Here is a 60948-nt window from a genome sequence, read left to right on the forward strand (position 1 = left end):
GCTGGCAGAGAAAGAGGGGGAAGCAGGCTCCCTGCTGAGCAGAGAGCCAGATTCGGGGCTCTATCCCAGGACCCTGAGATCATGGCCTGAACTGAAGGCAGAGGCCCAACCCCTGAGCCAGCCAGGTGCCCCTGGGCTCTCTTTTCTATCATTGGTCTCATAGTCTGTTCTTGCACCAATATCATGACATCTTAAGTATTATAGTATTATAATAAGAACAAGTCTTCACAGTTTGTTCTTCAAGAGAGTTTATGCTATCCTTGGGTCTTTCTTTGCATTCCCATATATATTTTAGGATGAATTTGTCAAATTCCACGAAGAAATCTCCAACATGCACTTGGAATTTTTACTGAAATTAAATTGAATTTATATATCAGCTTGGGGGAAAATATGTATTTTTAGTGTCGAGTCTTCCTATCCATGAATATTATATACCCCACTCTGTTTATTTAGGCATTTAATTAAAAAAAAGTTTTGTGTTTTTTTGCATGGAAATCTTACACATCACTTTTATTTTTTTTAAGATTTAATTTATTTATTTCTGTCTGTGTGCAAGTGTAGGAGAGGGGTGGAGGGGAGTGACAGGGGGAGAAGCAGACTCCTCACTGAGCAGGGAGCCAGATGTGGGACTCAAATCCCAAGACCCTGGGATCATGACCTGAGCCAAAGGCAGATGCTTAACCGAATGACTCACCCAGGTGCCCACACATCACTTTTAGATTTATAACTAGAAATTTTGTATATTTTGATGTTAAGTGATATCTTTAAAATATTTCATGTTCTAATTCTATTGCTGAGATATAGAAAAGCAAAAGATTTCTGTATATTGAACTTTTATTAGCAACCTTGCTAAACTTTCCTAAAAATTCTAATAATTTAACTTCTTTGGGATTCTCTCTGCATACGATCATATCATCTGTGAATAATGATAGTTTTATTTATTTTTTCCAATCCTTTCAACTTTTCCCCCAATTCTCTATCTCATGTACAAGGCTAAGAGTTTTTTTTTTTAATTACAAATATATGTTGAATCTAATCAAATGAGGTATTCATTTGACTTTAATTATTTTCTGTGTTAATTACATTTTTTGAAAGCTAAACCAGTTTGTGTTCCTGAATGAACCCAACTTGGTCATGATGTTGTATCCTTTTCATACAACTGATTTGGCTTGCCAATATTTTGTTTAAGATTTTTACATCTGTGTTCAGAAGTGATATCAGTTTGATATTTTCCCTTCTTGCTATGAACTAGTCAAACAACATTAAAGTCAAGGTTCTTTCTGCCTCACAAAATGAGTTGGGGAAATGGTCCCTGATTTTCTATTCTCTGAAAGAGTTTGTACAATATTCATATTATTATTTTTTTCTTTAAGAGCTTGGTAAAATGTGTTGGTGAAGTCATCTGGGCCTGGAGGGTTTCACACACACACACACGGATGGAATCTCTCCACTGAACGCAGGGCTTGAGCTCCCGAACCCAAAGATTAAGAGTTGCCTGCTCCTTTGATGGAGTCAGCCAAGCACCCTTGGAATTTCATTTTGTGAGGGAAAGTTTTTCATTATGGCTTTCATTTCTGTAACAGTTTGTGATTATTAGGAATTCTTTCCTTTTCTTCTGTTTTGTAAATTGTATATATTTTTGGAATGTGTTCATTTCATCAAAATTTTCAAATTTATTGGTATAAAGTTGCTCCTGATATTTGCCTATTATCTTTGTAATGTTTGCATTAAAAAAGATAAGCTCCACTGGAAATTGGAGGAAAGGGGAACCTGAAGTCAAGGTATTTATGCCTGGGTCTCTGCCTGTGGTCATGTTACCTTTCTCATTCCTGACATTGGTTATATATATATATTATATAAATAAATAAATATATATATATATTTTAAATCAGTCTTGCCAATGATTTAACAATTTTATTAATCTTTTCAAATAACTGACCTATAATCCAATTGATTATCTCAATCTTATATTTTAAACATTTCTGCTCTGTCTTTCTTGTTTCATTTGCTTTACTTTCTTTGGGTTCCATTTGCTGAACTTTTTCTGCTTTCTTGGGATGAGTGGTAACGCTCTTCTTTTCTAATGTGTGCATTAAGAATTATAAATGTCAGGCGCCTGGGTGGCTCAGTGGGTTAAGCCGCTGCCTTCGGCTCAGGTCATGATCTCGGGGTCCTGGGATCGAGTCCCGTATCGGGCTCTCTGCTCATCAGGGAGCCTGCTTCCCTCTCTCTCTCTGCCTGCCTCTCTGTCTACTTGTGATCTCTGTCTGTCAAATAAATAAATAAAATCTTTAAAAAAAAAAAAGAATTATAAATGTCTGAGGTGCCTTGATGGTGTCTTAAGTTGTCTTGAGGTGCCTGGGTGGTTTGGTTGGTTGAGCATCTGACTCTTGGTTTCGACTCAGGTCATGATCTCAGGGTCATGAGATCAAGCCCCACATCATCGTATAAACATAAATATATATATATAATATTTATAATATAGCATAATATAGAAATATATATTTTTAGCTATATTTTGTTATTGACTTTTAGCTAACTTTCACTGTGGCTAAAGAACACATTCTGCAAGATTTTAGTTCATTGAAACTCGTTGTTGAGACTTGTCTTATGGCCAAACACATGGTCAATTTTTCTAAATATTTCATGTACAATTAGAAAGAATGTGTATCTTGCAGATGTTGGGTGCAGTGCTCTCTATATGTTAATTAGGTCAGTTTTGCTGATACTGTTTTTTGGTATATTCTAAACCCTTTCTATTTTTTTAATCTGCTTGTTCTGTCAATACTGAGATAGTATATTAAAACCTCTAACGTTGGGCAGTTTGTCTATTTCTTTTTTTATATTTGTCAGCTTTTACTTTACATTTTTGAGGCTATTTTATAGCTGCATGCAAACTTAAAATTCTGTGTCTTCCTGGTAGATTGCACATTTTACCACTGTAAAGAGTACATCTGTTTAGCTAGGAATGCTTTTTGCTGTAACATCTACTTTGTGTGATTTTAATATAGTAATATGGACTTTCTTTTGCTTAGTTTTCAGAGAGCATATTTTTGTCTCTTTCCTTTTAAAATTTCCATAGCCTAATGTTTAGGTAGCCTATCCAAACTATTTCATTAAACCTGACAGTCTTTTTTTTTTTCATTGAAACATATATTCAGCTTAATCTTCTAATATATTCTGATACATTTGTCCTGTTTCCCTTACATTCCTTTTAAATGTATTACTAGATAGTCGATATGTTGGAGCACTATCTTAACTGTATAGCTTACTATGTAATTTACTCTGTGTCCCAGCATTCCCACTTTGGAATAATTTTATTTTTTAAAAAAATCTTTTTTTTTTTTTTTGTTAAAGATTTTATTTATTTATTTGACAGAGAGAGATCACAAGTAGGCAGAGAGGCAGGCAGAGAGAGGGGGGAAGCAGGCTCCCGCTGAGCAGAGAGCCCGATGCGGGGCTCAATCCCAGGACCCCGAGACCATGACCTGAGCCAAAAGCAGAGGCTTAACCCACTGATCTACCCAGGTGCCCCAGAATAATTTTATAGAGAAACTCATGCACAGGTCCAAGAAAGGCAGGCATAAGAATGGGCGTCAGAGTGTTGTGGCAACAAATCAGAAGCAAAACTGCTTCTTTTCATTATTGTTGCTGTTGTCCTATTGGAACATGGTCTCAGTAGTGATAGATTTCCTTACGAGAAGTAGGAAATCTGGGTTATTATGGACATTATGATCTTTAATTTCTTTTCATCCTCCTAAGCAACAAAATGCCAGTCTTTGCACCAGGTCAGATCCAGGTTCTTTCTCTAGTTCATAACTCATGCTTTACCAGGACATCTTTGCCCTTCCTGTGTTGGTCGTGCTGTCCTTCTGTGCTCTCAGGGAGGACGGCCACGCAGAATGCTGCAGAGGTGAGGCATGCCATAACTAACAGTAAGGAGCCTTACTTAGGAGAGTTGGCTAACCTGCCCGATTTTCAACCACCCACTTCTGAGCAGACTGAGCATCGAACCCTGGTCTGAACAGGCTCTGATGTTCTTGGTTCAGTGCTATGCTATCCACCAGCTGGTAGGGGATATTCGTAGAATTTGAACTCAGGCCCTGAACACCAAATCCTCTCTTCTTGTCTATAACGTCGTCAATGAAAACTAAAGAGAATCAGAATTTTAATCTTTTTAGGGGAAGTGTTTTAGCTCTATGGTATATTTTCAAATTATTATATTTTTATCTTTTGTTCTGAAATTTCATCATCATGGGTATAGGGGAGAGTCTTTTATTATTACTCGTTTTCATCTGGCTTGATGTTCAAGGGCCCATTCTGTTGAATGGCTGTCGGAGATATTGTTCTTCTTATTATTTGTTTTATGATTTCTCTCTCCTTTGAGATTTCCTTCTTGAGGAATAATGGACATTCTGGGTCTGCCTTCTCCAGTTGCTGCCCCTGCAGTTACATTGTCTTCTCCTCTTCAAGTCTGTGTATCAAATCTCTCTCTGCCTCTTTCATTAAAAAAAAAACCTGTTCTTACAAGGTCACTTGTGATGGCATTTATTTACTTATTTTTCCTTTTTGTTTATTTACTTGCAAAACTACTTCTTTGTCCTCACACAATTATGTGGACACTGGATTGCAGCATCTCTGAACAGGACATTATGAATGCAGAGATAAACGTCACTAACAACCACAATAGCAAATGCCACGTTCATCTGTCTACTTCTGTTCCCCAAACTAAATGAAAGCCTTAAGCCTATCCCATGTGTTACTGACTTAAGATAACAACCCTATCCTTGACTTTGGCAATGCGGGTGTCTAAAGTCTGGCGATCACCTTCGTGGATAGGAAAATCATAGGAAAATAGCAAATGTTTTTTTCCCACCATGAACAGATGAATGAAAGCATGGTTAACACTGGTAACTTTGTACCTTTTCCTTTATTTTTATTTATTATTTTTGAAGATTTATTTATTTATTTTAGAGGGCAGGAAGAGAGAGAGAGAGAGAAGTCGGGGAGAGAGAATCTCAAACAGGCTCCCTCCCCACTGAGCAGAGAGCCTAATGCTGGGGTTTGATCCCAGGACCTGAGATCATGACCTGAGCCGAAATCAAGAGTCAGATTCTCAACAGACCAAGCCACCCTGGTGCCCCAAGACATTCATAATTCTTTTTTTTTTTTCCTAAGGATTTTATTTATTTATTTGACAGACAGAGATCACAAGTAGACAGAGAGACAGGCAGAGAGAGGGGGAAGCAGGCTCCCTGCTGACAGAGAGCCTGATGCAGGGCTCGATCCCAGGACCCTGGGATCATTACCTGAGCCAAAGGCAGTGGCTTTAACCCACTGAGCCACCCAGGCGCCCCGACATTCATAATTCTTAACACATACATTAGAAAAGAAGAAAGTTTATCACTCATCTCAAGAAAGCAGAGAAAGTTCAGCAAATGGAACCCAAAGAGAATAAAACAAATGAAATAAGCACAGAGCCAGCCAGTCACCCCTATATGTTTTCCTTTGAATACCTGTTGTGGTTTTTATTTGAAAAACCCCTCTTCTAAAGGCTGACTCCTTTGCCCTTCTCTGTGTGGAAACTTCTGCTTTTCTTGTCTAACTACACTTGTCTCCGAGTCTTCTCACACAACCCACATTTCTCTTGCCGGACAATGAGCAAGTAGGATGTGGGGGTGGCAACCATGGGACACAGGAAGGGCAGAGATATATGTGCAAACAACACACAGCTATCTTAATATGTACGGTGTTAAGCAAACAAAAAAAAGAAAATAGACAAATGGGCTCTTCCACGCTCTGATCTATTTCATCTTTACAGAAATGCAAGAGATAAGCTTCCTGAGGGCAGGGGTTTGTGGCTGGAACAGTGTCTGGAACATAGTAGTCCCTCAGTAAATATTTGCGAGTATTTGTTGAAGGAGTCCTTATTTTACAATCGGGGGTGAGAGTTTCAAGTTCAGGAGTGGGGTGAGAAAGATTGGCTTCTCCCTGAGTGACACAGGCTGAAAGGGGAGTGGGGTGGCATCCAGTTAGGACCCCTGGGTTCTGTGAACCCCTGCACCTAGTGTGGAGGTTGATGTTAGTTTGGTGGATGCTCTGTGATGTCCTTGGCCTCAGTTTCAGGCAGGAACCTTGTGAAGTGCTATTGCCTCTTTTTTGCTGTCATGGTGAGGAATTGAGGAAAGGGCCTGTACCCAGTTTGGAGGTCTGGGTCAGGCTGGCCAATGATGAAGGAAAGACATTAAGGTTTGAAGCTGATGGCTAAGAAAGATCTTGGGACATCTTTGGTGTAAAAGGCGATTTTATTAAAGCACAGGGACAGGACCCATGGGCAGAAAGGGCTGCACCGGGGGTCATGAGGAGCGGCCCATTTCAAGTTGGGAGGGGGTTAGGGATAGTTTAAGTCTTAAGGAATTTTGGAAGCAAGGTTTCCAGGACTTTGAGGGGCCTGTCTATTGCTGGGAAAAAGGTCATTTATTACCGTCTAATAAAACCTTAGTCATGAGACCCTTCAGACCTATATCGGTGGGCCATGTCCTTGGGGAGGATTGCCAACATGTATCTTGGGGGGCAGAGATAAAGGAAGTTTCCAAAGGAATTTTTATTTGTTAAAGTAGGCTTATAGGATCCTGAGTGTGGGGGTTGGGCTAGGATTGCCTCTTGCCCTTAGCTAAGTGTCAACATTGAAGCAGTTGAGTCCCTTAGAGGAATGTCATTCTGCCCATTTCAAGGACTTGTCAATGGGCTGTAGGTAGTAAGGAAATTTAATAATTTTTCTTCTGCCTTTGTTTCCCACATCAGCCAAAGCAGCTGTGCCAAACAGAGAAGAATTCCTGGGGCGCAGGTTACCAGGAATATTTAGCGGGGGTTAGGGGGAGGCAAACAAGATTCCTGGAGTAAGAAGGGGTTAGGATAGGTTCCACGACTTTTTCATTTTTTAAAAAAGATTTTATTTATTTATTTGAGATAGAGAGACTGCACAGAGGGAGAGGAAGAAATAGACTCCCCACCAAGTAGACAGCCTGATATGGGGCTCGATCCTAGGACCCCGAGATCATGACCCCAGTGGAAAGCAGACACCCAACCCACTGAGCCACCCAGGCACCACCCCCCCACAACTTGTTTTTAAATAGAAATGTGACCTTTCCGTTTAGACACTGTTGGCAAAGCCACATACATTTTCCTTACCCTGGCACACAGTGAGTCCACCCAGCACCATAAATGCCTGTCCCCTCCCCCACCAACCCCTCTTCTTTTGTGGTCTTTTTCCCACAAAGCTGCTCTTGGAGTTCATTTGCATATCCTTTCCCCAGTTAGACAAAACAAGGCATCAGGCAAGGTCCCTCTTACCTTCCTGGATGGCTGCCCCCATCCAGCTTCAGGTACCCTCTCTGACCCTGACCTCTGCTTGTGCCCACAGCTCAGCATGCAAGGACCTAGCCAGACGAGCACCCTGGCGCAAGAGGGCTTGGGTGGGAGTGTGAACACCCAGGGCCCAGGAACTGTGTCCCCTCACCAGCTGCGGTTCGGCACCACACGCCTGGGAACATCCTGAGAAGAGCAGCAGCGGGGGTGCGCCCTACTGAAAGGGCAGGCCCATGGCCAGGAAGTGGTGTCTGTCCTTCACCAGAAACAATCGAACGGCACTCTGAACCAAGTTTATGGCCTGGCCTTGGCCAGGTTCCAGCTTTCTGAGGTCTCAGGCTGTAAATTATCCCAAAGCCCAGGCCGCTTGGAGGTGGGAGAGGAGAGGAGGACGGATCACACCGTCATCGTCAAATGAAGACGAACATTCTAGGGGCCTTGGCGAGAAAAGAAGCCCCACGGGGCTGTGTGATTTGTGGCTTCCTGTTTTGGAGCGATGGCAGGAATGGAGCAGGAGGAAGAGGGTCCTGATCCCTGGAACCTGCTGCAGGAGGCGGCCAGGTCTGTTTTTAGCCTCAGCTGGGGGTGGGGGATTCCTAGCGCCTTCTTCCCCTCCTACTCATGGCTGCTGCTCTGGGCAGCGCCTCCCATCCTGTGCTCACCAGGCTGGGAGAGGGGGTCTGGGACCGTTTGGCATGAGGGCTGCTACCAGCAGAGCGGGTGGAGGGGAAATACTGAACATGAACTTGAGCAGAGTGGGGAGATAGGACTGAGTGAAGCCTGGCCTGAATCTGAGGGGCTAAGGAAGCCAGGATGAGCCAGCAGAGCCCGGGTATTTGGGGTCGAGGACAATGGGAGTTTTGAACTTGAGGGGTGGAAGACACAGCCAGGGAAATCCTCTGTCATTTTGGAATAAAAACCGGGAGAGGAGGAAGGAGAGGAGAGGGGAGAAGTGATTTTCTAACAAGTGAGGGAACAATGAGGTAATTGTCGGCCAATCAGAGTGAAGGACGGCGTTTGAAAGGCCCCCTGGGAGAACTGACAGTGCCACATTCTTGCCCCCCACCGCACCGCTCCCCGCTACATCTCCACATCTCCGGAGACTCTGCGGAGGGGAAGGCTGAGAGCAGGAGCAGGAAGGCCAGCTGGAGGCCCATGGGCTGGGTGTTAATCCAGTATTCCCGAGTTCCCTTTGTGTGCTTTTCAGTGTGTGCGTCGGGGGAGGGATGCCTCCATGGGGCAGGGGGACAGTCCTCCCTGCGAGGTAAGGCAGACTGTCTCCCTACAGGCCCTTTCCGCCCTGAATCCCACCCCACAAAGGCAAGGTTCTCAGCTGAGCCCCATCCCTCATCCCCAGCCAGGGCCCCCCCCGCCCCTCACCTCGGCTTCCATTTCACGAAGCACTTAGTCCCTGGCAGGTGGGAATTCCATGCTCCTTCAGGGTCCCATCCTTCACATCCTTGACAGGTGGCCCTCCAGCCTCCCTTGGAGCACTTCCCAATACAGAGTGCATAACTCACAATGTAGCCATTCTAATTTTAGCTTAAAGAAAAAAAGATTGTATTTATTTATTTGAGAGAGAGAGAGAGAGCATGAGCATGATGGAGGTAGGGGAGGGAGAAGCAGGCTCCCTGCTGAGCAGAGAGCCCAACATGGGACTCCATCCCTCCACCCCGAGATCATGATCTGAGTGAGCCACAGCCAAGTGCTTAACCGACTGAGTCACCCAGGCTCCCCATAGCTTTTTTTTTTTTTTAAGTCTATTTGTTCATTTGTTTAATAATTTAAGTAATCTCTACACCCAACCTCGGCTCAAACTCAAGACCCTGAGATCAAGAGTTGCATGCTCTTCCGACTGAGCCAGCCAGGTGCCCCTAATTTTGGCTTATTTTTAGCAAGTTTTTCTTTTCTTATATCAAGGGGAAAAAAAAATCTATTTCCCTCTAATTTCCACTGATTTTTCTATCTTAGGGTCTCGCAGAATAAATTTAACCACTTTCCAATATGGCAGGCCTGCCAACACCTTTAGGATTGCTCTCACTTCCTGATAGATAGTATCTTTCCAGATGGTTCTAGCTCCCTCACCCCTATCTCTCAGGAGCACTGTCCTCATCATTTGCTTTCCCAGTTGCTCTTCTCTGAATAGGCACCTGTTTATCACATACTTATTTCTGGTGTTTATCCATTCAGATCCCCAATTTATTCTATAGGAGACTTGAAGTAACTTGCAGAACATAAATGATAGGACAGCATTATAAAAATGATGAAGGAAAGGTCAGCGAAGGGGACATCAGTATAGGAAATGCAGACCCCAGATCAGCACAGGACACAGACGTTATACCATATAGTTCTCTGGACTTGGCTAGGTGCAGGCCCTATGTTTGTCTTTTGAGCTTACTGGCAACCAAGGCAAAAGGGAAACATGGGCACTTACACCATTCATAGGAGCAAACAGGAAACACAGCTACTCCTGGATCTGGAAACAAAAGTAAAATTTCCAGGTCCTCCTGAAGAAGAACACATCTAACAATTCTCTTAAGATAAATTCAAGAATACACGTATTCCAGCTGTTTCTTAGAAAGTCATCTCTCCGTATAGACGTAGGTTTTAACTCGGAAGCACACTTGCAAAGAAAGTGTGCACTCTGGCTTGTTAACGTGCCTCTCCAAATATGCTAAGAGTATATCTCAGAATCCACGGGACCCAAGAAAATTGCAATGAGCTATTTCTGCCTGTTTGGGGACACGGTATTTCTATTAAAGCAGCCTACAGCTGCATTAGCTTCTTGGGCAGTGACATTGTTATTGACTCTTAGTTAACAGTCTGCTCGAGCCCATTTCTGCCGCTGCAACAGGAACTGAATTTCAGCCAAGCTGTCTTCATCTTTTACTTGTGCAATTGATTTTTTGAACTTGAGTGCAGGACTGTATTGTTTATCACTACAAAATACCATCTTGTGAGAGTCATTCCATTTTTTCTATCCTGTTGATCATCTTTGATTTGGATTACATCAACCCATGTACCGTATTTCGCCTAGTATAAGCCTCTTCTGATTGTAAAATGGACCATTAAGAAACATTTCCTACGAAGGAGGAAGAGACGCTGCCAATTAAATTATAACTTGCCATCCATTGTGCACTGCTTCTGATTTTAGACATGTTCAAATGCGCATCTTAGAGTTTGTGAAATATGCTATTATTAAACTCCCATCCTGTCATTTGCAATTCGGTAATTCTACCCTCCATAGTACCATTTATTGGGGGGTCACAAAAGGCAGACCGCTGCTGGAAATGCTGAACTGGACAGGGCAAGGAGATAGATTCTAGTGAACTTCTACAGGGGCTCCCCTCTGGTTTGCTTATTCATTTGTTTGCACACCTATTCACCAAATAAATATTAATGTACCAGTGAGAGCACGAAAGATGCAGCTTACACAACTGAAGAAGATCCGGTCCCTTCAATCCCTATCTGGAGCTCACATGTGAATCCGTCGCTGCACACTGTCTGGGCTTGGTTGTTTGGGTCCATCAGAATCTCCTTAACCGAACTGTTGTCCGCATCAACACTTGAGGCTCACTCAGGAAGGATGACTGGAGGATGGGACAGAGCAGGAAGAAGAGAACGTGGCCTCTGGCTGCAGGGATAAGTCAGTAAGTAAGGAGGTCACAAGGCCTGAAGCGTGAGATGAATTCAGGAAGAATGGGCGCTGGACAAGAAATGTCACAGTTGTCAATCCTCGGGGTCAGGTAGATAGGCAGGTGACATCCAGAGGTCAGAACGTGAAGGGGCAATAGGACAGGGGCCCAGGTCCAGATGGCGATGGTCAAATCGGGCCCCGAAGACACCCCCAGCCTGTGTTTTGCTTCTGGATGGGACCTGGACACCAGGAGGTATAATCAGCCTGATCTAAGAACCAGGTCCCGAGACTGCAGACTGGTCCTGTTCTCACCTCTGTCATGGAGTGGGGTGGAGTTGGGGCCATGGGGGCCATGGGGAGGTGGCAGGTGGAGAGATTTTCTCCTAGGGGCAGTGAAAACTCAGGCCTGGCTGGACACTTGCTGCTGACATGGGACCAAGAAGGGAAATCAGGGGAGAAGGTGGAGAAGAACACAGGAGCAAGTGTCTGCTTCTGGGATGCAAGCTGAGATCCCCTAACCCCTGGCCCAGGAGACAGAGTGCTGAGGCCCCTGACATGTGGGAATCTCAGTTGGGTACTGGCTCAGGGCTCAGGGCTGGCAGGTGACAGCATGAGCCCGCACCCGGGAGGACCTGGTGAGGGCGGAGGCAGAGGGAGGAGAGAGTTCTCTCTTCTTCCTTAGGAAGGCAGTCACTTTTTTATCTATCCCGTAAGATAACTGACGAACATGGTTTCATTAAGCATGTACTCCCTGCAAGGTGTAAGAGGGGAGCAGCTGACAGAAGGCCCTTAAGGACCATCTCTGATTTAAGAATCTCATTGTCTAATGAGGAAGGCAAGACGAGAATTCAAACACTTCAGTCTTCAGGATGTAGTCTTCTGTGGCTGCAACACGAAAGACAGCCCAGGAATTTCTGTGAAGGGCCCCCATGCCGCATGGACCCCAGCGGGTTCCCTCGAAGTCCTCATGCCACTGCCTTCTGCCAGACCCACCTGCTGCTCTCATCTGTTTCGGGGCCTCCCCTTGCCTCATCTTGAGGCTTCGAGATCCTAGTACAACTGCGTGTGGACAGTACAAGGAGAGGCTGTCTCCTAATTAGATTGGAACCTCTTCAGGAACATGGATGGGGTTGGGGGAGTTTCCTTCGTGTTCAGCAGAAGACAGGTGCTCAAAAGCAGTTTATAGAATATGTTAAGTAGGCTACAATGAAATGATTAAGGAAACAGTCCACTCTTTTGTCTTTCATTCATCTTAAATCCTATGTGGTATCTTCTGTGTTTTTATATGTGAGTGGCACCCCTCTTTTTTTTTTAAAGATTTTATTTATTTATTTGAAAGAGAGGCAGGGAGAGAGAGCATGAGCAAGGTGAAGGTCAGAGAGAGAAGCAGACTCCCCGTGGAGCTGGGAGCCCCATGCGGGACTCAATTCCGGGACTCCGGGATCATGAATGACCTGAGCCGAAAGCAGCATCCAACCAACTGAGCCACCCAGGCGTCCCAGCGGCACCCTTCTTAATAGTAAAAGTTGGGTTCAGTGTTACTATTATGACATCACCTTAAATATCCAACACTTACTTAGGTTCTTTTCTACTTCCTATTGTTTTTAAAAGTGAAAGAGAAAGAGAGTCAAGGATGAAATATTCAGTGTAGTGAGTGCTTATTATGTACCAGACCTCAGGTGGCAAAAGCCATGGGGGTATAAAGATGTGACAAACATTGCCACCGTCTGCAGTGACTTACAATTAGACTTCCTCCCGTGTTTAAAATTGGCAAGTCATCCTTACTGGGACAAAAATGCTGTGCCTTCTTTCTTAAGAGTTAAGGAGTAAGTTCCTAATGGTGACTTAGAGTAAGAATTATAAATTGAATGCAGAACATTAGTTGACTCTCAGGTCAAGTGAAATAGAAATAGAGCCCATTCTGGCCCAAGGCAACTTAATCTGGAACACAGCAAGGTGCCCCATCCTCTGGTTCTGTGTTTTGCTTTTAAGGAAAAAAACAAAACAAAAACAACAACAACAACAAAAAAGATACAAGATCTAATTAAGTCAAGAATTTAGATACAAACTTCAAAACAGTATGAATTCCTGGGAATGCATGAAGTTATTATTACGTATTATTACATATTACGTATTATTACTATTACTGCAGAAGGCTTCAACTTAGCAGAGCTTTTTCTCTCCCCGGCCAAACTTAGATTGAAACGTGAAGACAGCTGATGGAAATTTGGCTTTGTGTACTTTGCTGGGAGGGCAGACACACGCCCCAGACCTGGATATTGTTCACAGGCTCCTTGAGACATGTGACTCAGTGAGTGGATGATAGTGACATTAGTGACAAGAGTGTATGTAACACCTGCTGGGGCCAGGGTCTGCAGCCGACCATGGGAATGCAAGAATAAGTAACATGGCCAATGTTTGATGGCCGGGTTCCATTCTAAGCACTCCACATGCACTGTCATCAAACCTCACAACGACACTGTGGGAGAGGTGTTATTACCAAACCCTGTGACAGTGAGTTAAGTAACCAGACCCAGGCTTGAGCTAGTAAGTGCAGGCCAGAGCCTCCAGCCTCCAACAGGGGTGCTCAAGTCCTCAATTTGCACAGAGCCAATGCTCAGTACAAGTTATACAGAAAACCACTAAGCGCACACATGTCATCGAAGAGCTCACTCACTCAGACTTTCCGCAGTTTCACTGTGGAGCAATCCTCATTGACCTGAATACAGATGACTTTGTCCTATCTTACTAGTCTACTCTACCTTGGAGGGCTGGCCAGTTCCTGCGCCAGAGGGAGTGGAAACAAGAGTCCTGGGTCAGGTAAAAAGCTCTGTCTCTTCAGGCTTGCAGGGGTTTGTCCTGTTATGCTGCAACCACCACCAGGGGCTGAATGGCGACATGGGAGGCACGGGAAACCGGGAGGAGGAGCCCCGAGGAAGGAAGGCCCAGGGAACAGCCAGAGTGCAGCCCAGCTGCTGCGGGGGCGAATGCAAGTTCCCGTTCTCCCAGCAGGGGGCAGCAAGTGCCAGGGACAGGCAGTTGACTATCTGGTAGGCAGGGGGCACCTGGGTGGCTCAGGGGGTGTTGAGCATCTGACTCTCGGTTTCAGCTCAGGTCATAATCTCGGGGTCATGGAATCGAGCCCCCCATGGGGCTCCACCCTAAGAGGGAATCGGCTTGAGATTCTCTCCCTGTGCCGCTCCTCCCACTTGTTCGTTCGCGTGCTAACAGATAAATAAATCTTTAAAAATTTAAATAAAATAAGTAACTCTGATTCACCCAGTGGTACTTGGGAAAAGTAACCCTGGAACAGAGTGAATTTCTTTTTTTTTTTTTTTCCTTTTTAAGATTTTTATTATTCATTTATTTAACGAGCAAGCACAGCGGCAGGCCAAAAGAGAGGGAGAAGCAGGCCCCACACGGAGCTTGATCCCAGGATCCTGGGATCATGCTCTGAGCTGAACCTTTACTGACTGGGCCACCCAGGTGCCCCCATAGTGAATTTCTTAACAATTTGAGATACAGCAACTCAGAGTGTTACTTTGGGTATTAAAGTTAATGGGACTTTATTTTGCAGTCGCAAGCTGGTGGGGCAGAGTACTTGAGTTATAAAGAACATTGAATGTTAATAAATTTTAATAAAGGAGTTAAAGAGATAAATCACAGCAGAATGACTGCAAATTGCAAAATAAGCTTACGGAACCATTTAACATTATCAGTACAAAGTGATGTAAGCAAGATAACATTTTTAAACCTGTCAAACTATCAAAAAATTTTTGAACTGTAACTACTGATGGGTTTTTTAAGATTTTATTTTTAAGTAATCTCGACACCCAACGGGGGGCTTGAACTCACAACCCCAAGATGAAGAGTTGCTCCCTCCACCAGCTGAGGCCAGCCAGGTGTCCCTAAACTTCTGATAGGCTAAAAGAATGTGTATGTTTTGGGCTGCTAATCCTAAAATAGTCCCAAGTATCAATCCCATTTTATGAATGAAAAATCTGAATCTCTGAAAGATTGAGTGATATAAAGACATCAATTTGAATATATATGTACATACTCTCTATGCCACTGAAATGATAAATAATTCTATGTTCTAGCAGCCATCCTGTGCCTTGCAGGATGTCTAACAACATCTCTGCTCTGTACCCCCTCAAAGCCAGTGACAATCCTCCTTTCCAGTTGTGACCATTAAAAATGTCTGCAGACTGGATGATGGGTATTAAGGAGGACACCTGTGGTGGGGAGCACTGGGTGTTATAGGCAACTAATGAATCATTGAACACGACATCAAAAACTAATGACGTACTTAAAAAAGAAAAAAAGGAAAAAAAAAAAACCCTAATGATGTACTATACATTGGTTAACTGAACATTAAAAAAAAAAAAAATGCAGATACTGCCAAACGTCCCTCTAGGGACAAATGAGCCCCCTGGTTGAGAACCACTCGGATGAGGGCTCTCGGAGGCTGAGAAATCGCAATGAAATTCTTGAAGAGCAGCGTTTGATGGAGCAGGCGGGAGGAAGCCAAAGCCGAGTGTGCCCACAGGGCCACCATAGGATGCGGAACAGGTGACTGCGGGCTGGCCCTGCCCCAGCGGGCTCCAAAACTCCAGGCGCTTTTTACAAAGGAAAAAAGAGCCTTGGAGAATTAAAAAACAGAGGACTCATTAAAAGTCTGTCTAGAAAACAGTTTCATTCTTGACACACCTTGAAGCGGGAATATGAAGAACTTTGGTGGGAAGATCTCCAGGAAAATACGGGAGACTCAACAGAATCCCTGATGGAACGCTACATTTAGGAAAATGAAAATGACGCCAAAGGAAGACAATGCAAGAAGAAAAGGACAATGAGAAATACTGGCCCAGGCACCCGGGGCGGGAAAGTAAGTATGCTATTAACATACAATGTGGGTCTCTTAGATAGTATTTATAGCAATAATTTAGTATTATAATTGTAACAACTATAATATATTAATGACAATCACAATGAGATAATAGTATCATTATATTATTTAATAATTAATTATTGACCTATAATTGGTTAAGCAGAGCAGTGATATAAGTTTATCAGGGGCAGGCAGGGATGAAACATGGGGGAGGCAGGCAGGAGTATAAAGGAACTGCATCCTAATCAGTTGCAGAATTGACTAGATAATGTCTACAGCTTTGGAATGGTGGAACAAACAAATTACTACAGGTTAGCATCTAAAATAATAGCTATAAAAGTTAAGAGTGGATTGTTCCTGGGCTGGGGACAGGAAAGCAGAGCACAGTGGGTCAGGGGACTAGTGTTTTTTAAATTATGTCTCTTGATAAAAATTTATTTTTTAATCCTTGTGCGTATATCATTTTGATTAAGGAAGTATTTAGAATCTCCAGATCTGATGAAACAGTAGTGAGGGGAACATTCTTCTTCCTTGCTTGTAGGAGTATGTAATGAGATAAGTGTTCTGGAAAATAGTGTGCTAACTATCAAAAGCCTTAAAATATTCACCATCTCTAGGAATACATCCTGAGGAAGAAGCTGGGAATGTGGGCCAAAATTAATATCCAAAGCCTCATATTGTGTTATTTGAAACAGTAATAAAAGTCAGAAACAACATAAATATCCAGCAACTGGGGAGTGGCCTAGTGAATGTGTAGATACAAAATTGATGTTCTACTATCTTTAAAAGCGTTTATGAAGAACTTTAATCACATGGAGACATGCTTATAAATATTAGGTGGAAAAAAACGAAGGTAAACAACTAGCTAAAAGGTCTTATTTCAACCATGTAAAATGCACAGAAGACTAGGTGGGAATACACAAACACATTAACACTGCCTGTCTCTGGATAAATTTTATTTTCTTCTCAATTTTCATCAAAATTTCATCAAAAAAATAAAAAATTTCTCAGTTTTCTAATTTGTCTTCAATTAACATATATTGCTTCCACAGTCAGAAAGGACATTAATGTTACCTCTTTTTTTTTTAGGATTTTATTTATTGATTTGATAGAGAAAGAACATAAGCAGGGTGAGTGGCAGGCAGAGGCAGAGGGAAAAGTACACTCCTGGCTGAGCAGGGAGCCCAATGCAGGGCTTGATCCCAGGACCCTGAGATCATGACCTGAGCTGAAGGCAGACCCTTAACCAACTGAGCTACCCAGGCACCCCTAGTGTTTTCATTTTAAAAGAAAAGGAGATACAAAATATCTTGAGTAGGAAACGTCTTACTAAAGAGCAAAACCACCACTGTACAGCTAAGGCCTGGTGGATGGAGGGAGGAGGTGGCTTGTTACTTGCTTCCGGCTTTCCTGGAACCACCGAAGGCTGACTTCCCACTTTACAGTCAGCTCGAGATTCGGGATGGAACAAAAGAGTAATGTAGAGTTTCACTTTGCATAATTGATTTCGCTCATCAAGACCTTGGAACACACATTCATTTTTATCCACAGTCTAATGGAGGCAGTTGTCATTTATTGTCACTGTCAGTGTGTCTGAGTCTAGGAAGGGTTTTAGACCGTTTTCCTTCCACTGCCGGTCGCAAACAACAGATGAACGATGGTCCTTCCACTGATGGCTGTGTACACCAACCAGTGAGGCTCGCCCAGGTAGGGCGAAAAAGCAAGCAAACAAACAAGATATTCCTTATTTGAGAGTCATTTTTTAATGGTCTTTTTCCTGATATAATGTAGCTTTTCACCAAAATGCTAAATCAAAATATTCTGTCACGCATTAATAATCCAGAACAGAAGAGTGCTTCTCAAACTTTAGACTCATTGATTATCTGAGAAACGCGTTAAAAATGCAGATTAGTTGGCTCAACCCCCAAAGAGTCTGATGCATACTATCTAGGGTGGATTTAAGAATATGCATTTTCAACAAATACTGTAATTTGATCTTGATACCTGTGTTTCTGAAACCAATCTTTGATAGTTACAGAGTAAGTTGGAAGTACGCACTCGTGGGTGTAATTTAAATACCTCCCAAACTAAAAACAATTTGTTATCAATCACTACTTAGTCCAGCTAGTTTGGTTTTTATTCATAAATAAATATTTATATTTTCAATAAAGGCCTGGTGTTTTAAATATGGGGAATTGAAAGGCATTGTTACCTATAGCTCCCCTTATATTACAATAAAATGACAGTGAATAGATTTTTGTAAAAGCTAGAAATCTACAGGAACAGAGAAAAATGGGAGAAAATATGACACTGGCAGAGAAATGTGGACAGGATCTTGGGAGTCACAGAGTGGACAGACAAGCAGTAAATGGTGTGGCATTGTGGAGGAAGCAGAAATCTCCCTCTACAGTAGGAGAAGCGATAATGAGAAGCCGGTTTGCTCAAGTGAGCCTCAGAGGCTTGGAGACCAGAGGTACTAGGAACCTTTGAGCTTAGGGATGAGGAATGTAGCTGAAAAGAGCATTGATTCACAACCTGTATAAGAAGGAATCAGTTCACAAGTCCCCTTCCGTACCCCACTGCAGGGAACAGAAGATTCATGCTCTAGAAATTGACAAAGAGGCACTAAACTCAGACACTGACACCAGGCCAGAGCCGGGCAGGTGTGCCCGTGGCCCATTTATTCTCTCTCTTCCAAATGCACCCTTCCTTGCCCTGATTTGTAATAGCGGACTTGAACCCTGTGAGCATTTCTTTTTTGCTGATGGGATCAATATTAGACATTGTCAGTAGAAGTTTCTAGAGTGATACCACGAGGTGACAGTAGCAGGAAGGTGCTTGCTTTCCTTCTGGTTCTGTTTCTGCTGCCATTTTATTCAGTGGGGGAGCCAGTGGATTGGTGAGGGAGGCCTGATGGTGCTCACCCCAGTGCCCCTCGTGACCAGCTCTAGCCACACTCATCTCCTGCTGCATCTGCCCAGCAGCCACTTCCCTCCATGGCAGCTCTAGAGGTGGCCTCAAGTAACTGTCTCCTCACCTGATGGCCATTTCCACAGCAGCTCAGCCCATCCACACTTCCACACATCATTGCTGGTGGGTGTCCTCTGGCAGTCTCTTTGGTAGCGATGGGCTGGTGTTCCCATAGTAGCTATGCCCTCTTTGAGAGGGTCTAATTGCAGCCTTTTGTGTGTGGTGGGCTGGGGCTGTGGTGTCCCTCTCCTACTTCCTAGTCTCATTTCCTTTAATCTAAATAGCCTGAAGGTAATAACTGCTCCCCACCCCTCACCACTTCTGGAGCTTTTAGAGATTCCCCTCCCTTTTTTTATTAGCTAATCACTTTTTACAAGTAAAAGTTTCTTTCTTTCTTTTTTTTTTTTTAAGATTTTATGTATTTACTTGACAGAGAGAGATCACAAGAACGCAGAGAGGCAGGCAGAGAGAGAGGAGGAAGCAGGCTCCCCACTGAGCCAGAGAGCCCCATGCGGGGCTCAATCCCAGGATCCTGAGATCATGACCCGAGCCGAAGGCAGAGGCTTAACCCACTGAGCCACCCAGGCGCACCAAGCTAACATTTCTTTATTTTGATTTTCCTCTGCTTGAATTAGTAATGTAGCTTCTGTCTTTTGACATACTATAAGGGCTTGAAAAGGAGTAAGTGAAAATACTCATATTTGAAGGTGAGATTTCCCAGTTTCCTTCCTTCCTTGATTCCCCAAACACTAACATCCAGGATCACATCCTTTAGGCAGGAGGATTCTGCATTCTAGAAACTGACTGACCCAGGTGGCTCAGTCGGTTAAACAGCAGCCTTTGGCACAGGTAATGATCTCAGGGTCCTGGGGTTGAGTCCCACATTTGGCTCCCTGAGCAGGGACCTTGCCTGCCGTTCCCTGACAAAGAGAGAGAAAGAAGGAAGGGAGGGAGAAAGGAAGAAAGAGACTGACTCAGGAGAAAAGACTTAAGACACTGAGGCCCTAAGGTTCTACAACTAATGACCAGGTCTCCCCTGACAGCCCTGCGGTGAAGCTCATTGGTCAACAGGCTCTAGCTATGCCTGTAACCAGCTTTTTGTTCCTTTCTCATAAATACAAATAGATAACTGGACTCACCAGGCACCTGAGGAAAACCTGTCCCTAAAAGACAGGTTTAGTCACACAATTTTACAAAGGGACAGAAAGAAACAAATTGGAAGAAAAGAGAACATCCTGCCCTTATCACCTGAGGCCTGAGACATTGCATCCAGAAAGGGAAAAAAAAAACGTTCAAATGAACAATCAGAAAATGGAAAATCAAAATTACAATAATGATCTTAAAAGCTCAACAGTAGATGGGAAGACAAAGTGGAAGAAATCTCATTGACATTAACCAAAAAGACAAAGATACAGAAAAATACAAAAGTTAGAGCATCAATTCAAGAAATAAAACTATTTTACAAGGCATTCTGGAGAAAGATAACAGAGAAAGTTAGATAAGAAATTTTTAAAAAAGGTACTACAAGAAAATCTCTTGGGCCATGAGTTTCCCTAATGAAAAGGGCTCTCTGAGTTCCCAGAAAAGTGATGCAGTGACACGGCATTGTGAAATTTTAGACAACTGGGGAAAAGATAAGATCCTAGAGTCTGAAAACCAGTTAGACTTCTAGCAATCCTAGTCAGTGACCCAAGAAACTAGAATACAGGGAAGAAGAATGCCTTCGCAATTCTGAGGAGAAGTGATGACCAACTTGGAATTTTCTACCCAACCGAACTAACAATTAAGTGTGAGGGTAGAATAATCGCATTTCCAGACATGCACATCTCAGACATTTCACTCCCTTGTGCTACTTTGAAGAGGCTCCTAGAGAATGTGCTTCATCAAACCGGAAACAGGAAGACATGAGAGGGTGAAACAGGGCATCCAACATGCATACGAGACAAGCAAACAGAATTCCCAGGGGACACATCCGCAGCAGGAGGGAACAGAGAACCCTAAAGGGATCTATCAAAAATAAAATAAGTGAAAAGGACAAATTACCTTACGTATTTGCCTTGCTTTAAAATTTTGACAGAGAGTTTAGAGGAAGAGTCGTGATAGCACATTAAAAGTATATGAAACTTATTTCTAGGACGTTTTTGAAAAAGTTGTAGAAGAAAGGAGATGAATCATAGTACAGTCATAATAGTATAAACACTGAATATTGATTTTTTAAATAGAAAATCATCCATCCTGCGCCTCCCCCCAACAAAAAAACATACTACAAGGATGGAAGAAGAGAAGTTTGTGTGGGTGTGTTGGAGGGGACGTGGTCGTAAGATAGTTAAATCCTCATTTTCCATAGTAGGAGGGCAATAGATAGTAACTAAACTTGAGAAATCGAGAAATTTTAAGTATAAGCATATGTATCAATACAGATATAAATGTTAGGAGAAATGTCTGAAGGAGTTGGAAATGGCTCCCTATAGGCGGTAAAACTGAGGTATAGGCGGGAGGTAAGACACTGCCCTTCCTTATTGTAAACCTTCTAGCACTTGCTGTGGTTTAAGTCTTCATGCGAGGATTCTGTGAATCGGTAATTAAATATGAAATGCAGAATTTTAGTGACTTGAAACCCTTCACTATTATTTTTGTGGCATTAAGTTGGGGGGTCCCCGGGGCTACCTCTAGATCCGGTGATTTGCTAAGAGGGACTCATAGGACTGAGCATGCATACGGTTGTACTCATGGTGATGCTTGTTACTGCTAAGGGAGCAAAGTAAAGTCAGCAAAGAGAAAAGGACCAGGGGCCAAGATCAGAGCACAAGCTTCCAAGAGTTCTCTCCCAGTGAAGCCACACAAAACGTGTTTGTTCTTCCAGCGATGCCTTAAGACAACGCATGCGAAATACCGTCTACCAGGGGAGTTCATGAGAGAATCCATGCTCAAGGTTTTTACTGGGGGCCAGTCACGTAGACACCCTCAGCCTAGCACAGAAGAAACGAAATTCCAGACTCCTGGAAGGCTAGTACGTGTCCCACACAAGCCCCACTGTTTACACAGTTTGGGGACAGCAGCCACGGTTATCATTTAGGGAAAATTTTGTATCAGTCTAGGGAAGAGTTTAGCATGTAATTCCCAGATGTCAGGCAACGGCCAACCTTGCAGAGCAGGTGTTTCCAAGGATCACCCTCTTCAGCTGCTACGTTAACTCCTCTGCTCAGGCATTACAAGTCATTTCAGATTTTCTTCTGACACATCAGAAATGCTGAGTGGACTGGTGAGACTCCCACCTGCAGGCATCAGATCCTTGTTCAAATCTCACACAGGGCCTCAAAATGTCATGAGATGTCAAGAGAGGAACCGAGACTATTTGAGGCTTACTTTTTCCATAGCGTTAATGGAAAGTTTGAAGGATATTACACATAGAAACAGGTGCCCAAGAAATGTTGATTGTGTACAGTTTTGTGACTTGGCCTGAGTTTTCTCCCTTTTACGCTTCGGCCTTCTCATTCAGCCTCGTTGGCAGTGTCTATGGTTTTTTGCTTTTTGTTCTTTTTAAAGATTTTATTTATTTTTTTGACAGAGAGAGACACAGTGAGAGAGGGAACACAAGCAGGGGGAGTGGGAGAGGGAGAAGCAGGCTTCCCGCTGAGCAGGAGCTTGATGTGGGGCCTGATCCCAGGACCCTGAGATCATGACCTGAGCCGAAGGCAGATGCTTAAGGACTGAGCCACCCAGGAGCCTCTAGTCTGCAGTGGTTTTGCATTAAATAGGTGTGTTCTGCCCCAAGGACTTTTTCAGCATTTCCTTCACATAGCTTGTCTTCACTACAAAGAAATTCCTGCTACTCTTTTTGTGTGCTTACCAGCGAGAGCCCAAGAGGCCGTGCAACTTCCCCGGCACTGGGTGGAACCCTTTGATGGGTCCCTTACTGAAAGAAACCACATCAGTGTAACCAGCTTTGAGTGGGTTCTGCAGTGGAGACTCCCAGCAGCTTTCTTCCGTGCATCTCTGGTTTGCTTTCATTCACAGTGATGCCCTCCAGGACCGAAGGACAAAGGAAGATGCCCCAGGTTTCACCACTCTTCACTGTGCCTCCCATGAAGCCCTCAAGGAACGTGTCTGTACAAAAGTCAAGGAGCCCATTGACCAATTATGACTGTTCCATCTCCATTCGTTCCTGTCTCCTCCCTCTTCTGACCACCTGTTCCGAGGTAACACCACCCACATCTTTGGTCCACTGTCCGTCTAGCCTTAGAAGGCGATTTTCTGTATCATAGGACTGTTCTGAAGATTACATGACACAAGGAATATGAAAGTGTCTTAGCAAGTGTAAAATGTCGTCGGAGTCACGAATGTCATTTTATTACGCAGTGTCAGTGTTTGGCAGATCTATTTGTTAAATGACCATGATTGACCCATAAAGTGCTCCCCAAAGGGCACAGTTAGGGTCTTAGAATCTCAAAGACCATATGACTGAAGTTAATTCCCTTGTTTAAAAATATTTTTATTAGCAGTAAATCCTTTTTATCTAATTTAAATTCTTGGTTTGAATCCCTAATATTGCACTGGGTTTAGTTTTCACTTCAAACACATACCAATTATGTAGTATCAAATTAATCAGTCAAAAATGAGGCTGTTTTGATGAACACAATAACTTGAAGTCTGAGATTACGGATAATGGCTTGAATCTCGTATTAACCAGCTGACCCCTGTGTTTTGTTTTGAAGGCATAACATTGAGAAAATCCTAATTACACAGAATAGAAATCACAAAACGTAAATTTTTAAAAAAAAATAGCTTGCCTGAAATCTAATAGTGCTCTTTAATTAACTGTTCCAGAAGCTTGAAAAGGGAATAGAGTGTCTTGTGACTGTCTCAAAATTGAATCATTAACAGTATCTAATAACTGCTGTCATCTTTAATTGGTTATTATTCTATGTGGAGAGCATGACTGAGTGGACTCCTCAGATAATGGAAGTCTCCACTGTTTGGAAGAAAATACATTTTAATCGTATGGTCACTTCTGATATTAGGGTATTTTAATCTATGACCTTTTCCAAAGTTTTATATAACTTAGTTCTCGTTTCTGATAGATGTGCATGAAACAGCAAAGCTAATTTATTTTTCATAGTGACTCCACGCATGTTTTGGTTTATCTCTGACATTTTTTGTGGCTAGAAGCCCAGCAACGTTATTACTGTATAATGCCACAATGACTTGATTGAATTTACTAAAAATACTAGTGAGATAGGCAAGCTTGTACAACCGTGTTATATTGGGGGGCTATTTAGCTAAACGATGTATAAAGCTAAAGGATCTCATTATAAGCTTCCCCCCAAGCGGTTTCTTGACTCATTTGAATTACTTGGACAAACATCCTGTCTCAAACTTCATTATGAAAACCTAAAATTTTGTACTCCCAGCCCACAGCATTAGAAAAAATGATGGAAAATCCAGAGTGTAAGGAATATACCTCAATCAGGTCAGACCATTTGTGCGAAATTGGCCAACCCTGGGAAGATTCTGGCATCTTAGTAGCGGCTGCATGTCCCCATGGCCCATAGTGATTCATCTAGCACATTTCCGGGGCGATGTTTCTGTGTGTTATGACTTGTGCAGTTTCTCTGTTTTGTGCTCCGTACATAGGGAGCTGCTGTTTGGCCGGTTTATTTGGTGGAGTACTAAAACCGATCCCAGCAATAAGAAGTGTCTACTCCTGCTATGTAGGAAATCTTGCGTGTTTTTACCTGCGTGATCCCATTACCTAGGAACAAGCAAAAAGCTGAGACCCACAGCATTCCTCCTAACTAGCTACCATTTTCACTCCCAAGTAGAAACACACTGTGACCGCGTTCAAATATCACACGGCGAGGAATGTCTCCGAGAGTCTTAGACTTATAATAAGGGAGATACTGTCACTCTCTCAAACATCTGAAAGGAGTGCTTAGTAGACAAATTGCTGAGAACCTTCTCGGAAATCTTGGGGTCTACTTCCTCCAAGAAGTCAGAGAAACAGGATGCAGTGGACTTTCAATGAGTCATGAGTTTGACAGTCATTGACCCTTTTGTTGACAGAATTTAGAGAGAAAAAAAAAAAAAGGTGGTTTTATTTTCATGGCTGCCACTAGCACGGATTCTCAGGAGGGCATGAAATGCAGGGCAGCTGTCTAGAAAACCCGGGCGGCGTAATCCCGTGCCCTCTATTTACCAGCGGGGAGAGGGGAAGGTGCCGCGCCCCTGTAAATCCAATAGGCTCTCAAGAGATTTGAATTGACCCTCAGTCCTGGTGTCTGGAAATCCATCATTCTACATAGACGCGGGGACTTGAGCAGAATGAATAATTAGGACGGTTTAGAGAATTCAATTCAACTAGTATTTACTGAGTGCACTGTGAACGCACAGTGTTCAGGGCCAGGTGCTGGAAAAGGCAGTGAACAAGGAGGGGAGAGAATATGCCACGATGTAGGAAATGGCTCCTCATCCTCGGGAGCTTTCAGTTTTGATAGAGAGACAGTGCACACTTTGGGAGTAATAAGAAAATTCTAGAGACAGTGTCTGATAGTGAAAACCATATTTTGAATAGAGATGAATGTCAAGAGCAACCTGGGGTGTCGGCGGGGGGCATGAGTTGGATGGGGACCGACCGGGGTGGAAAGAGATCAGCAGCTGACAGATAACAGGGAGAGGTGATGAGGCCACAGGAGGATGAGGCAGGGAAAAGGACAGCGTGATGATGGGGACAGCGGTTCCACAGCGGGTACTGACTGACATTAAAATCAAACTCTTATTTTGACGTAGATTTCTGCCAATCTGGCTAAAAACACATTTTGGGGAAATTCTAAAGTCCTTTTCATGTCAAAAATGATCTGTTTTTCCTAAGCTGATTTCGACTTTACTATTAGAACTTCAAGAAAAATCAAGTATAGGACTTCTTGTTAGGAAACTTCTGGAAATGATGGAATTATCAAAATAAATGAATTTCAGTTTCCCTAAAATGTATACTTGATTGCAGTAAAAATCTTATTTTATTTTATTTTATATTACTTTATTATTTTAAAAATATTTTATTGATTTATTTGCCAGAGAGAGTACACAAGTAGGGGGAGTGGCAGGCAGAGGGAGAAATAGACTGCCCTCTGAGCAGGGTGCGGGGCTGGATTCCAGGGCCTGGGGATCATGACCTGAGCCAAAGGCAGATGCTTAATGGACTGAGCCACCCAGGCGTCCCAGAAATCCTATTTTAAGAGCATGTTTGTGGTAGACGTTCTTGTGTTCTCCAAGGGGTCTCCTCCCCTTTCGGACCTGTGGGAGATTATCCTTCCCTAATCCTTGGAAGTTAGCCAGAGCCCGTGGACTAACTTTGAATGATGCTGCCAACCACTGTGCTATGTACCATTTCCGTGAGGAAGCTTTTAAGCACTGGTGCACGGTTCTCCATGCTTTTCTCCTGCCACACTCACGAAGGAGTCACTTGCTGAGCTGGAGCAGCAGAGTATGGCAGAGCTTCCACTCCCTGAGACATCTCATGGGGACTGCTGCCCCGAAGAGCCACCGGACACTTCGGTGGATGTGGCACAAATGAGAAGGAAACCTTCGCTATGTTTCACCACAAGATATGTGTTTGTTATCACAGCATTGCCTATCCTATCCTAGTTGGTACAGGGTTTGATTTTTCCTCTAATTTTCAGTTAAAAAAAATTGGAATCTGGCTTAATTAGCTCATTTGTTAGAGGGCAGTTCTAACAAGGCCACCGACACGGATTTAATCTCCAGGAAGTCAGTTAACTTTGCGAGAGAAAAATTATTTGAGGAGTCCAGCTTTGCCAGCCTTCTCAGAGTCCCTTGGTCGCCTCTTTTTTTTTATGGAGGCACCGCTGGCCTACCAGTTCCATCACAGCACCACTGCGCTGGCCCCCTGCCAAGATTTCGGAGCCATCTGGAGAATAGTTGATACCAGCAGAGTTTCCCCATCTCCCACACCAAGGCTTATCTGCTCCAAGTCCCATTGCCACTTCTGGAAGCTGAAGGAACTTCATGAGAGCATGGGAGCTTCTCAGGTTCTCTGAGCAGCTGAGTGACGTCACGCGAACGTGCGGGGGAGTGAGTTCCTCCTGGGGCCGACCTTGACAAGAGGCCGAGGTTGGAGAGAGCGGAGCAGGTAAAACGTTCTCTTCCTTCTCCCTTCCATACAGTACGCGGAGGCATGGATTTTTCTCGCCACATTTCCAGAGGAAATCCCACTGGAGCAATCTTTTTTCTCTGTGGCTCCTGGCGAAGATCTGCCCCCCTTGGTTGAACAGCGTGTCACATGACTTCCTTTTCCCCCTCCCTTCGTTTCCCTTTTCCTCACCCCTACTACCATGGGCTTGCAGCCCCTGAAAAGGAGGCAGATCATTGCTTAGGTGCTAAAGACAAGTCACAGCCTCCACGCCAAAGTCCAGATAACAAATCCACAAAATGAAGTCACTTTGATCCTTTGCAAGAGGCCTCAATTAGGAAAGGTGGGAAGTGGAAGAGACCCTTAGGCTTCGTCTTCCATCTCTGACCTCCCCTCCGGCCCATGTCCCACTTCCTCCTGAAACGAACACATTTGAGAAGTTCCTTTGGTAAGGAGCATTTGTTTGCCTAAAAATATTTTTCTTTTAGCCTTCTCTCTGATGAGTAATTTTGCTGGTACATTTCTGTGTGCTTCTTCAATTTCCTTTTTAAGTAATCTCTGCACTCGACGTGGGGCTCGAACTTAGGACTCCGAGATCAAGAGTCACAGGCTTTTCCAACTGAGCCAGCCAGGGGCTTCCTTGCCAGTATATTTCTAATTTGATGGTTTTTGTTCTTGTTGTTGTTATATGTTTGTTTTAGCAATTTTAAGATCTTGCTTCACTGTTTTCTGGCTTACATCTCACTGTTGGCAAGTCTTCTGACAGTCCTTAGTAAGTAATCTGTCTTTATCTCCTAATTGCTTTTAAATTCCCTTCATTTTTGGTATTCTGCTGTTTTACTACGGTGTGTCTAAGTGTAGATTATTTTTTATTTATCCTGTTCAGCATTTATTATGCTTCATTGATCTAAGGATTAAAGTAGTCATCAATTCAGAAAAGTATGAATTGTTTCTTCAAGTAATAGGAGGAGAGCCTTTGAGAGTAACACTCCCAGCCTCTCTCTGTCCGCTCATCCTCTCCTCCCCTGGGTGGGAAGATGACTTATCCAGGAGGTGAGGTGGGCTCTCGTCTTCGTATGCTCAGCCACGCCTGTTGTGTCTTTCTCTTTGGGAGGTGACTACAGGGAGTATATATTCCTTTCTGTTCCTCTGCACTAAAGTCTTTTCAGAGCAGACTTTTGAAGGGTGGGGGGAAAGCAGACAGGTTTTTAGTGGTCCACCACAGCCTATGATGGGGTGGGTAAGCTTGCTTCATTCTGGGATACAGGATGAGGAAGGCTATGAAGGCATATTTATTCAAAAGTACCTGGCAGTTTTATCTCCATCTGCCTGAATCTAATGTACCTTTTTCAGCTGGTTCCAAACAGAGTAGAGGATGGGGTGTCATTTATTGGCCTTACCCTTAAACTCCAATACCCCTTAATCCTACTCTCTTATTCTGGAATTCTTGCACTGTGTGTGTGTGTGTGTGTGTGTGTGTGTGTATGTGTTTAAGTAATCTCTACACCCAACATGGGGCTCAAAGTCACAACCCCGAGATCAAGAGTTGCATGGTTAAAAAAAAATGTTGTATGGTCATCAGACTGAGCCAGCCAGGTGCCCCTTATTCTTGTTAATCACACATTAGACCCATTTATTTCCTGCGCTCCTTAACTTCCGTTGTGTATTTTCCATCTTTCTGTCATACTCTTTGCATTCTGGGTAATTTCTTTCGGTTCACCCATTCTGCCTTCCGCTGTGTATCCACTCTTGTGTGACCCATCCCTTTTTTGACGATCCCATTTTCCTGGCTACCGTTTCCCATTTCTCTTAGCATTTTAAACGGTACTGTAATTCTAGTAGCTGAAGTCCTAGCTGATCTAACTCGACTGTTTGCTATTTTCACTGACTCTTGCTTGTGGTGGCCTGTTTCCTTACGCCTTTTATAATTTCAGATACAATCTCTTGTTTGGCTGAATTGTATTTGCGGGGATTCTGAGAGACCTGGGTTGAGCTAGTATTCCTTCTAGAGGCAACTAGTGTTCATGTCTACCTGCCACCACGTGCTCTGCAATCGTGGAGGCATGTCACCACCTTTCTCAGCTTGTGCCTTCTTGGCCAACACAGGCCGTATAGGATCAAATGCCAAACTCAGAGTTTTAGGAGAGATTATTTTTTTCCCCCTAGCCAGCTTCAAACCAACCAACCAACCAACCACCCAGCCCTGAAAAAAACCCTGAATGACTCCCTTGCTTTTGAGCAGCTTCTCTATAGACACGTTTCACTGAGCCTCTTTGACTATCCCAAGGCTACATGGGGGTCTCTGTTCCAACTCCCACCTGGACATGAGCCCAAAACTTTAACCTTGGTCCTTATGCAACCATCAAACCCAGAACCCTGGGTTACAGGGATCAGCAAGTCACCAGGGATCAGCACCTCCAGCTTTAGGGTCAGTTCATGTCCATGTTTTCAAGCTTCAGCTTCGTTCTGTAGATATTTCACTGTCTTATTTGTCAAGATCAGTGATGCCTTTCAGAGGAGACTTGATAGATATTTTTTTCCCCAGAATTTCTGTCTTACAGTGGGGTACTTTCTCAGGCTGCGTCGTTTGCAGTACTTCCAGAAACAGAAATCTCCAGAATGCAAAACAAATGAAACAGAATTTTATGTCAATAGAATTGACTGAAAGAGCACCAAGGCACAAGGCACCAGATCCGTGTGCAGCAGACATCTGCCAAGCTTTGGGGCCACCTCTGTGTCATCTGAATGGCGTCCTGCATTTGAGGTTTGGGGAACCTCCCACATTGTGGACTTATACCTCCCAAGGTGGAACCCAGAACTCATTGCCCCAGCTTCTCAGGCAGGGGTAGGGGGCAGGCATGCTATCTGGACTCTGCTTGTCTCATGCACAGAATGAGACCTGAATTTGGAAAGGACCAAGGTGAAGAGCAGAACACCGGCAGCTATCTTTGGGCCAAAAGAGCAGGAGAATGTTCCCTTTCCAGGGAGTAGTGGCAGAGCTTCTGCACACTGTCACCCTCCCCAGTGGGCATGACCATGCTGCCCGTGCGGTCTCAGCCTATACAGAGTCCTAGTGTCCTACCCTTGGCAGTGGAGCTTCCAAGCCTGACTCTCTGGCCTTCTCAGAGAGTCTGTGTGACACCTGCTAGCCTATAATAAATTCCTTCTCTGCTTAAACCGGCTAAGCGGGGGCCGGTGTTTACAGTTAAGAACCCTGACTGATAGCCTGTGGATAAAGCAATGTACGGAGGTTAATTATGAAGACCAATTCTGCAAGCTACATGCAGAAATCAATATTATGAACGGCCATGCCTCATTGCATTCGGTGTCTAATAAAGGGTAGGCTGACACACTCAGATTACCGGAATAAATTTGGTATTATATTTAGAAGAGAAATGTAATTTAGAATTTAAAAATACACCTTTCCTACCCACAATTTGTGTTTGTTGAAAATATGTAGGATTCTGTTGTGTGGTTAAAAATTAGGTGTATATATGGCAGGTATGTGTGTTTCAAGTTTGGTTTGATCTATAGATTAGTTAAAAATAAGGAATGAATATTTGGTTCCAGGTGGGATTTTATGCAAGTTCCTGCCAAGGTTATTATTACAAATAGGCAAAGAGGTCAGCATCATGGAGATAAATCATTGCACTGATTTTCCACATGATATCCCACGACATTCCTGATAAATAAAGGCTCCACATCTCATTCCCATTCCTATTTCACCTCTGCTCTCTCTTACTGGAACTTCGTCTCCTTCTGTCTCCACAAACCCAGATTGTTGATGTCCTTTAAGGCTCCTTTTTAATAGTACTCCCTCTGTCAATATATCCTTCCAATCACACCAGAAGGCTTTAACATCCCCTTTCCCTGAACGTGGAAAGCACTCTGTGAGAAATACGTACCATTTCCATATACGTCAGAAACCTGGACACACAAGTAGTCCGTGGAAGGTGGAAGAGACACACAGAATGGCCTTCGAGTTGTGGGTCACTCGGGTTCAGGAGGGGTAATCAACAGTTCCCACTTCCTATCTCCCAGACTGTGCTGGCCAAAGAAGGCAGAGAGGACCCTGGGCTCACCCTGCCTCCACCACGTCTCGACACGTAGCCTCATTCATGCAGCAGCGTGCGTCGCCCAGGGTGGCACTCTGCACAGCCTGGCTGCTCCAGGGTTAGCCAGGGATTGGCCTTTTCCTCCTGCCTTCAGGCAGACTGAAGAACAGGCTTGGGCCTTCCCCAGACGAGAGGAGAGGCGACCAGAGCATTGCACACCGCCCGCGCCCTGGGATGGAGACCCTGTGGGCGACTGTCCCCGTTCCTTCCCCGGCCACTCCTGCCACCGCAAACGCTGCCACGTCCTGGACGAAGATGGTAGACGATTGCACGTTCCTCCAGGGAGCTGTTACAATGGGTAAGTGATTTAAACAGGCATCATCTGGTCAAACGAACAAATAGATTGACTTCCGATGTAAAACCAGCTTTTCCCTACTGTCTCAAGCCTTATGCTCCAAAGTATGCACGGTCCCGACCCTAACACTAACCCTAACCCTAACCCCTAGCCCTAATCCCTAATCCCTACCCTGACCCCTAACCCTAACCCCAGTTTATTTCAGCTAATTTGTCTACACTTCAGGTCACAGGCAGAGGCCTGTCTGTTCAGACTTGGGGTCTGCCTACCAGTAGAGCAGCCTCTGTGGGTGGCCAGCTGCCCCCCACCATCTCCCTGCTGCCACCCCATTCCCTGCCAGTCAGTTAACCCTTTCCCTGCCCAGCACCACCCCTAGTCCTTCCTCGTGTCTGAGCTCCTCGATGCCTTGTCGGTTACTCTCTCTCCATCTCCTGCTCCTGGTGTGGGGGAGAAGGGAAATTTTGGATGCTGAGATAGAAAAAAGGGGAGGAGATAGTGAGGAAATGGAAAAAACTTGTCTTTCCATCTATCACCTCCGTGGGCTAGAAATTTAGCATTTTGAGAGACTGAGCCGCTTCCCACACATTTCTCAGTCCTCGCACAGAGGAGATCAGCACATATTTGTTTAAGGGATGGATGGACTAAGGAGGTAATCTAGCAGAGAAAATGTCATGTTCTGATGTTCGATGGTATGTGACTTACACTGTCAAGACCTTTATGCCCTCCTCTAATAAGACATGGACTACACTATCTTTATTTGTCTGCACAGCCCAATGGGGTCAGCCCGGGTCAGGGGCTGAAGTTTGCTCTTGGCGCTCCTGCCCTGCTTTTTGGTCCCCCAACCCCCAGGAATCTCCCCACCCCCTCCATCCCTGGTCAGTGACTTCCTGCTTCTCAAAACCAGGAAAGATCTGATATCACAGCTACTTTGACCGGAATTGCTTCAGGTGAGATGAGTAGATGATCCCCAAAGTTGCCGATGCCGTCTTCACCGTATCACAAAAGAGTGACAGTCCAGATAAAAGGAGCTGCGGGAGCAGCAGGCCTTGATCTCAGAGCCTGGAAATCTCGATGGACACAGCAGGTTGGATGGGAATCAGGGCTGTAAGAGCCCAGGCCAAGCTTCCGAGCTGCAGCAGGAGCAGGGTGGGGTGGTGGGTCTCTGTCTGGGACTGAAGGGAATGATGCTGGCATCCACTGCAGCTCCACTGAGGGTTTGCCTCTGGGACTCAAGAGTGGTGCTTGGAATCGAGCAATTGCCTGTAGGGCTCCTCTGAGTCACATACCATGGCACTTGTCACTTCTGCCCAGGCCGGGGAGACTTGGCAAATAAGTGTTTGGACACCTCAGCTGGATGGTGGGTTTTCCAGGCTAACTGTAGTCTTTTTGCATCTTCTGATGCCAATGTCCAAAACGGTGGCTGGCATGATAGATGTTCACTGTAAAAAAATTACTGGAGAGAAGGGTGGATGAATGAACAACCAAAGGAAGAGCATGTCTTACATTTTGCAGGTCCTCTGGACTGAAAAATAGAAAATGAAATTGAAGAGGAAGGAGTCAAGGTAGCTTCTGAAGAAGGTTGGGCAATTTCCTGAACTTTCCAAGAGATTCTATGTGTTCATTAACACCAAAGAAAATTCAGAATTGCCTCCTGTCACCCTCTTTCCCCACAGTTCAAGGTCTGGTCATATTCCTGTGGTCACAGAGCTAACTCTCCACCAGTTATGTGTGCCCACCAGAAGACTGTATCCAGTGGAAGGGGGGCTGGGAGCAGGTCTAGGGAGAGAGGGACACTACTCTCTCTACCTGCCTTGTAGGCTTTCATTCATTATACCTTTACTGACTAACTTCTGTAGACAGGAAGAAAACAAGGGTCACTCAAGGTGCCAGTAGTCTGTCTCTTACATATATGGCAGGTTCAAGGTAGTCTTCATGATTCATGAAGACAAGTATGGTTTGTATAAGTAATTTGTGAGGTGGGGTTGGCGGGGGGCACGGATGTGCATAAAGAATGAAAATACAAGGGACTGTCCTCTGTAATATATTTGATGATAATACTGTATCTAAAGAATGGACACCATAACAATGAATGTACTCCTTCTTCTCCACGTGGCCTCACATCTCATAATTCATTCTCCATCCTTCTCCATCCATCTGTGCATCGAGTCTGTGTCACCTGGTCTCCCTTACACTTGGCGGCTGGTGGGATTGGCCAATGAGTAGCCCCAAGAAGCAGAGAGAAGTTGGGGTTTCTTCCCCACTTCTTTCCTGCTTCCGTGCTATGTCTCCGACTACAGCTCTGTCCTCCTGGGACTACTGGTCCCTCCTGGTGACCCCTTCCTTGCAGCTCTAGCTGTCATGGACCCCTTGTCCTTTCTAGTCTAGGGGCTAACAGCTCCGTACAGTTCCTAACCTCTGTATACCTCAGCACGGCTATTGGCTCCCTCGACCTTGCCCACACATGGTGAGTAGTCCCTTCCTCGGAGTCTCTTCAGTTGAGCCATCTGAATGGAATTCGACTTCCTGCCAGCGCCCTGACTGGTCCAGAGAAGAACGTGTCGAAGGCACGTAAAGAGTAATTTTTCACCAAAAACAAGTTCTTACATGGTACTTGTTTTTTACAATTCAAAAGAGACTTCTGCCTTTTCCATAGCTTCCTGCCCAACCTGTTTTCGTGAGGTCTTTTCACCGTGGCACGAGTACCAACATCAGCATATGACACACGTGGTTTATGGTGGAGGTTCCTGAGTGCTCCTGCAGGCTGGGGATGGGGTGGGGGGTGGGGGGTGGGGGTCAGGTCCCTGAGCAAAAGTTATAGTATCTCCACAGGTCAGGGCTCTGAGCCAGGTGCTGTCCCACCCAGGGCAGCAGGCAGAAGAGAGGGTTGATTACTTGTTCCCAGTGTCTCTCTGCAGGACCCCTAGCTGGGTGTTACATCCGGCACCAGCCACAAGCACAGTATGGTTTGAAGAAGAAAGAGAAGGGTTCTCAGACAGTTCTTGCCATGTTCCTTACACACTTGCTGAAATTCCTAGAGGGCACCACGTTTCTCCATTAATTGCATATGGCCTGGTGAGGGGAATCATTGTTGTGAATATGTATAACTGCTTTTCAGTCAGGGTGTAAATGATAGTGTCTTATTCTGTCCTGTCAGGAAGCAAGAACTGATCTGGCTTTGAGAAAATGCTGGAACCCACACTGGGGGGGGGGGGGAATGGTAGAAGGGCAAGAAAGCTCCACCGAGGAGAGCTACCCATGAGGAGAGTGTCTCCTGAGGACTGGTCTCTTGAAACATGCTTCCCCTGAGGACTTCCCCTAAGGGATGCTCTCCTTCTGAGAATTCCTGCCCCTCTATAAATGCTCCCCCTACAATGCATGCCCACTGAGGAGATCCCCTTGAGAGATGCTCCCTCTGAGGAGTATTCCCCTGAGGAATATTCCCTCTGAAACACATTCTAACTGAGGAGATCCCCTTAAGGGATGCTCCCTCCAAGGACTTCCCCATGGAGGAGTGCTCCCCCTGAAATGCATGCCTACTGAAGAGATCCCCCTGAGGGATCCTCCTCCTGAGCAGTGTTCCCCCGATGGCTTCCCTCCAGGGGTGTTCCCCCTGAAACGCCTGCCCACTGCAGAGATTCTCCCGTAGGGATTCTCCCTCTGAGGACTGTTACAGTGTTCCTCTGAAACACACAGTGTTCCCTCTGAAACACGTGTCCACTGAGGAGATTACCCCTGAGGGATGCTTCCCCTTAGCAGTGTTCCTTCCCCTTGAGGACTACTGATCCAGAAGTGCGTCCCCTGAAGATTTCCTCCCAGGGGTGCTCCCCCTGAAATGCATGCCCACTGAGGCGATTCCTTCTGAGGGATGCTCCCCCTGAGCAATGTTCCCCTGACGACTCTTCCCCAGGAGTGCTCCCTCCAAAAGGTATGCCCCCTGAGGAGAATTTTCCAGAGGATGGCTCCCACTGAGCAAGGTTCCTTTGTTTTCTTTCTCACAGATTCTCCCCTAAGCTCTGGGTTGAGAAAAGACTCCTCTAGAACTGAGGACTTTCAGGTTTAGGAGAGGACAGATTTCTCTTTCATCTTCCTGGCAGCTCTTGGAGGCTACCAGTGGAGGGCTCCATGGACCTGACAGCTGCTCTGGAGAGCGTCAGGCAAGCTGACCTGCTCGTACCACCTCCATCCCTCTGCTCTGGGGCTCTGAGGCCCAGAGGGTTCTGAGCAGGGCTGGCTAATTTAGGCAGAGTTCTGGGGGGTGGGAGAAGAATTGCCCCAACATGCTCCTCACATTACTCTTCTCCCTCTGTACACCCAATCCCATCCTACCATTTTCGCTCCTTCAGCTCCCAGCCAACAGGCTCTTCTTCCCACACACAAAGGCTGCTCTTTTCTAGGAGGACTTGCATTCTTACAGGGTAAGAACCCCTATGCACAGATGAGTAACCATCTTTGCACTCTGGAAAAATGAAATGCGTAGGGCCCCAGCCCATTTGCTTCCCACTGAAATGAAACTATAAAAACAAAACAAAAACCCAAACAAAAAGCAATGTGTGATCTCAAGATCTAGAATACCTATTCTACTGAATAACAGATTGTCAGGGAGGAAACAGGCAAGGCTCTTTATTCACTAAAAGGTTAGTAGCTGGACATTCATGCTGAAATCATTGGCTAGCCTGATGGCTCTTACATGTAGGTCTCAGTCCTTACACACAGAGCTTTAACAGTCAGGGTGTAAATGATAGTGAAATTTCAGTTATCAACCTGTGGTATGGGAGCCATCTAGGTAAGCAGGAGTGCTTCCTAGCCCCTCAGAAATCACACCAGTGGGCTCTCCTTGCCCTAGCCCTAAGACATGGATCTCCAGGATGCAATGAAGGGGACTGACTTTCCTCCACGTTCTTGAAGCTTCACAGAAGACCTGCCCCCAAGAGGTAAGGGGTTCAATTACTTAGGACAGGAATTTCTATGGCTACTTGTTTCCTCTTGAGTTCACAGAGAAACATGTCTCTCAGATATAAGCAACAGTCCTGCTTGCATCCATTTATCTGCTCTGTGAGGGCTGGAATTAATGCAATGACCATTCTGGGTCACAGACACCTTGTTTTTTCCTGAAGGTTTTCCTCCCTAGATGAACATGTTGATGTAGGATCTTCTCATCTGAACATTTATGTAATGGTCTTGATTAGGTCACTCTGGCAACGTTAGGCCGTTTCAGATCTTAGCAAGTGAAGACCCATGTTGCCAGCCTTGCCCCAACGGTGTCCTTTCAAGTCAACTTGGGGGTGGGAGCAAACCAAAGCAGTGAGAGGGTTTGGAGGCCATTCACTGACAGAAAACCTGCCTCCTGAGACTACCTGCCTTCTTCCAAAGCTTTCCAAAGGTTGATGTTCAGTCTGCTGACACTGAGGGTAGAAGGATAAAAATATTCACACTGATATCTTTGTTTTCCAGAAATTATTTCCATATTTTCTCAAGTTCCCTCCCTGAGGGGACCATGTAGCATGAATGGGGAACCTGCCACAGGTCCCTGGGCTCCTCCCTTGTTGCCAACTCCCTGTCTCTCACAGATGTTGCCAGTCATCTCTTCAGCTAAACACAACCTGTGCCCCCTGGTGCCAACTTAGGAAGAACCTACCACATGGGTATGTGAGACACCATGGGACTGATGGGGTTCCTGAGACAGCCCTCTGGCTCCCGAACCAGTCAGGCCATACAAATGTGTTTTAATGAAAAGTGGAGGAATTTGTTTGAAAATATTTAGGGAAGGCTGGTTATGTTCCAGACACCATGCTAAGTACTGGTGATTCCGAGACCATCCAGACAGATGCAGGACGCATAGCCCAGTGTGAAGTCGGGCTTCGGGCATGGGACTCTAACATGTTAGGAAGGCTGTAGGAGGGGACAGACGGAATGCCGTGACGAATTCTGGGAAGGGGAGCCTAGGACTCTTAAGAGGGGAGATATGTGAGGTTTTAGGTAAAAAGAATGATGTTTAATAAGGAACAGATTGAAGTCGTCCAAATAAGACAGTAGGGCAGGCCTGTACAAGTGAAGTGAAAGGGTTTAAGTATTTTTAAATAACTGAATGGAGCTCAATATGCCTAGAACTTCATGATGAGTGTGAGCATGGGAGATGCTTGAGAAGCAGGCAGAAGTCAGGTTGAAGGGCTTCAGAAAAGGACTCCTACCCCAGGCTGTGGTCTACCTTGTCACGTCACCTCTGCAATTCCTGGCAACACTCCCATCAGCTTGTGGTAGAGAGGGGGAGGGGAACTAGTCCAAAGGCAAAGCAAAGAGAAAAAACAAACACTTGCACAGTTTTCATTACTTATAATAGTTATGCTCCCTAAAATCACCATGACACGGAATTGGCCAACACCAAGCCATCGCTCTGAGGGGAGGTACAGGATTTGGTTCCTGTGAGCCTCTGGTCACAACATTTTCAACAACTGACCAACACATAAGCTTTGGTTGTTGTTGTTGTTGTTTTTAAGATTTTACTTATTTATTTATGAAAGAGAAAGTGTGAGAAGGGGGAAGGGCAGAGGGAGAAGCAGACTCCCCTGAAGAGCAGGGAGCCTGACTCAGGCCTCAATCCCCGGACCCCAGGGTGATGACCTGAGCCGAAGGCAGCCACTTAACCCACTGAGTCACCCAGGAGCCCCAACACAAAAACTCATTTTATCTGGGTTTCTGTTTAAATGGATCTTCTTTAAGATATATTGTTGATGTATTAACTAGAACTCACAGCCAACAGCATTATAACTCATGCCTCAGTGAAAATTATCTAAAACATACATTTTCTCCGTAAGACACATCAGAGCCTTCTTGTCTTTAGAAATTCTAGATAGCACTGTTACGGACTGTTTTGTTCTCCAAAATCCATACGTGGAAGCCCTCATCCCCATATTGACTGCATTCAGACACAGGTCCTTTAAGGAAGGCATTTTAAGTTAAATGAAGTTAGAAGGCTGTAACCCTTACCCAATAGGACTGGTGTTCTAACAAGGAGAAGAGGAGACACGGCTCACAGGGAAGAGGTGGCCATCTGAGAGCCGGGAAGAGCGCCCTCACTAGGAATCAGCCTCCTCGGCGCCTTGATCTTGGACTTGCAGCCTTCAGAACTGTGAGAAAATACATTTTGGGTATTTAGGTCACCCAGGCTTGTTAGAACACCCTCAAGCTGACTAATACTAACAATGAGTTTTGGGGAGGGCATTTTAAATTACAAAATCACCAACAAGAAGCACAAAAGAAAAATCAAAGAAAGGAAATGGAGACAAACTTCACCAGCCTTATTTGGCTCATCTGGGAAACCATGCCCCATGCCTGCCAGAGCTCCCACACCTTTTATACTCTTACAGCATCTTGCTTTTGCCACTACACTGTTTCAGGATGTGGGATCCTGGGACTGACTTTGGGAATCCTGTGTTGCTTCTTGACTGAAATTCCCACACAAATGTATTTCTTTTCTAATGTGGTCTGACTTTTCCAGCCTGAGGTCCTCTTGGGTTCCAGTTTATCTATCCTTTCATCTTTCTATGCTTTAAAAAGCATCTGCCTTCACACTTCCTTCTTCTTCTTTGGATAGATTTCATTTTAATTTGGATCAAGCTTTAATATGCATATAATTTCAAGTCAAGTAGTCCCACAAAACTTATTACCAAAAAGAAAATGAACATTAATAGTAACCTCCTGATTCCCACCCCTGCAATGCCCACTCTCAAGAGAGAACAATTTTATTTTATTTTATTTTAAGATTTTATTTATCTATTTGACAGAGAGAGAGAGAGATCACAAGTAGGCAGAGAGGCAGGCAGAGAGAGAGAAGGAAGCAGCCTCCCTACTGAGTAGAGAGCCTGATGTGGGACTTGATCCCAGAACCCTGAGATCATAACCTGAGCCAAAGGCAGAGACTTAACACACTGAGCCACCCAGGCACCCTGAGAGAATAATTTTAAAACTGATTCTTTTGGGGTGCCTGGGTGGCTCAGTGGGTTAATCCTCTGCCTTTGGCTTGGGTCATGGTCTTAGGGTCCTGGGATTGAGCCCCATGTTGGTTTCTCTGCTCAGTGGGGAGCCTGCTTCCCCTCTCTCTTTGCCTGCTTCTCTGCCTGCTTGTGATCTCTTTTTCTTTGCCAAATAAATAAATAAAATCTTTAAAAAAATAATTTAAAAAATTGATTCTTTTGGTATTTAGTTCCCTGTCTCTAAATATGATTATATAGTTGTTTCTTGACTTTTTTTTTTTCCCATTTAGGCATTATGTATAGACTCTCCTCCCTTAATCCTACCAGTAAAGCAACATTATAATTTGGGATAGATCAACATTCAGTGTTTATATTATTAGTGGTCATGTAAGTGATATGGACTGCCAAGTGCTATGGGATGCAATGATTTGCTTTTCTGTGCAAGTTATTATTTTTCCTATGGTTAATTATTGTCTTTTGTTTGTTGAGTATTGCTCTGTACTTATCCCTAATTTATTCTCAAACTCTCCCTCAGAAATGAAAATCTTCTCGCATATGCTTAAATGTATCAGATGTTTTATTAATTTCATCTTCTTGAATAATTATCCCCTGGTCCCTTTCTCTGTACCAGTTAAGTGTCTCCTTCCTTCCTTCCTTTCTTCCTCCCTCACTCCCTCCCTCCATCCCTCCCTTCCTCCCCCTTCCCTTCCCCTACCTCCCTTTTTTGGTCCTGGTGTTCTGAAGTCTTACAGTGATATATCTTATTGTGGGTTCATTTTCTTTCATGGTGCTAGGTCCTTAGTGAGCCCTTTTCAAATGGAAACTTACATCCTTCCATTCCAGAAATGTTCTGGAATTATTTCATGGAGACTAAACTCCCTCTGCTTCCACTGTTCTCTTTCTGGATGCCCAATACTTAGATTTTGGACCTAGTAGAACTCTTCTCCAATTTAATAATCTTTTTCTTACCATTTTTTTCTTCTTTGTCCTTTTGCTCTATTGTCTGAGAAGATTCTTCAGCATTATCTTCCAGCGCCTTTGTTGCGTTTTTCATTTCTGCTACTGTATTTGTAATTTCCAAGAACACTCTCTGAATATTCTTTTTTCATAACACTCTGTTCTTTTTTTAGTGATGCAGTATTTTCTCATCTCTTTGAGCATATTAAAGGTAGTGTGCTTTTTAAGTTTTCCTCCCTCACCTCTGATTTTTTTGTTGTTGTTGTTGAGCCTTTGTCTTTCATATTAGAGGCTCTATTCATTTCATGGGATTCTTTGTCTGCTCATATTTTTTTTAAAAAAGATTTTATTTATTTATTTGACACAGAGAGAGATCAAAAGTAGGCAGAGAAGCAGGCAGAGAGAGAGGAGGAAGCAGACTCCCTGCCGAGCAGAGAGCCCAATGCGGGGCTTGATTCCAGGACCCTGGGATCAAGACCTGAGCCGAAGACAGAGGCTTTAACCCACTGAGCCACCCAGGCACCCCTGTCTGCTCATCTTTAAGGGAAGAACTGTAAAGAAAACCCTGTGTGGGCAAGAGGGGCTTAGTGACTGCAGACTTTACTCCAGGGTCATCTAGCTGGCAGGTTTCATTGGGAAACCCTGGATGTTAGTGTTGTTTGGTCTTTTTTAGTACGCTCTTTTTGATGAGATTTTTTTAAAAAAGATGTTATTTATTTATTTGACAGAAAGAGAGAGAGAGAGAGATCACAAGCAGGCAGAGAGGCAGGCAGAGGGGGAGGGAGAAGCAGGCTCCTCGCTGAGCAGAGAGCCCGAGGGGCTGGATCCAAGGATCCTGAGATCCTGACCTGGGCCGAGGGCAGATGCTTAACCCACTGAGCCACCCAGGTGTCCCAAGATTTTTTTTTTTTTTTTGAGCTGATAAGTCTTTTCTAATATCCTGCTTGAAAAATACCATAAATATTCTGCTGAGTTTCTATAAGCTGGGTAGGATAGGAACTCAATTCCAACATTCAGTGGAAAACTTTTATTTAATCCCCCTGTTTTTTAATATAGTTCCCTTCACTGAACTGCGCCTGGCATCCCCCAATCCAGAGAACAACCCTGCAGGCCCCTGCTGGGCAGTAACTGATCTGCATGGTGTAGGGGATGGAATCCGGGATCCAATTGCTTCTTATGTAAATCTGTAACCAGCCTTTCAGTTTTAGCCTCACACATCATTCCTACTTCTGGCGATACCTTGTGCCACCAACTCCTATGCCTTTTGAATGTTTAATGCAGTAAATCAGTTTGCACCATGGCTTTCCCCATTGCTGCCTTCATATTGTTGTAACTTTTGAAGTCTTCTTAGTCATCTGCTGTCCTTCCCTCAGCTTTTTCCAACTGATGATGATGCCAATGGATTTTTTTCCAGAGGATGCCAATGGATTTTTTTTTCCTCTGTTCTTTTTGTGGTTACGTCTTTTTTTTTTTTTTTTTTTTTAAATAAGCTCTATGCCCAATGTGGGGCTCAAATTCAAGACCCCGGGATCACGAGTTGCATGTTCCGCTGACTGAGCCAGCCAGGTGCCCCTGCTTTTATGGTTTATGTCTTCAATTTTTGAGAAGTGTGATGTCACTTTTGTTGGGTTTCAGAAGGCAGTAAAGGCTGATGCCTGAGTGAAGCTGTTACCCTTAACTAGAAATTCCCCCGCTCTGTCCCTTTCATGATGACAGCCCCCTGCAATCTAGGTGCCTATGGTTGGGCTCTTCTACTGGGTCCTTTCGGACCTCCAGGATGGGTTGACTGCTTGAATCCACGAAGGCCGATTGCCCAGCACAAACATTTGCCGTAACCACCTCCCCATGTTGGCTCTGACCAGTGGGTAGATCTGACGTGGACAGGTAGGCTATCAGAAAGACCAGAATTTCCCCCACCTCCCTCTCCCCTGCTTTGAGTCGCTGTGAATGGCTGCCAAACTACCTGATGGAGTCTATATAGGTCATCAGGGTGGCCCTGCTTCTGGGGCCAAGGATGTGACAGCCAGAGTGGTGGCTCTGTCTAGGCTTTGTGGGGTGGTCTTGCTGATCACACTGATCTTTAGCTTTAATACATCTGGTATCATATTTTATCCAGTTGTCCCATGGGGCCCAACATCAGGAAACCAACTCAGGTGAATCAAACTCACAGCACAAGTTGCCTTACCGTGTGCTTATTTATTAATTTATAATCTGCTCTGTCCCTTTCCAGTAAGTGGGCCATTTATACCTGCTCTCCGGGTTCTTTTTTTAAAAAGATTTTATTTATTTATTTGACAGAGGCACAGTGAGAGAGAGAACAAAAAGCAGGGGGAGTGGCAGAGGGCAAAGCAGGCTTCCTGCTGAGCAGGGAACCTGATGTGGCACTCGATCCCAGAACCCTGGGATTAGGACCTGAGCGGAAGGCAGACACTTAATAACTGAGCCACCCGGGCACCCTTATCTGTGGTATTCTTTTTTTTTTTTAATTTAAGATTTTATTTATTTATTTGTCAGAGAAAAGAGAGCACAAGCAGAGGGAACAGCTGGAGGAGGGAGAAACAGATTCCTTGCTGAGCAAGGAGGCTGATGTGGGACTTTATCCCAGGACCCTGGGATCATGACCTGAGCCGAAGGCAGACACTTAACTGACGGAGCCAGCCAGGCATCCCTATCTGGGATATTCTTATTCAGGCCTCAAGCCAGGTGGAAAGCGAAGATGTCTTCTGCCCAGCAGGACACACCAATTACATTTACATACATTATTTCCAGTGACTCCTTGCTCTGACCCAGTGAACCGTTCTCCTTATTTGACAGATGAGGAAACCAGTGATCAGTGAGGCTGAGTAAATTACTCCGGCTCTGGTACCCTTGGGCCTTCTCTCACTCTGAGCTGGAGAACCACAGAGCAAGTCACAGAGGTGAAACGGTTTCACAAGCTCACGGCAGAGTTCAGGATCTGGAAAGGCCTCTCTAATGACCTGGGATCTGAATCCTGATAGAAGACTGTGGACAGGCGAGGAGGCGAGGATCCAGGGGAACTGTGTGGGCCACAGCTCTGAAGTGCAGGACATATGACCACACTGGCAAGCATGGCGAGCCCCAGGGGGCCCATGTAGGTGACTGCAGAGAGGGGGGCTGAGTCCACTGTCTGGCCCAGCAGCTAGGGTTAGACCGCTCTTCAGGGAGGATGGCGGGCGTGGGGTGTGGGTTGGGGAGTGTACCAAAATGATCAAACTTTCCTATCTTCATATAACGCTCTTGGTTGCTCCCGTCCCTTGAAGTGCCTGGATATTTTTTCCAATTTGGCGGACTTTCTTGTATTGGGAATTCCCCTCAGAGACTTAAATAAGTTCAATACTGGGCTGTTGCTGTTTTTATTCCAATGCTGTATTATCTGTAAGTCCTGAAGTTTGGCCAGACACCGATTAGTAATAATTTGAGGATCCTGTGTTTCCCCAACTTGAACTCCTGTTGGAATCACCTAGAGAGGCCATTAAAAACCCCAAGTTGGGCCCCAACCCAACTTACTGAATCATTAGTGTTTCTTTTACAAGCTCCCCAGTCTTTCTCTCTCTCTTTTTTACATTTTTATTTATTTAAGTAATCTCTACACACAACATGGAGCTCGAACTCATGACCCCAAGATCAGGGGTCTCACACTCCTCTGACTGACCCACCCAGGGGCCCCATTTGTTTTTCAATTTTTTTTTATCCACAGTCTGTTCTTACACAGCTGACCTGATCATTTCTCAGAAAGTCTATGCTCCAGACAGGGTCAGCGGGAGGTCACTCAACACCGGACACATGGGGAGACTGCAGCACAAATCTTGAGCAAAGCCCATGTTTTCTGCTTCAAAGAGGAGATTCTAGCAGGGCAGGGAATGTGGCTTACATCTGTGGACGCCACATATGTCCACTGCCCTTCGTTTGACAGGGCTGTCCTCCCCCATTCAGTCTGGTCGCTAGTGACATATTTAGTACCCAACACTGAGAAATGGTCATTGTCTTCAGGAAGCTTTCACTGATTTTAAAAAAGCTTTTTTTTTTTTTTAATTTTTTTTATTTTAACATCTCAGAAATGGGGTCACGCCTAAAAACTGTATCTTAGCATTTGTTATAATGCAACAAAGAGTGTTTTTTTATCTCTTACGGTATTGTAAAATACTGATGCCCCTTAGTTTTAAGGCTATATTCAAGCCAACGAAACCCAGTAGTTGAAAAAGGAATCACATACATGTGTACACAGGGAGCTGACATGAGCCTTGCCCAGGCTGTTCCCTCTGCACGGGTGATTCTGCCCATCAACTTCACCAATGCTGCTGATTTAGTATGACTCGATTCAAATGCCACCTCCTCCAGGAAGACTTCTAGGTTGTCCCAGTCCCCCAACTCAGTGTAGATTCAAAATCCTTCCTCTGGGCTCCCGTGCTTGTCTCTGACCTCTACTTCCCAGGTTGTGTTACATTAGTCTGGTTATTGGTCCACCGCTCTGTCAGCAGACTGTGAGCTGAGTCTAGGCAAAGACGCAGTTGTACCCCTCTGTGTTCTACTCCCTAGGAGAGAGTCTGGGTACATAGATGTTCAGTGAATGTTGAATGATTGAATGACAGACTGTGGAGTAGTTACAAGCCACATATGACCTTGACCCTATGTAACTGCACCCCCGGATTTCAGAAGAAAGGCAGGGCCTGCTCTGGAAAGGTTTCGTGAAGCCCAGGGAAGGCTTCATGAAGGGAATGGGAATGAACCATGCTGGCAGGACGGCTGATGGACTGTTTCAGGATTGTCGTGAGGAAGAAGAGGGCAGAGCTAAGACCTTCCCCTTTCCCACCCGGTGGGTCCTGGGATGACTGCTCTTCGGCTGGATTTGATGTGTGAATTTCAGGAGGCTGTGGGCACTCATTCATCCTCACCCTTGAGATTAATTCCGGGTACCGACACAGGAGACACTGAGGCTCAGAGGCAGGCGCCGTTCCTCCCTGAGCGAGCTCTCACAGGAAGTCCTGAGTACACATAGGCTTTGCGGTTTAGACCTCAGAGCTTCCTGCCAGATCTTGACAAGGTTTAGCAAGTCTAAGAAGCCAGGAGAAGGAGGGCGGACGGGACCACAAACATGGCACCAAACATTTCAAAGCAGGTGCCTGTTCACTGCCTATTGTTTTAAGACCTTAACTGAAAACCGTTTTTTCTTTCCACTCCCCCCCGCACAGCTAGCACGGCTGCTGGCTGGGGATGGGGGATGACCTTCGCCTTGTGGCCATGTAAGACCCTGGGGACTTGATGCCCCAGAGGTGACTCTGAGCCTGCCCTTTGCTGATGTTTGATAGCCTCACAGCACCTGCGGGAGTCACGATTCCCTTCCTACCAAGGATGATTCTACAGACCGCTGTGACTATGTCTGAGCCGTCAAGGAAGTAAGACCCAAACGATTACGTTTGCTGGTGCCTCTTGGTCCCAGTTTGCATGTAGAGGTTTCAATGCATTAGACAGATCTACCAATAGCTTGTTGGGCCAGCTTTGCAGCCGAGACCTGGGGAACATGTTCTGGTGGCATGATGCGGGGAGTCGGTGGTCCAGGTGAACCGGGGTGACCAAATATGATCCTGCTGTCACACCACTCAGCCTCTTTCTCACCCAGCAGCTTGCTGCTGCATTTCTTTCTACAATGAGCAGACACTGGGTCAAATCAAAGCTTTTATTTCACTTCTCCCCTTAAGATGGTGGGCAAGTGTTCACTAGGCACAGAAGAAACCCAGCAGTCTCTCTCGGGCAGGTCCGCCGCTTGCAGCGAGCCACAGGGGCGGTGAGACATCTCCTGTCTGTGCATGAGCCCAAGGGGAGGCGAGGAGAGGTCTAGAACTTTGTGCTCGGTGGCCTGTCATCCCGATGCTAGCCCTTGAATTGCTAGCCCTTCCTGGCGTGATGGGGATCTGGGAGGAGGCCAGAGGCTCCAGGTGTCCGTGCACGTGGAGGAGCTGGGAGATGCGGGCACAGCCATGGCCCACAAGCCCAGCGGGCGGTAATCCTAACCGGCAGAATGCACCTGATGCAAGCGCAGGTGCGGATCCTGCGTGGCGGGGAAACTCCACCGTGCCTTCATGGGAAAGAACAATTCCTATCTCTTTGAATTCGAGGAAGGGAACACCATGCCAGGTGACAGAATTACGAGTTTTCAGTGGCCCCGTGGGGAGGTTTCGGTTGAACTCGAGGCCTGGGGAGGGGAGGACCTTTCTGTTGGTGAACTTGTGTGGCCGATGCAGGAGGAGCCTTCTTCTGCGGGTGGTGGTGGACACGGTGGCTTGGAGGCGGGGGCCGAGGACAAGGGGCCTGGGGCCGATGACTAGGTGGTGGAGGAGGCTGGCACATGGCTGGGTTTTGAGGAGCTGCTCCTGGGACCTGGCGGGGCTTCTGGCGTCTTTCCTTGGAGGTTACTCTGCATGTTCTTACCTCCAGCTCTTCATCTGCAACAATAAAACCTCTGAGAATTCTCTTGGTGAGACAGGGTCAAGGTCACGATTTATTGAGTGTACCACCTACCTACGAGATGTCATGCTAACTGTGTGGGGGGAAGCAGTGAGGAAGCAGAAGCCACTCTAACCCTATACAATTTCCAGGTCCTGCAGGAGAGACAGAAGCGCCTACCAGCAGGGTAAAGTGAGAGCCCCAGGCTTTCCGGAACTCAGGGAACCAGAGGCAAAGGGGCAGCTAGAGGCCTGTGTGCCTTTCTGTCCCGGGCATGGAAAGGGCACTCAGATCTCAGATCCCTGCCTCTGGGTTACCCTAGAGACCATGCCCTGAGAGCACCTTGGGGTTAGAGCTCTTAGGATAGGAGCTCCAGAATCAGAGGGGACGTCAGTGACCACCTGCTTTCAGGTGGGTTTCCCTGTGAGCTCTGCCTTTCAGGCAGTTCTTGTTCTAAGACAGCCCTCATTCTGGTGAGGAATATAGGCAACGGGCCCTTTAGCCCTCAGAAACTTGCTAGTTTCTTAGAAATTCATAAGCAAGCCCCATCCTCTTGGGCTTGGGAGGACAAGAATTTCTTGGCCTATCACCCCTCTGGGATTTTCCATGATATGTGACTGCAGTCCACGAAGACGGGCCCACAACTCCTAAAAATGTGGTTATTCCTTTGATGTTTTAAAACTACAAGGCGGGGGGTAGGCGGGGGTGCCTGGGCTCAGTGGGTTAAAGCCCTGCCTTCAGCTCAGGTCATGATCTCAGGGTCCTGGGATCAAGCCCCACATTGGGCTCTCTGCTCGATGGGGAGCCTGCTTCCCCCTCTCTCTCTGCCTGCCTCTCTGCCTACTTGTGATCCCTGTCAAATAAATAAACAAAATCTTAAAAAAAAAAAAAAACTACATAGGGAATGCATGAGGAGACTCAGTTTCTCTAGGCCTGAAGGGCCCCTCTGGCCCTCCAGCCTCTGCTGGGCTCCAAGGACGGTGTCCCACTCCCTCTGTCCAAAGCCATCCTTGCAGGGCTCCCGAGGGAGTTAGGAAGAGAATGTTCTCCTGGGGCCCGTGAAGTGTCCCTTGTGTTGACATGGGCATGTTCAGCTTAGGAGCCCTGGTCCTCTCAGAATATGGCTCTGTAATTTCTGGTGAGGATGTCAGGGGCACAGCCTCCTCTGAGCGCTGGAAATCCAGGCCTTAGGCAGTTTCCACATGAAGACTCAGAGTCCAACAATGTGGCTGTGACACAGGAGGGCCACAGTGCTCTAAGCACAAAAGGTAAAGGGCACGGAAAGAGAAAAACACATCCTCTACGCCATCTCTGATGCCCCGAGGAAAGTGAGGGCAGGCCGGGAAGCTGTGGAGAGGACTCTGACCCCGACTGAGTCCAGTTCCCCGCCATGTGGTTTTGGAGAAGCCGCCCTCATTGCCTCTAAGGCGAGCTCGGGCTGCCCATTTGCTTGGGACTCTGTTCACCCCCTCTTCTGTACATTTGTCCTTCACGCATTTATTGCCCACCTTCTAGATTTAGGAGCCATTGCTAAGTAGCAGCAATGGCTTGGATACAAGACAGTGACCGGACAAGATACTTGCCCTCAGGAAGCCTAAAATCAAAGGACCGGAACCAGGACTGCGAACCACAATATCAGTCTCTGGTAAGAGCCCAGAGTCACCAGAGAGGTGCAGACAGAGTCTCATGAGCTCTGGGGGGAGGAGTTGAGTACGGCCAAGCGGCCGAGCCCCCGGGCTGTATTGCACAGACAGGTGAGCTGTGGTTCTCAGCAGCCTGCCTGGCAGAGCAGGACCGGGGAAGGGCCCAGCATGCCCACCCTGGTCACGGCAGCCACTGCCCAAATGTCTGCTCCTGGGAATTAATCCAGGCCTAGTGTTCTCCTTCATCTCACCTCCTGGTTCTGCACCCAGGGCCCAGGCTAGGGTGAAGCGAGTAAGGGAGCCAGGGCACAAAATGGAAGGGCACTCACTTCTAGGGGTGAGCAAGGGCAGAGTAGGGGCTGAGGGTGATGGTCTCCTTCAATGGCATGGAACTCCTTGTTTGTCTCACCCTAGTCCTGACTCAGCCCACTGGCCATAGGACGTGGGGGAAATCATTTAACCACAGCGAGCTTAAATTTTCTCATCTGTATGAGTATTATCTATCTCAGAAGATGACTTGGGAAGTTGGATACAATAATGAATGCAAAGCATTATATTGCAGAGGTTAGTCCCTGGCCCAAGTGATCGCTTTGTCAATGTGAGCTAATTATCGTGTTGAAAGCTGGGATTGCCTTGTCACCGTCTTTGAGGACTATGTGATCATTGACCCTCAGGCAATAGAGAAAGGGCTTTTGCAAGGGGACTTGGACAGAAAATAGCCTGAACAGGGCACAGAGGCGAGGGAGCCCTGGGTGCCCACAGGACTAACAAGGAATTCTGCTCCATGCGGACAGAGTACTGGAAAGATGGCAGTGGGAACACGGCGCCACACTGGGGGCAGTGACCCGAAGGGGACCCAAGGTGAGAAGTCTGAAGTAAGGAAGCCAAGTCCAAAGAGAGCCTAAGACCACCTCTGCCTGGGCAAGTTCAGCCCAGGTCCTTGTTTGGGTGGTGCTGCAGGCCACCGGCGTGGGCATCCTGGGCCTTCTCTAGGGGGAGACCCAGAGTGAGAGGACCCAGTCCTGCTGGGAATGTCAGATTGCACAGAATCCGAGGGGACTGCTTTTCTGGCTGCCTGTCTTGCTGTGGCTGGATGTACCCTGCAGGGCCCACCTGCAGCATGGGGTCCTGGCACCCCCAGAGTCTGCAGGGACACCTCCTGTGCCATTCTCTGAACTCACTGTCTTGGGTGGCCTGTGCTCTAGGAGCCAGCTCCCTACTTATGAGCATGACATTTTCATTCTTGCTGGGTTGTTGGATAGGCCTGATTTGAGGAAGAAACAGTCCCAGCACCAGCACATCCTCTCTGAGCACCAAATTGAAAAAGGGGGTATAAGTCCCTGGTTTTAGACCATATGTGTCCTGTGGGCCCCAGAAATTTTGCCTGTGTTCCTAGGAGCGTGGTTCTGAACACACCTTGCCCCCCTCGACCCCCACCTAAAGGGAGGAAGAGATGTTTGCTTATGTTTTGAAGCCAATCATTCTACCCACGTAGAGATGTGTGGTTCATTCAAAATATGTCCACCCACGTAGAGATGTGTGGTTCATTCAAAATATGTCCACACAGGGCTTCAACCAAGCCAGCCTTGGTGGTGGATTCCAAGGGGCCAAGCAGGATCCAGCTTCTCAATGTTCTTCCACTGTCACCACGGAGAATTTGTTTTTCAAAGATCAAGCTAACCAGAGAATGGAAAAACCTGTAACTGCCGGTTATAACCCTTGACATTCTGAAACTCCCCATCTCCATCATCTTCCTTATAGACTTACAGTGTCATCCCCATGAGTTGTTTCCACGGGGATTTTGCCCTGGGCCTGCTATGGGACAGAAGCGGGGGACCTTACCATGTCTCCTATCATTCTGTTTTCTCCTCTTGTTGATGTAGAAAATGAGTAGTATCACAAAGACGAAGAAGATGAGACCTCCTCCACAGATGCCAACGATAAGATAGATGTCCAGAACCTTCTCTGCAAGAGGGACAGAAATGGACAGAGGTGAGGGGCCTAGGCTGAGGGGCTATTTCATGGCTCTGGCCAAGGACTCCCACCTCCCACGTGAAGGAGATAAAAGAGCTTCCTGGGGCTTTTCCACCTCAGAAAAGCCAAACTCAAGAAGGCTGTCAGTTGTGTTGATCTCTGAAAGGGCACGGAGTCTGGGATAAGCCCCCCAGATGGCTCCTGGGGTGGGGGGCTGCTGCTCTGCTCTAGAAATGCCAAATTCTTCATGTGCTGGGCGTTGCCCATCACCCTCTGCCCCCCTCTCAAGGAGCATGTCACAGAAGTTTCGCTCTGAGAAGGAGTTGAAGGACAATCAAAGGACACTTTGCAGACCTTCAGTTGCCACACCTCAATGAGGATAACCACTCAGTGTACAGAGAAATGGGTTTGAAGCCATTGCCTCTTCTAGGCAGGAGCTGTGTGAACTTTGGCAAGCTACTCCACCTCTCTGAGCCTGTTCCATTGGGCATACAAAGGAGATCAGGAAACTTGCATCACAGGGTGGCTGTTGGAGGTCAATCAGATAATGGATGTGAAAGTGCTTTGTAAACTGTAAAACAACACACAGAGGCGAGTTCTGGATCTTAGTAAAGCTCTGTGCACCAGTGTTTCTGAGAGCTGTGTCCTCAGGAGAGGGACTGGGCTGCCTGCCCTTGGTGAGTCAAGCGCAGTTAGAGAGGCCGCAGCTGGGGCCGGGTGTCAGGGGACTCGTGCATCTGGCGGACAAAGTGGAGCTCAGCCAGCATCAGAAGGAAACCCTCTTCCAGCCAAACATCCCTCGGAAGACCCTGATACATGCAAATCCCAGAATGAGCCCTGGGAGTAAGCCAGAGGGCCCAACACCAAACCAAACAGATTTTCCGACAGCAACAGTCTGTTAATTCTCACTTTCGTTCCTCATCTTATTTCCTCTCTGCTCCACTCTCGGCCTGCAAGTCACACAACCTCCCCTGCTCTGTGGACAGAGGTGCCTCCATTGGAACATTCTATGGGACCAAGAAAGCACTGGGGTCCTTGAAGGCTCTGCAGGCTGGAGCCAGGGGCTGCAGGAGTCTCTCTCCGGCTGACCTTCCCAGGGTCTGACCTGGTGGGAATAGGTCAGAGAGCACGGTCTGGGCCATGCAGCCTCCGCTCAACTCCTCTGAGTCCTCACACCGGGGGGCCCCACACCTCTGTCTGGGGGCACTCATGGAAGTGGTGGCACGCCTCACACTGTCCATTCACAGGTCTGTCCCGCAGGGCCCTCCACGGCACCTGGGGTGCTCTCGGCAGGGAACATTCCGGCTGGGTCAGAGGAAGCTGGGGCTCCATCATTCAAAACCACATCCTCACCATCTCTAAATCCAAGCCTACAACTTCCTGCATGCCTTCATGGAGGTGATGCCCCCATGAGTCCACGTAAGGTGGTCTTTCTGTATCCATTCCTGCTCCTCCCTCAGTGCCTTGGTTTCAAGGATATGCTCGCTTTTGCTGAGTCAAATGGGTGATCTTTTCCTTGCCTCTCCCTGACTTGGACCGTGTAGGTGATCCCTTTGAGGGTCTTCAAAAGCACGTGCCCCTCCCCCACCCCCCACCCCCATCCCTGATGCACAGAGATTTCTATACTGGTGGGATCTGGTTAGAATAAACATGAAGAAATGGGTTGCCAAATAAACCACAGGAAATGCAGTTACATTTGAATTTCGGATAAACAATGAATAACTTTTAGTAGAAGTATGTCCTTCCCGGAAGGGAGAAAAGAGCCCGTGAAGTCAAGGAAGGGCAGCTTTGCTCACTGCGCCTTCATGAGGGGGGGTTATGGAGTCATGGCTGGTGGGCTGACATGGGGGGTGAAATGATGTCCCTCTAAGCGTGCAATGGGCAGCCTCCAGCCCCCCGGTATTCCCATCTTTGTGCAATCCCCTCCTATGCACATAGGCTGAGTCGCTCCTGAAGAACAGAATATGGCAGAAGTAATGGGATAGTACCCCTGAGACTAAGTTACAAATAGACCTTGGCGTTTGCCTCATGCACTCCCTCAGGCTCTCTCTTAACCTGCCCTGAGGACAGCTAGTAGCCACATTGTGAGGCGGCCTGACGGTCCCTGAGAGCAAGCCCTGATGTGGGTCCTCCCCACGCAGAGCCTGGACCCAGCCCACCTGACTGTGGTCCCGGCCGGCCTCCTGACTGCAGCCGCCTGTAAGGGCCACAACTCCCCGGGGAAGACTCTCCCAGACTCATGACTCACAGAAACTGCAAGACAGTCTCTGGTGTTTTAAGCCACCAACAAAGATAATTTGTTGTGCAGTGGCAGATAACTCCTTCAAGGCCTATATAAGAAAGCCTCACGTCTGATTCCATACCAGCTCCAGGGCTGTTTCCTGAGGTAACTCAGCAGCCATAGTCCCTGTAGAATCTCAGGGCCTCTGGCTGAGGAACTACTTTTCTGTGTTCAGTCTCCCTTCAGAAGGGTTAAGCAGACAGAGTGCCAGATGAGGAAACTGAGGGATCATGGGGTTCATTCTCTTTGTGGACCAGGAGGCTGAAACCCAGAGAGGGGAAGGAACTCGGACAAGGTAATCCCACTGAATTTGGACAGACATGAACTAGAAGTCCAGGCCTCTGGTTCCCAGAGCTCCCCCTACGACAGGCTGCCTCTCAAACTTTACTTCCGGGACTCATGTCAAGCAGGACTCTGGGGGATGAGCTTACACTCCTGGGTTTCAGGACTTCCTGACGTGGGGCTGTCAGCTCTATGGCAAGAGGAACATTGTCTCACCGTGTCCACCATCCTCCTTGGCCTTGAGCTCATCCTCTCTCCATGCCTCTCACTTCTGGATTTCTACTCTGGCTCCTGATAGGAGGTACTGCCCATCACCCCTCCAGAAAGCAATCTTTTTTGCTCCCTTTTCCATCATTATCCTGGGAGTCACAATCCTGGTCATTGACTACCTGAGGGACCTCGGGCAAATCAATTGACCTCTCTGGGAAATGGGGGTTTGCATGAGATAACCTCTATAGCTCTTTCTAGCTCTTCAACTGGGCAATTCTTTCTCCCAGAAGAGGATCTTTGTAATTCTCCAAGGTGACATGATGCTCCATGGAGCCCACGATGGGTAACCATAGAAGACCACCTTCTGTCTCCTCCAAGGCTTCCCTTAGAGGTTTCTAGAAGGAAGTGTGTTCTCAGTTCTCACCCTGAACCCAGGCTGCCTCCCAGCCTGGAGACCCAGGCACTAGAGTGAGTCTCCGCCCTGGACCTGGTAGACTGTGTTTGCCAACTGAGCTCAGGATTTCTGACCAGTGCTTGCCACGCACCTGAACAATTGATGGTCATCGTTCTGCTGTGCTCACTGACTTTGTTCCTGGCCGTGCAGTTGAATAACATACTCTGTTTGGTCATCCACCTGTTCGTGGCAATCTTTCGAGAAATAGTTCTGGCCATAGCATTATCTAACGGTCTATTATCTAGATGCAGCATTAATTCGGGGTCAGTGCCGCTTCTTATCTCACAGGTCAGGCTCCTATTGATACAAGTCCAGAACATCACAGGTTCTGAAACCGCCTCTGGGGGAAAAAAAAAAAGATCCAGTTCATATTAGCTAATTTTCCGATTTTAATAGACATACGTATTAATAGAGGTGGGGAATGGAGTTAGTTTGGGACCAGGGAACAGTTTCCAAGACCACTAGCTATTTTTAAAAATCCTTTTTCTTTTTTTGATACAGCACATTCAGCACATTTTTTTTTGTGAAGTTCACAGCTACAGTACATGAGTAAAAAAAAAAAATATATATATATATATACACACACACACACACACATATATATATATATATCTCGCAAGTGTTTATGTGCTATTTTATACCTTAAAATGTTTTCATTTACATGATATCATTTAATCCTAACAAGCAGAAGAGGTTTGATGTTTTCTTGCCATTTACAGAGGTCATACCCAAGACCTGGGGTTAAATGGTGGACTAAGAGCAACCACTAATAAAGGACAGATTGGGGAGGAGCCCTCTCCTCCAAGTCCAAGTTCAGTAGCATGGGTACAGTGGTTAACATGTCCTGATCCCCACAAGCCCGAGTCACGGGCAATGCTTCAAAGCAGCATAGGAACCCTAGCCTGGAGGCATCATTCCATGTGTGGTCTGGGATCTTGGTCCCAAACGAACCCCACCCCCACTCATCCAGTTCTTGGAAGCAGAGGGCCGGGCTGGGATGAGTGGGCACCAGCCCCTTTCCCCACCCAAAGCTGCTCTGCCCCTTACTGTGCCTCAGCAGACCTTAGGACCTTATCTGTAAGAGATGGATAATAAGGAAGACATGCCCCGGCTGTCCTAACAGGGACAACATGTGACAGAACCCTGGGCAAATCGTTAGGTACTGACATTATTGGTGGCCACTGTTATGTTCATAATCCCAAACTCCCTGTCTCTCTTTTTCTGACACCATAATATGCCAAGGGTGTGGCATGAAAGACAAAGCCCTTGGCTTCAGACGGGCCCATCCAAATCCTAACTCTATCACTTCTTAGCTAGCATGACCTTCTCCTTTTTGTTCTCCTCTGTCCTCCATATAACCCTTACTTTCCCCGGGCTTGCCACCTTTCTCTCAATTTCTCTCCATTCATTATGCAGCCAGATGGCTTCTTTTTCAATGACTCTCTTCCTCCCTGCCTTCCAGACAATGTATCTTCTCCATGAATTTTCCCATCAGATTTCATTTCTGCCCTAGTATATCTGCATGTAGAAATTCATTTTTCTTCCCATCCCAAGATTCTGTGTGATCCAAAATGAAGAAGATGGAGAGTTTACAAGGCAGTCAGTATAGAGTCTAGGGGTCAAATCGAGGTATTTACTTGCCTCTTCAAAATGGAAAGAATCTTTTTTCTATTTATAATGGTGACATCCAATCATTGTAAAGATTGATCAGATGCAACAAAATGTTTCAAGATTAAAAATCACATGCAAGGGCGCCTGGGTGGCTCAGTCAGTTAAGCGTCTGCCTTTGGCTCAGGTCATGATCTCAGGGTTCTAGGATCAAGCCCCACATCGGTCTCCCTGCTTATCAGTTTGCTTCTCCCCCTGCCCCTCCCCCTGCCCCTCCCCCTACTCATGTGCTCGCTCTCTCTCTCAAATAAAAGAATCTTTTTAAAAAAATCACAAGCAATTCTACTACCAGAGCCAATAATTCTTAATATTTTTATGTATATCCTTACAAGGTGATTTCTATATATAATACCCATATAAGTAATGTTTTTAAAACTAAAACTGGATCATGATTTTGTAGTCTGCATACTTCCTCCTTACTGATGATCTATTGTGAAATTCCTTTATGAGCATCGATAAATATTCACCTCTACCATCTTTTTAAATGATGTATTCTTAATTTAATGAATAAGTCTGTAACCACTGGGGACTTTGCAATCCTTTCCAGCATTTCACTAATATAAGCCACACGGCAATGAGCAGGCTCTTGAAGCCATGTCTTTGGACAAGCTCTCTGTAAGGTGGCTTCCCGGAAGGGGCATGGCTGGATCAAGGGAGGGCACATCACATCGATGAGAACTCCTTAGTTCTAGGTTGTTAGGATTTACTCATTCTTCCCCTAACACATGCTTTTAAGAGGGTTTCCAGTGCCTCTTCCGCCAGCGGCAGCAGCGCCCTCATTAAGGAGATAGGGGTACAGAGACCAAAGCTACGAAAAGCATGAAGAAACAGGGGTGGGGGAGGGCACTGGCACTGCTCAATGGGTATTGGGTCCGAGGTGCTGGGATCTTTGCTTAGCTGTCTCATTGAATGTCCCGTGGAGTAATTATTACAAAGAGCAGACTCAGAGCAGACATGTGGCAAGTCATGGGGACCAGACCACACACTGAATTAAGATGCTGTGTGACATTGGCACACACAGACACACACACAGACACACGCTCAGCAGGTGGCTGTTGTGTCACAGAAAGATCTCTGTCTTTGGGCCAAGGAATGTGGAGTTTATTCTGGGGGTAATGAAAATGTTCTAGTCAATTGTGTGCCAGTTGCACAACTCTGTGAATATACCAGAAGCCATTGAATTGTACACTTTAAGTGGGTGAACTTCTGGTATGTGAATTCTATCTCACTAAAGCTGTTCCAGGGGGGGGGAAAAAAAGTCACCACCCTTGTTAAGACAAGCCCTGGATTTGTACCCTGACTCTGCTCCTGTCAAGCTGTGAGACTTGGGAGAAGTCACTTCTGTGTCCCTGTAGATAATAAGAGGATAATAACAACTAGCTCTGGGGATTGTCAGGAACCTTAAGTAAGATTGTGGAGCAAAGCACTTGACACCAAGCTGGTAAGCCCTTATCACTGCCTTACTAGACAAGACATGTGAGGCTTATGTTCCAGAAGGGAACACTGGAGCCCATATGGACAGGAGTCATGAGATCTGGGTTCCCAGAGCCTGTAAGCAGCCCTCTTCCAGCTCCATTCTCAGTCCCGCCCCATTTCTGGAATGTGCTCTCCATTCAAGGTTGCGGGGGACTAGGGTACCAAGAGCTGTCATTTGCCCCTGGAACGGGCACATCAGGGATCGCTGGAGCGGAGGCTGCTGCCAGGCCCATGTGCTGAGAGCAGGGCTGGAGGGTGATCCTGGGAGGGGGAAGCAGCCCTGGTTCTAGCTCATTTCCTGTGTGAAGCACAGAAATACTGTTTTTTGCCCACTGAATCTCTGGTTTATGCTCATGCGGGCGTTCCGGTCTCCAGATGCTTCTTCCCCTTCTCACTTCTTCTCACCCCCGGCCAAGTGTTCCTAGACTTTGAACTTCAATGTAATTTCCATTTCACTTTCTCTTCCTAGCCTCCTGCACCCAAACCATCTTGCCCATCCTTTCTCTGCCCAGTGTCCTAGGCATACTCTTGCTTCCTCATGTTGCAGGCACCCCTTATCGACTCCGGGGGCCCTCAGGTTCTGGCTGCCCATTAGGGTCATCTGGGGAGCTTGAGCACTTACTGATGCCCAGGACCCATGCCAGGAAATTCTGATTTGATTGGTCTAGGCTGGGCCCTTGGCCCCGGTAACTTTTCCTAGTCTCTGTTGACTTGAACAGACTACCTGAGTTCGGAATCCCCAAGCAGCGCCCCCGCCCCCACCCCCCACCTCCTTTGGACGGCGGCTGCAGCAGCTCCCTGGCTTGTCTTCAGGACACATGCCTGCTCTCCCAGGGCATCCCATACATATGGCCACACCTGGTGTGTTTTCTACAGAAAGAGCAAAAGTCATCTTCCTCTCTTGATCACCCTGATGGTGAGCAGATCTGAACCAAGGGCTGTTCATCTTTAAATTCATAACTTCCAGCCCCTTCCTGCCATATAATGATTCTTCCAGGGCACCCTGGTTTGAAACGTCTCTGTGGATGGAAGACCTCCTGCTGTCCAGTTAGTCTGCCCCACACCCAGCTTGCTCCTTCCTCATCCTCCCGAAGTGACCACTTTTCCCTTCTGCCCACCTGTTCCTCTCCTCCTGATTGATGCCACCTTAAAGGAGGTTCCACACGCAGATCACATCCCCGTAACCAGTGAGGAGAGCGTTTTAGGCGAAGAGAATTGTGGTTCTATCAGCCGCGTATTTCCCCACGTGGAGACTCCATCTCTTCCACAGGACGGAGCCTTCACTGAGGTAGGAGAGATCCTTAGATCTCTTTTAGGGATCCCCCAAGGCCAAGGTCAGGCTGGACGCATTCCATACATGCTATTCCCCAACTTGCTAAAGGGCACCCAGACTGGGATGGAGGAACTTGGGGAACAAAGACTTACCTTGAATTATCAATCGAAATGTTTTGGTCAAGACATTCTTTCCAATTTTATCATATATAGTAACCTTGTAGGTATCATGGTCCTCTGTCTTTAGCTGTTTAATTCTCAGAGCTCCGTTTGTTGATACATTATATCTTCCAGATGTCTCTTTAAGCATGCCCCCTTTGAGTCGTGCAATCCTGGCTTTTCCGTTGTCCCATAGTATATCATCTATATTGTCATTCATTTGAAAATTAGAAATGTTCAGTTCAAAGTCAAGACCCAGGGTACCCCAGACAATCTTGTGTTCATGGGCTGCACCTATAAAAAGCAAGACAGTTCCTGAGATCTTGAGACGCATGGCCAGAGAAAGTGGGGCCACGACCTCTGACTCTCAGGCTTACTTTAGCATGCTCACTCCATTGGAGACCCATACCAACTCACCTTTGGTAGAGACGACGAAAATCAGAAGGGAGCTGGCTAAGACTTGATAGGCGAGGCTCATCTTTAGGGCTAGTTTCCTTGTTATGACTCTAAGCTCTTCCTGCAAAAGGAACTGAAGTGAGACCAGTGGAATCCACCCTCTGAGAGCTGAACCACGTGCCTCTTTTTTACTTCTTTTACAGTTAGCATAAAACACACAGACACACACACACACTCACACACACACACTCAGCAAACCAACCTGCTGATGGGCTCCTTTACCAAAGCAGGTGTGTTTATCATGCATGGGTGTCTTCTTATCTCATTTTAATCCTCACAACAGTTGGGTGGGTTTTGTTACCCCACCAAAGAGAAAAGGAAGCTAGAGGCTAAGTAAATCACTCAGGATCCCCCTTCGGTTAACAAGGAGCCAAATTTAACCATGCAGACTGCTTCTATCCATTCCCCTATGCTGCCTCCAACAAGGCGTTTTTTACGTTGTTTTTTACGTTCTAAAACAGTTGTTTTTTATGTTCTAAAATTCTTTGTGATTAAAAGGACACATAAATGGACTCTCAGCTGTAAATGCTTGAAATCCCCAGATCTTACAGTCAGCACACACGTTACAACTCCGTTGAAATTCAGTTAGGTAACCTGTTCCCAAGCAAACAAAAATAGAGCTGGGGAATACTATCCAACTACCAGAACGAATCATTCAGAGCATTTATGGTGGTTAATACTACAGATGGTTAAGGAAAGGAAGAGATAAAGAGAAAAGGGGAAATGACAGAGGACTCAGAGGGGAAAAGGGAAGAAATCTGTGATTCAGGGAGAGAAATAAAGTGAGGTATTGGATGCACTCAGAAAAAAAAAAAAAAAAGGCACTGAGAGAGCCAGCCACGGCAAATAGGGACACCCAATGACAGATTTCCAAAGTAAATGTCCAGTTTTGCGCTGGACACAATTGATCACATAAAAATGGGGCATTTATTTATAGGCAAAGAAATGGACAAAGGGAAAAGACATGATGGAAAATATTTGCAATATATATGAAAAATTGTTAATATCCAAGAACATAAATTATACCTATTAGTAAGAAAAAGGAAAACTCAGTTTTTTAAGTGGGCAAATGAACAGTTTGTAGAAGAAATGTTTAATAGAAGAAATGTCAATAAACTTATGAGAGGACATCTAATATAGCCGTGAAATACCATTAGCACCACCAGATTGGCAAAATTAGAAAAGATAATAATTTACATTATTGACCAGATTATAGAAAGAAACGTGCGCCTTCATACAATATTGAAGGGACTATAAAGCCATACATCTTGGGGGATGGAATTTGGCAATTTCTGCTAAACTTCTATGTGTGTATGTGTGTGTGTGTATATATATATATATATATATATATATATATATATATAACACAGTAATTTTAATTTGAGAAATCTGTCCTACACAGATATTTAAATAAATGTGCAAAAATTCTGCTCAAGGATGTCTGTCATAGCATTTTTTTGAAACAGAAAATTGCAAACAACTAAAATGATGGTAGATTCATATTATGAAATATGGTATAATGGTTCAAATAGAATAAAGAAGACCAAAAAGTGACAATTATACTGTATCACATCACCTTATATAATTAGTGTATACATGGAAAAATGTCTGGAAGGATTCATGTGGAACTTTTAACAGTGCTCCTCTTTCAAAACTTAGATGTCAAGGAGGCTGATTCAAAATTTGCACTTTTTACTTTACCATCTTCTGTGAACTCAGAAATCCTGGTAATCAACACATTATTTTTGTAATGAAAAGTTATTTATTTATTTTTAAATAAAGGATACTCCAGACATGCCTGGGTTTTCAAAGTGTATGCAGGGTTGGGGCGCCTGGGTGGCTCAATCAGTTAGGTGTCTGCCTTCAGTTCAGGTCATGATCCCAGGGTCCTGAGATCCAGTTCCACATCAGGCTCCTTGCTCAGTAGGGACGCTGCTTCCCCCTCTCCCTCTGCCGCTCTGGTTGCTTGTACTCTCTCTCTCTGTCAAATAAATAAATTAAATATGCCATTTCCTGACAGCACACGGGAGAAGAATGAGGCACAAACAAGTCAACTGCAAGAGAAAGGGAGCAGGGGACAACAGTAGAAAAGACTGTTGCCCCAAACGACTCCTCAGTCCTGTTTTTATTAGAGACAGACAGTAATCAGAAGAGCGGGAAAAAGCTACACATTAATCATATGCCTTGTAGATAAACAAGAAGGAAGGCAAAATATGTCTGGTCAAGCAGTAAAAGTTTATAGTTGAGCAAGCAGATTCAAAGGAC

The 60948-nt window shown here is 45.8% G+C and overlaps 1 protein-coding gene across 1 annotated transcript; it reads right to left on the reverse strand.

Annotated features, from left to right (window-relative positions):
• Positions 1 to 46027: 46027 nt before the first annotated feature.
• On the reverse strand, positions 46028 to 58723 carry CD2 (CD2 molecule). The gene is made up of 5 exons (XM_032881338.1): positions 58645 to 58723; positions 58222 to 58521; positions 53744 to 53992; positions 50294 to 50416; positions 46028 to 46807 (listed from the first exon to the last, which is right to left on the reverse strand). The coding sequence occupies exons 1-5, from the start codon at positions 58703 to 58705 to the stop codon at positions 46509 to 46511; spliced, it is 1032 nt and encodes a 343-aa protein (XP_032737229.1). The 5' UTR covers positions 58706 to 58723; the 3' UTR covers positions 46028 to 46508.
• Positions 58724 to 60948: the final 2225 nt, after the last annotated feature.

Source organism: Lontra canadensis, unplaced genomic scaffold (genome assembly GCF_010015895.1).
Source record: "Lontra canadensis isolate GAN:19392208 unplaced genomic scaffold, GSC_riverotter_1.0 scaffold75, whole genome shotgun sequence".
Lineage (NCBI taxonomy): Eukaryota > Metazoa > Chordata > Mammalia > Carnivora > Mustelidae > Lontra > Lontra canadensis.

What these genes read in the sequence shown, in the direction of transcription:
- CD2 (XM_032881338.1), bottom strand. Translation starts at nt 58,705, where the DNA reads ATGAGCCTCGCCTATCAAGTCTTAGCCAGCTCCCTTCTGATTTTCGTC. An exon ending in TTTCGTCGTCTCTACCAAAG is followed by an intron (nt 58,522 to 58,644) that starts GTGAGTTGGTAT and finishes TGCTTTTTATAG; the next exon opens with GTGCAGCCCATGAACACAAG. An exon ending in ATTTCGATTGATAATTCAAG is followed by an intron (nt 53,993 to 58,221) that starts GTAAGTCTTTGT and finishes TTTTTCCCCCAG; the next exon opens with AGGCGGTTTCAGAACCTGTG.